The sequence below is a fragment of the Mercenaria mercenaria genome, chromosome 1 (genome assembly GCF_021730395.1).
Source record: "Mercenaria mercenaria strain notata chromosome 1, MADL_Memer_1, whole genome shotgun sequence".
NCBI classification, from domain to species: Eukaryota; Metazoa; Mollusca; class Bivalvia; order Venerida; family Veneridae; genus Mercenaria; species Mercenaria mercenaria.
In genome coordinates, this window is record NC_069361.1 from 4,078,265 (window position 1) to 4,129,564 (window position 51,300).

A 51,300-nucleotide genomic window follows, 5' to 3' on the forward strand; every position below is an offset into this window, starting at 1 on the left:
TGCGATACAATATAGATGAATAAATATGTTTTAACCAAACAGCTTCCCATTTAAAGCATCATGGAAGATTCCAGCGCTTTCATGTCTTACCAACAATAAAGAAGAAGATTCCAGAAAAAAACCAGAATAACTCAAGACTTGAAAATAATGTTAACACCCTGCTACTATCAATATTTGTGATAGAACCTTCTGGAAAACCATAGAATGTAAATAACTTATGGACAAACATGATGTCTCAAAACTAGGATAGGCTTCACAGTAAACAATGAGTCATCAATATAATAATATAATAAAGTGAAGCATAATGGGGAATGACATGTACATACCCCGTCTGGGCGGCTGTAACATGTGTGCGCATACTCTCCTAAACAGAGCTATAGTGTTACGTCTCAGGTCTATCTATGATTCACTCATCTTTCATATCTTTGACTAAGTAAAACTGTGCAAATATTTGTTTTTAATCACTGTTTCAATAAATGCACTATATAAGTTACATAGTTAAGCACTGGGCACATGAGATGTTATATTGTTGAATTTTCGACATACAAGCGGTTGAAGTTCAATCAGCATTTTTACTGCATGTGTTGTTTTCATTTTGATATTTTAGATTTAGATTTGTAGTTACCCACATACAAGCGCTTTGTGTTTACCTTGCGTATAAAAACAGGTCATTGCATACACAGCCATTTAACTGGTCACTACCATTTACAACAGGTTTTCCTCGTAAATATTTGCAAGAAGTCTAGACACGATTGTTGGTATCTCGCTGTAAAACAAATTCAGAATAGTTATAGAATTATGTTCGAGCTTAGTCAAATAATATAATGAATAATGTGAATGCTGTTATTCAACAATCAAATCTCCTCATACGAATCGTGTACAGACCCCTTGTTTTTGAAGGAGTGGATATATGAATTTTGTCAAAAGTTTTTAATTAATTCATACAAAGTGAATCACTACCAGACATGCGGAGGAAAGCTTAGATAAACCTCTTTTCAAGAAGGGAAGCAAACATTTATGTTCTAGCAGTTACATAGTGTGAAAATCGAAACTTATTGGAGAAGCAGGCATGCAAAGATTAAAAGGAAATATAGCTTGTTTACATGTCATCAACGTAATGAGACATTACATTCTTGTGTAACACAACTACTTGAGGCTTTGGATCATTTATCTGAGATTTTAGAACATGGAGGTAATGTGGATTGTATATAGCTTGACTTCGCAAAAGCCTTTTATACCGTACCTAAAATAAGGCCTTTGAAATGTAGGTACGTCACATTTTATCTGGGTTTTGTTAACAGCGGAATACCCCAAGACTGTGTCAACGATGTTCTTAGTTTATATAAAAGATCTACCAGCTCAAGACAACAATGTAGTGGAATTATTCACAGACGATATATAACTGCTAAGTTCTGACATGTATAAAGATAAATATCCATACACAAGAAATCAAATTAATACAAAAATTCTGCAGATCTGTGTCAATATTGTCAGAAAATTCCACACATACAAGTGGCGCTGTTGAAAATAAATTTCAATGAATTCCGAAAGCTCTGTGACCACAAATCCTCAAGTGTTGATTTATTCTCCAACGAAAAAAGGTAAGTCCAAAATTCCTAAAATCGGTAAATTTTCAGCCCAGAAACAAGTGTTTAATCCAACATATAAACGAACAGATGAAAGAAATCACATATTAACCCATATTCATAAAACTGCTGGATGACATTTTCCCTAATATGCAAATTGTTTCAAATCAGGAGCTAGAAATTCAATGAATGCCACCAAAACCAAAAACATAAACTAGCAGAAACAACGTATTTTAAAGTGCAAATGATTATATCAAGTGTTAAAAGAAAGGGGAATGCCTTATCATAAGTTGATGTTATATTGAAGCAATCACCTAGCAATTCGTAACACAGAAATGATTTTTAAAATCAGACAACTACTAAAAACGATATGGCAGTTTCAAATCTAAGCAAATGGCCAACTATATGGAGACACATATTTTAGAGATTATTGCGTTATTTACTCATGGCTGAACAATTTATCTAGAAAATTCCTTTTGAATGTACATGTATTACTTTCTTGAGTTTCTTGAGTTTGAGATGTAAACTCGGCAATATATGACCATTTGGTGCCGTTTCGCCGTAAAACCCAACTCACTCACTCACTTGAGATGTAAAAGATGATAATTCCATTCGTTGTAGATGGAAAAAGTGGAGAACTTCTATTCAGGGATTAAAAAACAGTTCAAACAAACATATAGACATTGTAATAATAGTAGATACGTTTTTATAAATTGAGCTATAAGGGATGGCTGTATTTCTAGATGAATACATTTGAGCGTTACCACCACCACTTTCCCGCTTTGCTCAATCACCCCAACTTGCTTAGCATGCGCAAATGCAAACATCCGGGTATCACTGAAATATTCTACCCATTCAGACGAACCTAATGTAAGACGTTTCAAAACCATTTCGTTCGAAAGTTCATATTTGATACGATTTTACTCTGCATACCATTTTCGTAGCTTCATTTTTATGGTTAAATTTCATAAATACCAATGGTGGAGAAATGAATAGCCCCACCCCCAGGTTTTCAGTATTTTCCAGTTAACCTTATATTTTCAAAGGTAGATTTAATCATCCCAAGGCTTAAATATTATCAAGAATACTGAACTAGGCAGTAGCACACATGAATTGTTTAACACAAGTTATTAATTTAATTCATTACATCCAAGTAGAAAACAGAAAATGTTTATTGAACAATTGAAAACGTGCAATACAGAATGAAGTTTATAATGACAGACGTAAACGCTAAACGCTAGTCCATGACATTATCCTAGCTGTAATATGTATAATAGCGTGACACGCGATATAATGAACGCCGCGTGAACGCGGTGACGTTCAAGTAACATCTTGTATCCATGACATTATCCTAGCTGTAATATGTATATATAATAAACGACACCCGATATTATAATAATGAACGCCGCGTGAACGCGGTGACATTCACGTCACATCTTGTTTCGTACTGTTTTGTATCATCATTCCTGATATGGAGGTTACCAAGAAAACATGTATAAAACCACTCTAGTCTTATTCACTCTTAAGAAGATTTAAAATTAGTGACGAAGATAAAAGCAATTAAAGAAATCAGAACATAAGAAGCAGAGCAACGAAACTTCAAAATGATTTCAGACATGATGAACAGGGGTTAATGCAAAGCAATAGTAAATGCAGATACTGTTACAGTTTTCACTCATTTCATACACATGAGGAGTACCGAGACTACGGAGAGAGGCGGTGTAATAAATGTAAGGGTTGGAATCATTTTAGGCGGAATGTAAAATCAAGGTCAAATAGAAACAGCACAGAATATTTTGAGAAGAAAAGACACCCTAAAAGAAGACAAAGCAGACACGTGAGGAAACTTTGCGCAGAGGAAGTGATGATGAACATACGGAAGTTCTGACGATGAGTATACCGGAAGTTCTGACGATGAGTATACCGGTAGTTCTGACGAACGCCATTCATCACTTACTTGCTGTTAGAAAAATACAAGTTAACAAAGTAAGTGATTATATAAAACAGTTAGATTAGAACCAGACAGTGGTGCAGATGTCAACGTTATGGACGAACACCAGTATAGAGCATATAAACATATATAACAACAGAGCACTAATCCCTTCAGAAAAGCTATTCAAAATTGAGTACATTACAGAATAAGCATCTAGTAAAAGGCGAATTCCTAACAACAGTGAGAATCAAAACACGTGAGTTAAAACAACGTTTGTTGTCGTGAAAGGAAAAATACATTCTCCGACATTGTTGGGATAGAAGACGTTTATAGAGCTTGCAGATGAAAGCAGATGGATCGATAAAACAGACAAATGACTTAAAAATCAATGAGGATGAGTGCGTGAAATCTGCTAATAATGAGAAAACCAATCACCAGAAATTGTGAAGAATAAGGACGTATTTCATGGAATAGAAAAACTCACAGATAAGAAGTAACATGAAAATATATTTTAGTGAAATTCTCCATCATATCAGTTGCTATGCCAGTAGCGTAGAACCCTAGACCAGTCCCATATTACTTACAATTAATATATGAACCAGGAAAAGATGAAGGAGGTTCTTTAGGTTACCTACCACGATACCCACTTCCAGAAACAGACTAAGATTAAACCGATCAAGTCCTCTTGATGATATTTGACTCAGAAGATGCTGTCATAATGACGAAAATTCAAGATGAAACGAGTAAAAATGTTAAATTACAAGATGTTCTAAAACGGAAGCAAAGCAATGACTGGGAAAACATAAAATAGTACCGGGCATTAAGCCATAGTATATTTAGTAAGAAATGAATCAAGTATTGCTGAGGGATTAATGTTCAGAAACAGACAGATAGTTATACCAGCAGCTCACAAAAGAAATTGATAAATACTGCCCGCAGAACGGGTAATCTAGGATCGACGAAAACTAAACAGATGATAAGAAGTAGATACTGGTCTCTAAATCAAAACGCACTTGCAGAAGTTACTGTTGGGAAATGTTTTGAGTGCCAAATCACAACAAAAGAACACATATAAGGAAAAATCAAACCATCGGAGATCCCCGAGAATGGGAGACAGTTGCTATACATTTTAGAGGCCCTTTTCCACACGGACACTACAACATTGTTACAATAGATAAAAGAACTCGATAGCCCGGAAGTAGAGCATCCACATCTTTTAGTGACAGAACGAACCGATTAAGGAGATTTTTATTAATCAAGAAATTTCGAGAACAGTAGAAAGTGATAACGGACCACCAATCCGTTCGGCTAAGTTTGCAGAATTTGCAGGAAAAAATGGGTTTCGAAAGTCATAAAATGACACTAGAAGACCATAGAGCCAACGGAGAAGCCGAGAGTTTCATGAAAATGTTAAACATATGGCGCATACGCAAGGCAGAAAAAAGTATCGATGCCGTTCAAGAAATGCTGATTGGTTATAGGTCAACACCACATAATAGAAACCATACGAAATCTTGATGAAATGGAAAGTTAGAACAAAATTGGACATAACCCAAAACCAGCGACATGTTCCGGAGAAATTGAAGCACGAGGTCATGCGCATAGATCAACACAATACACAGAAACTTAACCAATGACCATAATGATCATAAGTTTAAGATCGGAGATACCGTATTATTACGACAACGTAAATAGAATAAGTGATCCACAGCATATGAGGCGGCACCATATATCATATTCAGAATCGATAAATGTCTGAGAGCAACAGTCATGCACGAGAATTGTAGGCGCTCTACGCAGTTTAAAGGTACGAACAATATCATGGGCAAACAAACAGACGATACCTGACGGGAGAAATTACTATGCAGAAGCCGAAGGTCGAGGAGAACCCACAGAAGCTCAAATGAAACACAACAACCAGCTACAGCAAATAGATCCAGGGACCCAACGATCACGAGACGTATCAGACGAACACCAAATCGATACAATGACTATGTAGGAGAAATTATTTTAATACATGTTTGACGTCATGGGAGTGAAATAAAGCCATTGCATCAATTTGGTAGTACACTAGTATAAAAAAGCTTTGCATTGGTATTGTTTCGTTTGTTTGTCGAATTATCCTGGTTTAGAATAGATACAGAAAGAAAGTGCTTGCTTTTTTGATATGGTGCCTGATTTCAATTTTTGTCTGTTGGCAGTTTCTGTGATATTCAGGCTCCATAACATTAGATCCCCTCTCTAAATTCCAGTTTGTTTATGTTTAATTCTGCTCATTGTTTTCTCGTTGGCAAAGCCATTATTTTAACTTGGGAGCATACGCCGCTTTTCGTGGAATAGCATTCTGTGCATCGTGCACCGCCGTATGAATACAGCTGCGGATGTCTCTAAATTATATTCTAGTACTTATAACATGTGTAAATGTTGAGTTCTGCTCAACCCGGGACGTGGACGGTAGCTTGCATTTTCTCTACCGTCCATAACAAGCTCAATCAAACCGAGCCTGAAACAATTTCGTTTATGTCGTGTTGGGCGGCCTCTGTTTTCCACCTTTTCTATTTTATTGAATTTCTTATGTTGGTCAATAGCTATACATAGCAAATGTTGTCTATATATGTAACACCGACATTAAAAAAAATTCGTATCTTGTATCTTGTGTCTAAAAGCTTACATGTGATAAATAGAATATAACGTTTGTGTCTTTCCACATTGAATTTATTAAACTCGTTGAATAAATTCGATAAAATTTTCCACAGTGCCTCTTTATTATTATTCTAATCAACTCGTTTAATAAATTCAATATAAAAAGACTCTCATGTAATATCCTCTACGAAAGAGGTGTTACAGAAATTTTATACGTTTCATATATATATAAACTTGACAATGGAAATACTCGGCACAAGATGGAAGTCTATAAATTAACTAAATAAAATGACTTCACATGCCTTTCCAACAGTATTTAATTATAAAAATACAAACTAGTTTCGCCTATCGGCTCATCAGTGAATTTAAAGAAGCAATCTTAAATGGAAAGGGGAAGTGTGATATCTATTATAGTGTAACTTGCGATATAATCAACGCCGCGATAACGCCGTGGCATTTACGGCACATCCTGTTTTGTAATCATCTGTATCAACATTGACGTTAGCCGAATAAATATATGAAACCATTCCAGTCTTATTCTCTCATGCGAAGATATATAACTAGCTAAATACATTATATTATACTGATTAAAACTACGATCCTCCATGACAGAGGTATAAAATCATCAGTAGTCCTTGTCAATACGTGCAAAATGTTGCACACTCAACCATGGAAATAGAACACCGATACTCATTATAGCAAATCTAACTGCTTTATGTTTTGTTATAAATAGTGCCTTAAAGCAATGTAAATAATGGTTGTACTTTATTACTTATGTTTTGTTTTTCAACAACATATCTCACTGTTCAGGATGATACGTAAAGTGTTCTGTTTGAAAAAGAATAAATGCATACCGTGTTTAATATTCTGTTTGGTTATTGCAGGAGCATGGCTTTACTTGAAGTTAGGGATGCGATATCTACCGGAAATAGGTATAGTAACTTTGTTCATAATGAATCTGTCTTTCCTCCCTGTCTTACAAAATGATCAATATCTGTAGGCCAATCAGTGCCAAACTTACTGTTATATATCGTGAAATATTTATTTCATTAACTTAAAAAACTTTATTAATGTGTTTATTATCGTAATATTATGTTATGGCTGTCTATATTTTGTTTTTCGAACACTTTAGTCATATATAAAATTTAGAAATGTGTTAACAGAAACTGCTTGCCCGATTTTAAAATAAATTGAATTCAAACATATGATTCTTTGATAACTGCTAGCAAAGACTTTACAAATAATGCGTATTCGTCAAAACATATGGACACCAGAGAGCATGGTCGATTTAAAAGATAATTTAAAACCGTGTTTTAACACTCTTGATAAGGGTCTTCCTCCACTATTAAAGCTGGAAAGTCTAGATGGAATGACCTATCATGTGTCAGTGCGACATTAAACCCCCCCCCCCCCACCCCCAAAAAAAACACAAAAAAAAAACCACTCTTTATAACGTCGATCGTAATAATTTCACGAGGGCTCAGCCCGAGTGAAATGATTTCGTACGACGCATAACCATCGGAATGTATAAAAAGTGTTCAAACACGATATTGCTATAAATTATTTAGATAAAATTTTGATAAAATATGATAGAACATAGCGCCAACTAATAGGTCGTAACGCTTCTTTGTTTATACACGCCAGGACCGTATACGGTAAAACGTCTTGCGGAATAGTTCCATTAGGGCGCAAATGATGGCGAATTATTCTGCACAGCTGATAACCAACTCCTTATGTGTGTTAATCAATTAAGAAGTTACTCTATGCGACATACTTTTAAGTAAAATATTTGAAAACGCTAAATTACTCGATCCGCGCGATGCGTACATGGCGCTGAATATCCCGTCCACGTGATGTCCACATAATATAGTAAAGTGTTATCTAGATCTGCAGGCCAGCCTTTATCTGATTTGAAAAAAATGTTTTGGATGACTCTTATATCACATTGTTATCTATTTAACATAAGCGATCTAGGACAAATCGTCGAGGCTTGTGGTGATGGATGGCACACGCTTTAGCAAAAATGCATGATTATTTTAATTATCTAAAATAATATTTAAGTTACGATACAATTTTTGCTTTCTGTTGTAGAAATATTTACAGACAAATGTAAGACTGATGGACGATACATTATAATTTATAACAAATCACGGCATGGTGGTTGTCGAACCAATGAAACAAAACTATTACACACCGATTATAGTACAAATAATTCAACTCCTATGCCGTCCATCCCGGTATATCCATTGTTCCAGTCAGCAAAAGAAGAGGAATTTCCAACAACAAACGGACAAATACCACGTATTCCTCACATCATACACCAAATTTTCACAGACGAAATGATACCAGAAATGTATATAAAACATATTAAATCTTTCATAAAACACAATCCTACGTGGGATTACAGATTCTGGACCTATCAATCCGGTCGAAGACTTCTGCTAAAAACCCATCCATATCTTGTTAAGTTATATGACAAATTTGGAAATAGTGTCAAGCGATCCGATCTACTTCGTTATGCAGTGCTGTATGAGTTTGGCGGATTTTATGCAGATTTAGACACGGACAACCTGCGTCCCCTAAACATAACTACAATGAAATACGCTTGCGTTGTTCCAGTTGAACCATTTGAACATAGTGCTTTGCTATACAATATGGTCTTTGTAGTGAACAACGGAGTCATGAGTTGCCGTGCAAAACATCCGTTTTTCAAGCTGCTTTTATCAAACTTACGATGGGCCACTCCAAGTGGCAACCCTGTGGAAACCACAGGTCCTGGGTATGTTACAAGAACATTTATTCAGTATAATCATATCGGTCTCGTAGACACTGGTAGGAACAAAACTGACTGGACCAGCAATTCTCCCTATTTCTATAAAGGAGAACTGAGAGAGGATGATAATAACTCTGTATACGTACCTAATTCACAGTATTTCATGGACAAATTGGATCCTATACATGTAAAAGAAGACGGGAAATTCACACAACTCTGTAAAAGTATGGAAACTTTATCACTTCTGAAACAAAGAGCGTGTTCGGAGTTTTACAGACGGGAAGATATTAGAGAGAAAAAGAAATATACATTCACTGTACATCATTGGTATCATTTATGGTTAATGAACAAAACGTCTATTTATCGACTGAAAAAGATCAGTATAAATGATATTGCTCCAAATTGTATTCTATATAATGGATGAAACATGAATGTGATAGCCACATGTTACTGTTCTTCCAATGCATGTATAACACATGTTGTCACTACTGCTAATAATTCGCACATTAAATGTATATGGTAAAACATTTTCTATCGCATCCATGAGTCATTCTAACATTCGTATTTTAATTTGGCACATAATTTCACCAAATGCATCCCCGAGGCTTCTTAGAAAAATGCAGTCATGGTAGTTTTTCTCACTATCCTGATTTGAAAACAGATACCACCCAATTTGCACTTTGAAATGATTCGGATAACCTTTGCTTCTGTATTCATTTTCTCTGAAGAAGAAAACTGTAAATATAAAACAAATCTTATTAGATGATCGAATAAATCCTCCAGTTAAAAGATTAACACAAAGTTTAGCAAGAAATCCAGTTTTTGTTGTTGAAATGCATGCATCAGGCAAGCTGTAAATTTTATTAGGCACTAAGAAACGCCCGGTTTATTCTTTCCCTGTGGATAATGCAACCGGTTGATTTCAAACCTCTCCCCCTAATAAGTTATTCCCTCTAGATTGTGTGCACAAACAAGGGCGTAAAAACTGATCGATTGATTGTTTCGCCATGGTAACTCCACACCAACCTAGTTCTTACCTTTTACATAAATGGATAAAACAAACCAGTTGTTTTGTTTTTAATCCAAATCAGTTAAGTTTTCCACTTCAATTTTTTGTACATAAATAAAGGAGGTAAAAAAACCTGACCGGTAGGTTCTTTCTCCTCCGGTATGTGAGTTTGCTAAGTACATGAAGAATAGACGTGAAATGTATGGTGGCATATTTCTGCATACGGTAATCATAAAATCTTCATGAAAATTTTATGAAATTTTGAGAAAAAAAAAATACTTTTCGCGAAAAATTGAATAAAGTTTCGTGAATTTAGGAGAAGGTTTTCATGAAAATATTATCTGGTTCTCGAGACTATATGTCAAAATAGTGTCCAGTACTGCATAAAGACTACTTCTGTTTTCATGAAAAAAAGTTTTGCGAAAATACATGTTTTGTTGCCATATTCTACATAATTGAAGAATTGAAGAAATATGATACCACCGAAAAGCTAAGAAATTAAATAACTTATTTCCCCCAATAATACATATCTACAAACCTTAAAAACAGATGTAAAGAGGCAGATAGCACCAGTTGATTCTTCCCCTAACCACTGTCAAAAGTTCTTTAATTGACTGCTTTAGGAAAAAGTTGAAAACGCATTTCTTCAGAGACTACTTTGCATTATTCTAAGTTTTGACTGAGTTTTAAAACAGTGATGCTGGTGACAGTGATAGAAATTTAATGTTTGTCTGTGATAATTGTATGTTAGTAATATTTTAAAATATGGTATTATCATTGACTTTAAATTAATAATTGCTATTTTGATTCGTTTTAATTAATCTTATTTAAAATATTTTATATTTAATATTTTATTTCAACTTGTATTGTAAAACGCCATTGAATATGTTTTAAATGTAGAAATAGGCGTTTAAGCAAATAAACCAGTTTCAGTTTCAGTTTCAGTTTTGTATGCATGCATTTACGGGTATAAGTAACAGACGGTAAAGTTTAAGAAAAACTGACTAGTCTGTTATTGGCCCTCTGGTATATGACTTTGACAAGTACATGAATAATAGACGAGGAAAAGTAAACAGCTGTAAGCAATGTTTTTACTAATATATAATTTTAACCTTGGTTAATTATAGGGTCTAATTTAATAAGAAAGTCAACAGTTGGGTTCGAAGTCGATTGTCGGGCAACGAAGTGGAAAAGTGGGTCTTTTGCACCCAGCTATGTTTTACCACTTCCCAAATGGTCTAGGGGGGGTTATCCCTATGAAACTAGCCTAATGTGTTAGGAACCGATAAGTGTGTCTTTTTATTACAACTGATTGGTGGGTCAAAATTTTAAATACAAATTTAATAGGGACCCTTTGAATAACCAAACATTCCCCATATTGAGATGATGAGTCATGCGCAGGACTCGGTGCCTTAACTCAAAAGTCAAGGTCTCGGTTGGAAGTCATTTTTTTTCCTGTCCAATCTGTAACTCAACCATCAATCAAGATATTCTAACATTACTTTGGCACAGATGTTCCCCATAATCAGACCTCAAAGGTCAAGCTCACACTTAGAGATCAAAGGTATTTTTCCTGTCCGATCCATAGCTCTGTATTCTTTGAAAGGATTTTAATATTACTTGGCAAAAATGTATCACAAAATGAAGCAACGTGTCATGCGTAACACTCAGACGCCTACCTACACTCAGAGGTCAAAGATCAATAGTGATTTTTTTCTTGTCCCGTCCATATCTCTGTCATTCTCGAGTGGAAATTAATATTACTTGGCACAAATGTATCCTATAATGAGAAAACATGTGATGCGCAACAACAAGATCCCTAGCTCAACGGTCAAGGTCACACTTAGGGGTCAAACGTCTGTACTGTTGTTTTTACGCTGCAGTCTTTCGAGGAATTATAATATTGATTGGCACAAATGTATCCTACAAAAATGATGATATGTCATGCGCAACAGCCACACCCCTAGCCTAAACGTCAAGGTCATTCTGAGGTCAAAAGTCAGTAGGCTATTTTTCCTGTCCGGCTCATAACTCTGACATAAATCAAGTAATTTTGATATTACTTGACACAAGTATTTCCTATAATAAGACGATGTGTCAAGCGCAATACCCAGATTCCTAACTAAAGGTCAAGGTCACACTTGGAGGCATAATGTCAATAGTTTTTTTCCTGTGCGGGCGGTCCATAACTCTGTCATCCAGCAAGTGATTTTACAAAGGTTTCATATGATGAGACAACTTGTCATGCATGACACCAAGACCCCTAGCTCAAAAATTTAGTTCAAACCAAGAGGTCAAAGGTCAATACAGCTTTTCCCTAGTTCGATCCATAACATAAAGGCAATAAAAATTTGGCAAAACATTTACTCAGATATTACATATCAGTTACCGCTTCCATTCAAATGAAGCAGTATTAGGGCATGTAGGACATGCACTTTTTCAAAAAAAATTCTTGCTCTATTCTAGAATCATAAACTCTGAAGAACGATACCCTACAATTCATAACAAACAACTGCATAATGGGTGTCAAACCAATGAAACAAACTTATTACATAATAATTACAGTACAAATAATCTAAATGCCGCCCATCCCGGTATATCTATGGTTCAAGTTAGCAGAAATGAGGAGGAATTTCCGACAACAGGCGGTCAATTACCACATATTCTTCACTTTATACAACAATTCTATTCGAACGAAATGATACCAGAAATGTTTGTAAAATATGTACAATATTTGGTTTAAACAATATTTTATTCATCATAATTTCAGTTATTACAATATTACATATATTAACATAGAGGATTGAGTAGGAAGCTATTTGCTTTTTTAGAAACTCTCTCCCTCAACAATATTTCATAAACTAATACAGATTCTTGACTTACATAACTGGTCGAAACTGCTGCCAAAACACCATCCATATCTTGAACAGTTATATGACAAATTTGGAAATAGTGTCAAGCGATCCGATCTACTTCGTTATGCATTACTGTATGAATTTGGCGGATTTTATGCAATTTAGATATGGATAACCTAAACATAACTAAAATGAAATACGCTTGCGTTGTTCCAGTTGAACCATTTGAGAACAGTGTTTTGTTATACAATATGGTTTTTGTAGTGAACAGCGCAATGATGAGTTGCCGTGAAAAACATCATTTGTTCAAGTTGCTTTTAACGAGTTTACGGTGGGTCAATCCAAGTCGTACTCAAGTGAGAACTAAGGGTCCTCACTATGTTACAGCAAATTTATATATGCTTGATGTTATATATTGCTTTTAACCTACAATAAAAGCATTTTGCACTATTAAAACGAACGTCCAACATGTACAGTATCATCAAGAAGGCATTTTGAAACAAAAGTAGGCTGTTCATCAAAACGCAGTATTAATGCAATGAAAGTACTTTCTAGATATATTTTATTTCAGAAGCAAAGATTGCTATAATTTACTTTCTGGAAAATAATTTCTGTTGAAATATAATGGTATTGGACGAAGTAAAAGAATGGAAATTCATTTAACAGAAATTGATATGCACACATTTTCATATTCATGAGTATGTGTTCTCAGAACAGGTACATGATCCAGCTTATAACAAAATATAATGAACAAAACTGTATACGTGTCATTTACTATTTGCCAATGTCTTAAATAACAATCTACATTTTTGAAATTTAGCGTAAGCTTAGAGCAATATTCATAGTGAATTTGATAACATATCAATACATTTATCAAAACCAAGCTATGTTATCATGTAAATTTACTCATTTCACCACTACAAACCATAGAAAGTCACAAAATTACGCAAAATTGTCTATATATAGAATTTACAAATTGCGAAAAACATTATGAGGGCAAAAATGACAACACGTCAAAAACATGTCTTTACGCATCATTGTCTTCATTGAAATGTTAAAAAGCAGTCACTTTCAGAACAGGTAATACTCTCAACGGTTTTATTTTCTCTAACTATTTTGATCAGAGCGACATTGAAACCTCTCATGAATGATAAAAGAAGTATCTCCAATAGTATACACAACACGATAGCAACGAGTCCGTTGCCTTTAAAGTCCGAGATTGGTAGCCCTGGAGAACTTTCTCTGATTGGCATCTATCATTAACTGCTAATTCAAAATGATGCGAAAATGATCTAGTCTAAAGTATCAAAGAGCTTTACACGTCAGGAATGTACGCAAGGTCCACTCACTCTTGTTTGAAACTTTAACTGGCTATTAAAGGAACCGCCGGTAAAATTTTGGTTCAAAATGTGAGTCATGGTAGGAAACATAAGTATGTTTTGAATTTACTGTAGAGACTTTGCAGTGTTCATAATCATTAATTTATATATTTGTTTTTCTAAGCTTTCTAAGATGTCAAAATAATAACACTAAAAGTTAATTGACCGTTAGCTTAACCACCATTTGAAATTTCGAATATACTTGTTTTGGTCACTGGTTCTATTTATAAACCTGCTGTTGTTACTCTGATAACGATCCACCTTCTTTATCGCAACCTGGTATACCATAATTATATGTCCTTGATTTCCCGCAATATGGAAGTGGTAACGCGGAAAATAATTAAAAATAATATCTAAATAGAGGAGATATGAAATAGTAGGTACATATACAATTTTATAGAATGACAATATCAGAATGTGTATAACAGGACAGCCTATTTTGTTTATATTTTTCGGCCATTTAGAGACTATTCTCCATACTCGTGTGAACTGGTTCAAGATGGTGGAAGACGACCCGGTTAACCCCACGTATTTTTTTGGCTCAATTTTGAGTAGCTCTGTTTATTGCGTGCATTTTTATTTTGTATGTTGGAATAATGTACAATGTCAATAAAGAACATATATAAATCAAAACAAATATGGTCTTTGGTCACTTACAGTCGCTTGGTATAACTAACATTCGTCCATCTGGGGTTAAACATAACTGAAATACTGACAGCTAGCGTTCAAACATACTTACAAGCCACACAAGAGGTTTTGTGCAGTAGTGTATGGGGAAAACACAAGACTTCGGACATTTTAATGTGGCGTGACTTTGCTCTATTCACAGAGTTCCTAAAAGCATTTGGACTGGTAATATAGCAACTTTTGAGTAAAACTGCACCGAATCAGGGCTACAAATGAGACTCAAAAATGCAGTTACTCGCTCACTTCTCTACAAGGAGCTATCAAATGCACCATATAAATCAGAGGTTGAGGACAAATGATGTCAGACACCATGTCTTTAATCAAATTGCCATGGAAACATATGATTCGCCCGGAGACTGAGCTCACGACCTGCGATCCGTAGATATGTGTTCTCAATACTGAACTAAACGGGCGGCTGAAAGTGGTAAAAATGTTTCATATATAATATAATAAACAAAAAGTATAAACCGGTATCAAAAGGGTAAATAATCATATGGCTTCGATTTTCCTTACACGTTTTAATTATTACTTTTTTCAAACATTTTTTTAATACTTATATTTCAAGGTTAATTTTCAGAGACGTATGCTAATAAATCTATATCAAAAACAATAATGGCATAAATTGCAAGTTTTAACAAAGTTTAAGAGTTCTTCATTTTGACCAAAACATGCGGCGAACAGGTGGCTTTTAAATCACATTTACATGTATGTCGATTAATTTTAACTTTGTCTACACTGCATGTGTTTAAAATGAGTATCCCAGAAGTATATTTGTAGGTAGGGGAGTCCAATATGGTTTTCCCAGCTGGGTACGAGTCCAAATATATCTCGTATTGTACAGTACAGTACAATGTTAAATAACCTTTTTATTCTATATCTATTTTATTTCAGTTTAAATTAAAAATGATTCACTGAACACTGTATTTCTGCCTCCAACTTGGTATGAGTGTAAATATATATTAGATCTATACAGACGCATAATCAGACTCTGTACATAGAGCGCCTACTTTACCCGATGTACATTCGGAACATTTCCACGCGTTTCGGACTTTATCGGATGTTTAACATGGGACTGTTGAACCGTCCAAATACGGAAAAATACAGGTTTTTGGTACGCACGTGCATCCAATAAGGTAATATATTGTACGGTCACGTGTTGCAAATAAACGTTCACGACTGGATAAATAAAATAGATATAGAATAATAGGAAATACTGTTAATGCACTGAAATTTACTGTCATGGGATATGGTCAGATATTTTACTTTGGCTTATCTTTCGCTCAAAATGTTTCACAAAACCAGTAAACTCTGAACACTATTTAAAATCGATTATTTTTATCCGTTGGACAATATTTGAAACATCCATTAAAGAAGTACTATAAATTTGCTACATTACAAAACGCAGTGTTAAAAGGGAAACCACAATCATGATATAAAAATAGTTTCCTTATCTTTTAAAGTAGCAAAAAACATAAGCAAGTGATTTCTTAATCATGTAAATTATATAACATACCAAATCGCATGTCACAGACATTTTGGGAGTGTTTAATTTTCCTTACAGTCATTACACAATATTCATATCATACAATGTATCCATCGTATATTCCCAAAATAAACGATAAATACTATAGAGTAACCCAAAGGCATTAATTATTACGCACATTTCTGAAAGGCAATAGAACTTTTATAACTTACAGTAGGGAGAAATTACAGGTTCTCTCGTTTGAAAGCGGTTACAAAAATAAAAGGGTAGGGTAGAGGAGTACCCCATACACAGCCAGAGAGCCATGCATTGCAGAGTAAGTCCGCAACAAAAAGAAACTTTAGTGGAAAGATGTCTGTTCAATAAATAAGTGCATTTTGATCATAATTTAGGGGTAAAAAGGTGTTTGGGTGTTGGGGGAAGTAGAAAAAAGCAAGGTGAATATTCAACAGGGAAAGCCACACTCGAAAACACAGTCATCCTGCAAAGCAAACCACAGAAGCGCAAATACGGACGTGCAAGACACGCACGCGCACACGCATGCTGTGCGCGCACACACACAAAACGAGACAAGGAGGAAAAATCAACACAGTCGGGCACCGCCCAGGCACTAACATGCCACTGACAGACTATTATACGGACATTATAGGTTTAGAAGAGTGTGACGTTACAATTATTATTGCAAGGCTTCATTAAAGTTAAGGTGTATAGTGTATACAATCAAAATCATTTTTTATGGAATCAGTTTCATGTCTTTGTTGTGACACGTTTTCTTTCGTAAAGTTCATGTAATGGAGTTCATACTGTAGAAAATGTCAGATTTAGTTAAACGAATCTTAACAACATTTAATTTTTACATAAAAGGCTTTGTTTACTAGTGTTGGCCCTCTTGCGCAAGATATAACACTAAAATGCGAAAATAAATGGCGGAAATCGCCGGAGAAGGTACACACGGAGATTAAACTGGCTAATATCTTTCGTACTAATTAGTATGGAAACAATGGAATACGTGCATAAGGCTCAGAAAATATATCGCAAGTTACGCTATTATAGATCTTTCACTTCTCCTTTCCATTAAAGATTGATTCTTTAAATTCAAACGAAATTCAAAGCTTAAACATTACCTTTTCTGTCAAGTCAAATTGCTACAAATACAACTGATTTTTTTCATTCTTCACCACATAATAGAAACCATACAAAACCTTGATGAAATGGAAGATTAGAACAAAATTGGACATAACCCAAAACCAGCGACACGTTCCAGAGAAAAAAGAAACACGAGATCATGCGCATAGATCAACACAATACACAGAAATTGAACCAGTGATTATAAGTTTAAGATCGGAGATACCATATTATTCCGACAAGGCAAGTAGAAAAAGTTGTGTTTGTTTTGGTTTTAACGCCGTTTTTCAACAGTTGGTCCACAGCATATGAGGCGGCGCCATACACTAGTATCATATTCAGAATCGATATATGACTGAGGGCAACATACATGCACGAGATTTGTAGGCGCGCTACACAATTTAAGATTACGAGCAATATCACGGGCAAACAAACAGACGTCACCTGGCGGGAGAAATTACTATACAGAAGCCGAAGGTCGAGCAGTACCCAGAGACGCTCAGATGAAACACAACAATCATCTACAACATATAGATCCAGGGATGTAACAATCACCTAAAGTCGATCAAGAAACGTGCCAGACGAGCACAATGACTATGTAGGAGAAACTGTTTCAATATATGAGCCGTGCCATGAGAAAACCAACATAGTGGGTTTGCGACCAGCATGGATCCAGACCAGCCTGCGCATCCGCGCAGTCTGGCCAGGATCCATGCTGTTCGCTAACAGTTTCTCCAATTCCAATAGACTTTAAAAGCGAACAGCATGGATCCTGGCCAGACTGCGCGGATGCGCAGGCTGGTCTGGATCCATGCTGGTCGCAAACCCACTATGTTGGTTTTCTCATGGCACGGCTCATATGTTTGACGTCATGGGAGTGAAATAGATATGTTAATACACTAGTGTAATAAAGCTGTGCATTGACATTTATCGTTTTATTTATACAGGAGGCGCTGGTCTAGAACAGGTACAGAAAGAAGAAGAAATATTGTTGTTTCAGCCGGAAAAACTTACATGTAATAGAGAGAAAATAACGTTTGTGTCTTTCCACATTGAGTTTAAATTCGTTGAATAAATTCGATAAACCCGCATGGTATTATTTTAATCAACTCGTTTAATAAATTCAATATGTAAAGACTCTCATGTAATATTCTCTATAAAAGAGGTGTTACAGAAATGTAATACGTTTCAATTGTAATTATTTTTATATATAATTGCGCATATTTACTAAATGAAAGTAAAAAAAAAACATTAGATTATACTGAATTAATTTTCTGAACAATGAGAAAATCAGTTACATTTGTAGCAATTAAACTTGACAGAAAGGTAATGTTTACAGCTTTGAATTTTGTTTGACTTTAAAGAATCAATTTTGGAAAGGAGAAGAAGAAAGGAGAAGTGTAAGATCTATAATAGCGTAACCTGCGATATAATGGACACTGCGTTAACGCCGTGGCATTTACTGCACTTCATGTTTTGTAATCATTTGTATCATATTTCAAAATATGGACGTAAGCCAAATAAATATACAAAACCATTATAGTCTTATTCACGCTTATGAAGATATACAACTATTTAAATACAATATATTATATTGATTAAAACTACGATCCTCTATGACAGGATGATACGTAAAGCGTTTTGTTTGAAAAAGTTTAAATGCATACCGTGTTTAATATTCTGTTTGGTTGTTTCAGGAGCATGGCTTTTCTTGAAGTTAAGGATGATATATCTACCGGAAGTAGGTATAGTAACTTTCTTCATAATAAACCTGTCTTTCCTCCCTGTCTCACAAAATGATCAATATCAGTAGGCCAATCAGTGCCAAACTTACTGTTATATATCGTAAAATATCTATTTTATTAACTTATAAAAACTGTATTTATATATTTATTATCGTAATTTTATGTTATGGCTGTCTATATTTTAGTTTTCGAACCCTTTAGTCATATGTTTAATTTAGAAATTTAGAAATGTGTCAGCAGAAACTGATTGCCCAATTCTTAAAAAATAAAATGATTTTAAGCATATGTTCCTTTGATATCTGCTAGCAAAGACTGTAAAAATAATGCGGATTCGTCAAAAATATAGGCACCAGAGGGCATGTTTAATATGAAAATTAATTTATAGCAAAACCGTTTTTAACACTATTTATAACGTCGGTCGTAATAATATCACGAGGGCTCAGCCCGAGAATGTATAAATAGTGTTCAAACACGGTATTGTTATGAATTATTTCGATTCTAATATATCTTTTCTGGTAAAATTTAGATGAAATGTGATAGAACTGCTTTTTGCCGCATATATGGCGCCAACTAATAAGTCCTAAAGGCTTCTTTGTTTTTACAGGGCAGGACCGGAAATGGTAATACGTCTTGCGGAATAGTTCCATTAGGGTGCAAATAAAGGGGAATTATTCAGCATAGCTGATAACCAACTCCTTATGTGTGTAAATTAAATAAGACAGTAACTATATGTAACATGTTTTAAAGTAAAATAATTAATCAAATTTGAAAATGCTATTACTCGATGTGTACATGGCGCTAAATATCACGTCGACGTGACGTCCACGTAATGTCGTTATCATTATGAATTATTTTAGTGATATAAAAATGAAAAATAATTCCTACATTATTTTTCTTGTATGTCCTGAAAGGTGTTCAAGCCCTCTTGACTTACTCGCTATAAAGGGATCGTGACCAGAATATCCTTTTATTTCTATATTGGAATTTGTGGAATCTTAAAATGGAAGTGTTTCTGGATCTGCAGACTCACCTTTAATTGATTTGAAAGAAATGTTTTTGGACTACTCTTTATCACATTGTTATCTGTTTAACGTAAGCGATCTAGGACAAATCTTCGAGGCTTGTGGTGATGGATGGCACACGCTTTAGCAAAACTGAATAATTATTTTAATTATCTAAAATGATATGTAAGCTACAATATACTTTTTGCTTTCTGTTGTAGAAATATTTACAGACAAATGTAAGACTGATGGACGATACATTATAATTTATAACAAATTACGGCATGATGGTTGTCAAACAAATAAAACAAAACTATTACACGGAGATTATAGTGCAAATAATTCAACTCCTATGCCGTCCATCCCGGTATATCCATTGTTCCAGTCAGCAAAAGAAGAGGAATTTCCAGCAACAGACGGACCATTACCACGTATTCCTCACATTATACACCAAATCTTCTCAGACAAAATGATACCAGAAATGTATATAAAACATATGAGATCTTTCATAAAACACAATCCTACGTGGGATTACAGATTTTGGACTTATCAATCCGGTCGAAGACTGCTGCTAAAACGCCATCCATATCTTGTTAAGGTATATAACAAATTTGGAAATAGTGTCAAGCGATCCGATCTACTTCGTTATGAGTACTGTATGAATTTGGCGGATTTTATGCAGATTTAGACACGGACAACCTGCGTCCCCTAAACATAACTACAATGAAATACGCTTGCGTTGTTCCAGTTGTACCATTTGAACATAGTGCTTTGCTACACAATATGGTCTTTGTAGTGAACAACGGAGTCATGAGTTGCCGTGCAAAACATCCGTTTTTCAAGCTGCTTTTATCGAACTTACGATGGGCCAATCCAAGTGGCAACCCTGTGGAAACCACAGGTCCTGGGTATGTTACAAGAACATTTATTCAGTACAATCATATCGGCCTCGTAGACACTGGTAGGAACAAAACTGACTGGACAAGTAATTCTCCCTATTTCTATAAGGGAGAACTGAGAGAGGATGATAATAACTCTGTATACGTACCTAATTCACAGTACTTCATGGACAAATTAGATCCTATACATGTAAAAGAAGACGGGAAATTCACACAACTCTGTAAAAGTATTGGAATTTTACCACGTCTGAAACAAAGAGCGTGTTCGGAGTTTTACAGACGGAAAGTTATTAGAGAGAAAAAGAAATATACATTCACTGTACATCATTGGTATCATTTATGGTTAATGAACAAAAAGTCTATAAATCGACTGAAAAAGATCAGTATAAGTGATATTGCTCCAAATTGTATTCTATATAATGGATGAAACATGAATGTGATAGTCACATGTTACTGTTCTTTCAACGCATGTATAACACATGTTGTCACTACTGTTAATATTTCGCTCATAAATGTATATGGTAAAACATTCCATTTTCTGTTACATCCATGAATCATTCTAATATTTCTATTGAAGTTTGGCACATAATTTCACCAAATGCATCCCCGAGGCCTTAGAGAAAAATGCAGTCATGATAGTTTTTATCTCACTATCCTAATTTGAAAATAGGTACCAGCTTATTTGCACTTTGAAATGATTCGGATAACCTTTGCTTATATATTCGATTTCTCTGAAGAAAAAAACTGTAAATATAAAACAACTCTAATTAGATGATCGAATAAAGCCTCCAGTTAAATGATTAACACAAAGATTAGGAAGAAATCCAGTTTTTGTTGTTGAAATGCATGCATCAGGCAAACTGTAAATTTTATTAGGTACTAAGAAACACCCGGTTTATTCTTTCTCTGTGGATAATTCAACCGGTTGATTTCAAACCTTTCCCCCTAATTAGTTATTACAGCTAGTTTTCCTGCACAAAAAACTGATCAGTTGATTATTTCACCCTGGTAACTCCGCCCCCACCTAGTTCTTGCCTTTTACAAAAAGGAGAAAACAAACCAGTTGTTTTCTACGCCCAATCAGTTAAGTTGTTGACTTTAGTTTTTATACATAAAAAGGAGGTGAATAAAAATCTGACCGGTAGATTCTTTCCCCTCCGGTATGTGAGTTGGCTAAGTACATGAATAATAGACTCGGGATGAAATTTTTTAGGTTATTTTTTCCCACTAATACGTATATATCTACAAAAGGTAATAGGTAAGGGCAGGTTTCTCGGAAGCATAGAGCACCAAAAACACAGCCTCAGAGCCACGCATTTGCATTTGCAAAGTAGGCCCACAACAAAAAGAAGCTGTAATGGAAAACTATTACAGAAGGATTGCTTCAAAAATCTAACAAGTACATGGGGTGAGGGAGGAAGTTGAACGGGAAAGTGGAACAATGATGAATATACAAAGGGAATGCTACGTTCCTTAATCACACTACAACGTAAACCACAATAGCGCAGACATTCATGTACCAAAGTTAAACACACAACCACACCCAACTAACATAGAAAAACAGACAAGTAAGATACAAGAACACAGTAGGGCACCGGTTTAGACTCACAAGCACACAAACGCATCCCTACAAACCTTAAAAACAGATGAAAAAATGAAGATAGTGACCAGTTGATTCTTCCCCCAACCATTGTATGTATGTACAGTCAAACCTGTCTATAAAGACCACCCTTGGGAGAGCCAAAATGTAGTCTTTATTGGGAGGTGGTCTTTATTCACAGGTTAAAATACTAGTCTGTGGCGAATTGTAATCCTGTGATTTTTTTCCTATATTTTGAAAAGTTATGTTTTTATGAAAGCTTATGTGACACTTTTTAAGAATTCCATTGGTAACATTTTTTTTCGGCCATAATTGTGGCAGCCATCTTGAATTTCAAAATGGGGGCTATAATTCAGTTAGTATACCCTTATATATTCAATCTAGCCTTCACACAAACCTGTTTTTCTAATTAATAAATAGAAATTTATATTTCTAAATAGTAAATGATTGTATTTATAAAGTTCCCTTAAAGTTTTAATCAAGTATTAATTTTATATACATGAAAAACATGATTTTCAAATGAAATTATAGGTAGAAAATCATCTTTTTTATACATCTAGTTTTTAAATGGTAACAACAACCGGATACTCTCCGGTATTCTTTATACCCGACACTTGAAATTTCAACTAAATAAAGTTAGATTATCTGCTAAACTAAAGAGCATATTTGTTTACCTATAAATACAGATTGCGTATGTTTTTGAGGCACGGAAATGGGGGTACCAATCGCTGTAATTTATCTCTTTACAGTACCATGTGTCCGGACATATAGTTGTTCTGTATAATATTTGTTATGGATTTGAAACAAGAAAATTTGTTTTAATAATATGATTATAACTAAAATATTACCTTTTACTATTTTAGTAATAAAAAAATGCATTATGACCGATACAGTTCCAGGCATATAATTACTTACCTACGGAGACTTGCTTTTTCACAGATAACTAGCGTCATGATGATTTATAATTGAGAAAGACTTCATCACATGTTGTATCATTTATTTTTTGTAATATATTGAACATTTGTCTGCTTACCTGGCGTTATACACGGGCCCTTTAGTTTTTGTGACGGGCCGCAATGAAAATTGTGCACATGCACATATTCCACTTCCCCGACGATGTAAACATACATGTTATGTGTGAAACGAAATAAAAGGTATTTTTGTGTCAAATATTTACATATAAATGATGTTGCTGAAAAGAAAGCGTCTGATCGATCGGCAACATACGATCAAAGCTAGCGACAAAATAAAGCGTTAATTGGGGGTGTCCGGGTTCGGTGGTCGTCCGGATTTGTTGGTCGCTGACCAGTATAGTTGATATTTTAGAAACCTTATCAGAAACCACTTACTCGACTGAAAATTTTTTTCAAAATTACTTTCTTTGCATGAGTTGTATCAAAAGTTGTCTATGCCAACATGATGGTGTCGTGACATAACTTCAGTTTTATTTCTGTATGGATTTTTTATAAAGTCTTCTCATCAAGGTCTTCAGGCCTTTCAATTAATTTGGCGGATATGTTTCTTCGATCGCCTTGTTATTGTCTAAACTAAGCGACATGCGACTGTCATTTTGCTAATACAGAAATATAACGCGTTTGGTGCGCACCATAACCCTAGTGGTGGTTTTGCCACTGACCGTTCCAAGGCAGTGCCCTACTGTGTTTGTTTTGTCCTTGTGTGTTTATTTTGTGTGCGTGTAGTGTGAGAGTGTTGTTCGTGTGTGTCTTTGGTGGGGGTTGGCGGGAGGGGCGGTGGGGCTGCGTTTTTGGAGCGTGGCTTTCCCTGTTGGATGTTCTTTCTTGTTTTGGTTTGTGCGCGCGCGCGTGTGTGTGTGTTTATAGTGTGCACGTCTGTGTATTGTGGGTTTCGTTTTTGGGGGCTGCGTTTTTGGTGCGTGGCGTTCCCCATAATCAGACCCCAAAGGTCAAGTTCACACTTGTGATCAAATATGTTTTTTTCCTGTCCGATCCATCCATAGCTCTGTCATCTTTGAAGGGATTTTAATATTACTTGGCAAAAATGTATTTTAAAATGAAGCAACGTGTCATGCTTAACACACTTGGCACTTTACACCTGGCAAACATGTTCCCCATAATCAGAGCTCAAAGGTCAAGTTCACACTTGGAGATCAAAGGTGTCTTTCCCTCACCGATCCATCCATAGCTCATCTTTGAAGGGATTTTAATAGAACTTGGCAAAAATGTATCCCAAAAAGAAGGAACGTGTCATGCTTAACACTCAGACGCCTAGCTACACTCAGAGGTCAAAGATCAATAGTGATTTTCTTCCTGTCTGGTCCATATCTATATCATTGTCGAGCGGAAATTAATATTACTTGGCACAAATGTATCATATAACGAGAAAACATGTGATACACAATAACAATACCCCTAGCTCAACGGTCAAGGTCACACTTAGGAGTCAAACGTCTGTTCTGTTGTTTTTGTTTACTGTCCGGCCAATAACTCTGCAGTCCTTCGAGGAATTATAATACTGCATGACACAAATGTAACCTACAAAAATGATGATGTGTCATGCGCAACAGACAGACCTCTAGCCTTAACGTCAAGGTCATTCAGAGGTCAAAAGGCAGTAGACTATTTTTCCTATCCGGCTCATAACTCTGACATAAATCAAGTAATTTTGATATTACTTGACACAAGTATTTCCCATATTAAGACAATATGTCAAGCGAAATACCCAGATTCCTACCTAAAGGTCAAGGTCATAATAATTTTTTTCATGTGGGTCCATAACTCTGTCATCCAGCAAGTGATTTTACAAAGCTTTCATATGATGAGACTACTTGTCATGCATGACACCAAGACCTCTAGTTCACACTCAGAGGTCAAAGGTCAATACGGGGTTTCCCTTGTCCGGTCCATAACATAAAGGCAATAAAAATTCGGCAAAACATTTACTAAGATATTACATATCAGTTATCGCTTCCATTCAAATGAAGCAGTATTAGGGCATGTAGGATATGCATTTTTTTCAAAAAAAAACAAAAAAAAAAACATTCTTGCTCTATTCTAGACCCTACAATTCATAACAAACAACTCAATAATGGGTGTCAAACCAATGAAACAAACTTATTACATAATAATTACAGTACAAATAATCTAAATGCCGCCCATCCGGGTATGTTCATGGTTCAAGTCAGCAGAAATGAGGAGGAATATACCGACGACAGACGGACAATTACCACGTATTCTTCACATTATACAACAATTCTACTCGGATGAAATAATACCAGCTCTTAGCATTTTTTTAGACACTCTCTCTCAACAATATTTCATAAAACTAATACAGATTCTTGACCTATGCAACCGGTCGAAACTTATATGACAAATTTGGAAATAGTGTCAACCGATACGATCTACTTCGTTATGCAGTACCGTATGAATTTGGCGGATTTCATGCAGATTTAGACACGGACAACCTGCGTTCCCTAAACATAACTACAATGAAATACGCTTGGATTGTTCCAGTTGAACCATTTGAGAACAGTGTTTTGTTATACAATATGGTTTTTGTAGTGAACAGCGTAATGATGAGTTGCCGTGAAAAACATCATTTTTTCAAGTTGCTTTTAACGAGTTTACGATGGGTCGATCCAAATCGTATTCAAGTGAGAATTAAGGGTCCTGGGTATGTTACAGCAAATTTATAAAAACTGGCACGACAAATAATCTTTCACTTGTTTCATGTTATATATTGCTTTTAACCTACCACAAAAGCATTTTGCACTACACTGTGCTTTAAATTTTATTAAAACGAACGCCCAACATGTACAATATTATCTAGAAGGCATTTTGAAACATAAGTAGGCTGTTCATCAAAACGCAATATTACCTTCATAGAATTGAAATGAATTACCCTGAAAATGTTTGAAAACCGATTTTTCGAAAGAGGGTTAGTAATACTTTATGCCCCCATCTGGTACTTCATTAAGTGGCACCTGCTAACAAAGGGAGTGCATCGGATTGCGTTTTTTTTTTTATATCGGCGAGCTTTTCACAAGAAAGCACTGGCAATATTATGCAACGAAGACAATTGAGAAATATCTGCAATTTCACACACTGAAAATCATTATTTTAAAGATAGATTAAACGAGACATGATACCGATGCTATTTGATTCAATGTCTGTCTTATAGTCACAACCACTTGACATCGAGATAAATATCCCTTTGTCAAAGGTATACATTGCAGCACCACAAAGCTAGATAATTATAAAAGTTGTAATAAAGAAAACTTTGCATTCCATATTCGAAATAACCCATGAAAATGCGAATCAAACGGTAAAAACAAGGAAGAATATCCAACAGGGAAAGTCAGGTTCCAAAAACGCAGCCTCCCCAAAGGCACACACGAACAACACTCGCACACTACACACACACACACACACACACACACACACACACACAAAAAAAAAATTAATACATTATCTATGGTGAAAATATATACCTCAGTAGCAACTAGTCTGATTTCAGTTATATCATGAATTAGTCTGTAAACGTTTTAAAGTTTACAAAATGTCTTTAAGTATTGAAATTCTGCATTTTAAACAGAAACAACATTTTTTAAAATTTAAATTGTACTTTAATTTCGTTTGCTTATTTGCGCAAACGGTGTAAGAATATCTGGAAGAAGTGATGGTAAAGACGAATCAAGAGTCAAGAAGATTAAAAAAAAGTATAAAACGTTCGCTAACAATCTTTCTCAAGCAATGTAGAATATTATTATTGACATTTCTTTCCCTTCAATATGTTACATGATAAACTGTTGTTATTTTAAATCACCAATGAATGAGAGCAATTAATGTCAAATGCCCGCCCGCTTAGCTCAGTAGGTAGAGCGTCGGTCTACGGATCGCGGGGTCGCGAGTTCGATCCTTGGGTGGGGCGTATGTTCTCTGTGACTTTTTGATAAACGACATTGTGTCTAAAATCATTAGTCCTCCACCTCTGATTCATGTGGGGAAGTTGGCAGTGACTTGCAGAGAACAGGTTTGTACTGGTACAGAATCCAGGAACACTGGTTAGGTGAACTGCCCACCGTTACATGACTGAAATACTGTAGAAAAACGGCGTTAACCCCCCCAAACACCACCCGCCCCCCCCCTCCCCAAAAAAAAAAGATTAATGTGAAAGTGTGTGATATCATTTAAAAAGAAATCAGGATGGTTAACGTAAGACGTTTAAAATAGAAAAAATATTTCCAACCAACAATTTAACATTTTTTTTAACCTTTATCTTTAAAAATTATGTGATTAAGCTGAAAAATCATTGTTCGTATGAAAGTACTTTCTAGATATATTTCATTTCAAATGCAAAGATTGCTATAATTTACTTGCTTGAAAATAACATAGTCTGGTGAAATGTAACGGTATTGGACGAAGTAAGAGATTGGAAAATTCATTTAACAGAAATTGATATGCACACATTTTGATATTCACGCGTGTGTGTTCTCAGAACAGGTACATGATCCAGCTTAAACAAAACATACTGAACAAAACAGTATACGTGTCATTAGCTATTTTGCCAATGTCATAAATAACAATCTATATTTTTGAAATTTAGCGTAAGCTTAGAGCAATATCCATAATGAAGTTGATAACATAATACATTTATCAAAATCAAGCTATGTTATCATGTAAGTTTACATATTTCACCACTACAAACCATTTCTATAGAAAGTCACAAAAAAGCGAAATTGTCTATAGAATTTACAAACTGGCATAAAACGTTATGAGGGCAAAATAATGACAACACGTCATAACACATCTTTACGCATCATTGTCTTCATGAAGTCAGTACATTCAGCGGATACCGTACATCGGGTAATATTCTCAACGGTTTTAAGTTTTATTTTCTCTATTTTGATCAGAGCGACACGCTAATTGAAATCTCTCATGAATAATAAAAGAACTATCTCCAATATAGTATACATAACTCGGTAGTAACGACGATAAGTCTTTCAATTTACCATTTGAATCTAGTTTAAAGTAATAAAGCATTTTACACGTCACGAATGTACACAGGGTCCACTTGTTTGAAACTTTAACTGGCTATTGAACGAACTACCGGTTAAATTTTGGTTCAAAATGTGTGTTCATAATCATTAACTTTTTCTAAGCTTTTTAAGATGTCAAAAAGTAGCACTAAAAGTTAATTGACCGTTAGCTTAACCATCCTTTGAAATTTCGAATAAATTGGTCCTAATCACTGGTTCTATTTATAAACCTGCTGTCGTTTCTCTGATAACGATCCGCCCTCTTTACCACAACTTGGTATACCATAGTCATTTGCTCTTAGTTTCCCGCAATAAGAAAGTGGTAACGCGAAAACAGTTAAAAATTAATATCTAAATACAGGAGATATGAAATAGTAAGTACATGCACAATTTCATAGAATGACTATATCAGGACGGCCTGCATAACAGAACGGCCTGTTTTGTCTGTATTTTTCGGCCATTTCGAGACTATTACCTATACTCGTGTGAACTGGTTCAAGATGGTGAAAGAAGACCCGATTAACACCATGTTGTTTTTGGTTTTGGCTGGATTTCTTTTCTCTTGAATATCTCTGTTTATTTTTTATTTTTATGCACTGCCAGGGCGTTAATATTGGAATAATGTACAATGTCAATATAGAACATATATTAATCAAAATAAATGTGGTCTTTGGTCATTACAGTATTCAGGCGCAGTTAGGCTGCATAAACCTGCTTGGTATACATAACATTTGCCCGTCTGAGGTTAAATGTAACTGAAATACTAACAGCTAGCGTTCAAGCGTACTTACAAAAATAGAAAGTGGAAACTCCACAAGTCGCTCAACACGACAAAAATGGAAGTTTGATTGAGCCTGTTCATTGTCGGTAGTGGAATTGCATTCTACCGTCCACGCCCTCTAGCCCCGGGTTGAGCAGAACTCATTTACACATGCTAAAAGTACAAAAAGAATTTAGAGATACCCACAGACGTGTCCATACGGCGGTGCACATGGAACCCTTCAATGATGCACAAAGTGCAATTCCCTGAAAAGCGGCGTATGGTCCCCAGTTAAAATAATTGGTTTGCCCTAAACGAGACAACTATGGACAAAACTTAACAAACTGAAATCTGCGGATATGAAGCCTGCATATCACAGGCCAAACAAGAGGATTTGCACAGTGATGTATGGGGAAAACACAAGACTTCGGACAATTGAATGTGGCGTGACTTTGCTCTATTCACAGAGTTCCTTAAAAGCATTTGCACAGGTAATATAGCAACTTTTGAGTAAAACTACACCAATCTGGGTTACAAATGAGACGCAAAAATGCAGTTACTTCTTTACTTCTCTACAAATTCTCCACATAAATCAGAGGTTAAGAACACAATCTCTTTAATCAAATAGTCGTAATTCGCCCGGAGATTGAGCTCACGATCCTTAGATATGCGTTCTCAATACTGAACTAAACGGGCGGGTAAATGTGGTAAAGATGTTTCAATATTTTCAGTTGTACACAGTACATAATATTCATGTATCAAATTCAAAGCAAGTATTTATTGTGATTTAGGCCTCCGGCCCATACACCATCAATCATATACATATGTATATTATATATACAAATACAAAAATTAACATACAACAACTCCTATAAGGGATAATCAAGTAAATGTTAAATAATTGTATTATTCATGTAAAAAAATGCATTTGATTTCAGAAATAGGTTTGTACATAATTTCTAACTTTTCTTAAAAACATATTTTATACATGCCTGTCCATGTATCTTACCGAAACGAAGTAAAGAAAAGACATGGACAGAATAAATTAATATATGTACTTTTGTTACTATGTCCAACTATCAGCCTTATCAAGGCAAGACCAGAATCTTGGCTATAATAAAAGTAATGTTTTCTTTTATAAAATAAAACTTATACAAAATATAGACATAACAGTTATGGCATATGTAAACCATATAACACACAAATTAAACTGTCTCTGTCTCAGACAAACGTAACTTTGAAGCATTATATATATAAATTGCAATACTTGTTATAATATTTTCACTTTTGGAAGCCAACAAAATATTAAATTTATGAATATTTGGACTTTCATAGAATTTTTTCCGGTATGTATTTTTCTCTAAGTGTTTTATACAAAGGACATACTAATTTAATATGACATTCACTTTCAAAAACCTTTTTGCAATGAAAACAAAATCTCCTGTCTCTATCTACACCAAAGTAACGACCTTGCTGAATCATAACTGGGTGTGAATATATTCTCAAAACACTGAAAGCATATCTATATTTCTAAATATCTGATATATCGAGATAAGGCTCATAGAAAAAGGTTGTTTTAAAATGCCTATAAGAAATCAACTTAACATTATTATTTCATTCTTCTGACCTTTCTTGTAAATATTAATCTTTACTGACATACTGACATAAAATGAATCAGGGTTCTGACAATTCTGATTTTCCCAAATATACCCAAATACATTTCTGTATCAATTTAATCTCACAATTTTGTAATATCGTAATAAAATAACATCTGATAACATTTCTTAACATACCTATAATCTAGCATATTTATTATCCTAAGCCAATACTGAACACAATGTTTCGATGCATAGGATATCTTTCACAATCACCTGCAACAACTGTATTACAAAATCTAAAAGGAACTGACATAAACCGTTTACAGGCATACATTTGTATCTTTTCAATTTCAGACATATAATCTAAACCCCATATTTCTGATCTATATAATAATATTGGGGCTATTTTTGCATCAAACAACTTAAAAATGTAGTTTTTGTCATAGGCATTAAATGATTAAAGTATGATAAAAGAGATACTAACATCCTTTTTGCTTTAAAAGCCATATGTTCGGACATTTTATACATAGAAAGTTTACTGCTAAAAATAATTGTACATAACATAAACCATTAACTACATGGATTTCTCCCCATTATACAACCATTTTTCATGCCTTGATAAATGCCCACCGTTCTTAAAGACAATTATTTTGGATTTTCTGAATATTTGCACATATTGTCCATTCGTGACAATAATTAGATAATACATTTAACTGCTGTTGCTTGCTTGCTTGTTTTGGGTTAAACGCCGTTTTTCAACAGTATTTCAGTCATGTAACGGCGGGCACCTAACCAGTGTTCCTGGATTCTGTACCAGTACAAACCTGTTATCCGCAAGTAACTGCAAACTTCCCCACATGAATTATCAGAGGTGGAGGACTGAGCTAAGCGAACGGGCTGTTGCAGACCATTTACTGTATCTGCAGTTAAGGCAACATTATCTGCAAATAGTGACATTAAGATCTGAATCATATCTGGTTTTAATTGCATACCAGAGAGGTCACTTTCATCCATAGCAACATATAACGCATTTAAATAATGAAAAAAAAGAAAATAGGGCAGTCAAATATGTCACTACACACAGTTCTATTTCTTACACAGGCCTTAACTGAATTATATATACTTTTCACAGAATCTAGAAGATGTACTTGACACCATATTTTGATAAGACAGAGAACATATTTGGCCTATCTACACTATCAAATGTTTTTTTAAAGTCAATAAAAGCAACAGATAACTTTTTTTTCTTTTTACATAGATGCTTGTTTGCAAGTGAATATAAGATAAAACCATTATCTATTGTTGAGTTCCCAGAGCTAAATCCAGCTTGTGCTTCTTTGATTTTACTATAGGCATAAAAAGTTGTTAGTCTTTTATTTAAAATACATATATTTTACTTAAAATTTGTAATAATTCTATTCATCTGTAATTGTCAGGAATATATATTGGTCCTTTTTGCATACAGGTATTAGAATAGATACTGACCAATATTCAGGAAAAACATTACTAAAAAATTCAGTTAAAACGTTTGCGCAAATAAGGTAACAATACATTCACTGTGGTAACAAAATGCTCATGTATCAAAAACAGCTGAGGATTTATTTCTCTTCAATTCATTTATAACATTAATAATTTCTTCATCAGTAATTTCACCATTAAACAATACATTTTCAGAACCACCAGTGAGTTCCAAATTTCCATTTTGATCAATATAATCATCAACACTGATGTCATCACTATTTCCACTGATATCGTCATTATTTCCAAATCCAGACTGAAAAACCGACTGGAAATGTGCTTTGAATTGTATTTGGTATGTTCTGTGAAGATTTAATTTGACTCCAAAATTTCTTTGAATCTCTGACAGATGATGTAATAGTGTTAAGATTGTTTCTATTATATTTATATGCATGTTTCTTTGTCTTTTTACTTTCTATGTAAGAAGTCAAATCATTAACACTTTTGCTATGTCGTTTTTTTTTCTCAACAATTTGTTTTTTACATTTTTGTTTTTTATACACTCAATATCAAACCTTTTATTCTTATTACACTGTTTTTTATGTGTTTTTACTCTTTTCATTTCTTTACAACTTTCTAAAATAAGTCATTCGAAATTTGTTATGGTATCATTTATATCTGCTGACATGTCTGACAACTTTCTATCTAATCAAAGTCGCCATTAAGAACACTATTTCCAATATTTTCATAGTACCTTTTCTCCTCATCTTTGCTATAAAATCTATAAAAAGTTGAATTTGATCGAATGTTTTCTTGACAAATATTGTCGTTTACTATATTTCTGTTTTGTGTACATAACGAACATGTTACAGGTAGATGCTTAAAATTAGACATAGCATCAACACATTTATAAATATAGCCTTTGATGCAACAAAATAGTCTATAACACCACATTCTACAGAATCAGTAAATGTGAAATCACCTTTATAAGCATCTTTATCGACCCTACCATTCAGAATTAAAACACTATATGTTTTGCAAAAGGCTATTAATTCTTGTCCTTGTTTATTTATAACTTCGTCACAGGACACTCGGTTTGTTGTAATTGTATCATTAAGACATTAAGAATATTATAATATTCATGGAATAATGGTACATTTTTGTCTCACAATACAAAATCATCTAGTTCTGCAGTACCAGCATTAAAATCACCACATAAAAGAAGATTTTCCATATTAATAATTTTATTTTTAAGGGTCTGTAGTCCAGACTCTGACTTATTGTCATAGAAAGGTGAACCAACTGGTGGAAAATATATCCACACATATCAGAGTTCTTCTCGAACTCAGTTACATGTTTGTCTGTTTCTAATATAACGCCATACTGAAAATCCAGGCTAAATTGTTTAACATATTTAGCCATATAACCTCTGATCAAAACGATTACACCACCTCTTTTGGATTTTATGGCTGGACATATAGATGCATTAAAATCATTAAAATGCGGAATCACTTTCTGCACATCAGTTTCCCACGTTTCAATAAAATCAATGATATCAAACTTCTGGCAATACTTTATGAAATCAGCATCTGTCAATTTGTTAGATAGGCCTTCTACATTCCACTCTAGAAAGGAAGTTTTTTTATGATTGATAGTAGGTATAGGGCCTTGCCCTGATTCCTAGTTATCAGTGCTTATACTTTCATGTTTTTGGTTTGTATTCTCAATTATAGAGTTTATACTTGTATCAGAGCCACTTTTGGAGGTTTTGCGAACGCCCCGTTTAAATATGCGAATTTTAAATGCATCTCGAGTATCATCAGTATCATCTGTTATTATTTGTAGTCGCCCACCTTTGTAAAAAGCTTTTTGTCCCTTTGCTCTCACTGATTTCCAAAATGCACGCTGCCTTATTGTTAGGTCATTTGAAATTCGAATGCCATTATCCCCAAGTTCATCACCACCGTTAAACAGTTTCAATTTTAGGCTGAAATCACTAAGTTTTATAAGCACTATACGTTCATTATTATCATTTTCACCATATCTCTTTGCAAATTTGATTTCCTATTGATGATTTTATCAAGAACATTACATTTGACAAATGACTTTAATAAATCTGTATTTTCATTAACCTGTTCCGGAAGACCAAATATGCGCAGGGAGTTCTTACGTTGTTTAGCTTCCAATTTATCTACCTGTGACTCAAGCCTTTCACACATGTTGCAATGGTTATAAAATTTCATATCAAGAGCATCACAATCTTTGGTTACTAATTCATTCCTATATTCTGTATTGCAAACAAAATCTGTAAAAAGATTTGGAAGCAAAGAATGCAACCAAGAAGAATAATAGCAGACTCGGTTTGATTGAGTCTGTTCATGAGAGGTAATGAAATATGCAACACCTCTCACGCCCCCTAGCACGGGCGTAAGCGGAACTCTATTACACATATGTTGAATGGACTCCATGATCCCAAAGGACCAGAAAATATAACAACACTGAATCCAAGTACGGGGAGACTTTTTACAGCCGCCACACGGCACTTAAAGATTGTTGTTGTGATAGTTAGCACAATCTGTAAAAAGATCCTTTGGAAGCAAAGAATGCAACCAAGAAGAATAATAGCAGACTCGGTTTGATTGAGTCTGTTCATGAGAGGTAATGAAATGTGCAACACCTCTTACGCCCCCTAGCACCGGCTTAAGTGGAACTCTATTACACATATGTTGAATGGACTCAATGATCCCAAAGGACCAGAAAATATAACAACACCGAATCCAAGTACGGGAAGACTTTTTATAGCCAAAGTCTGTTTTCAATTTCGGCCACCATATGCTCTAGCATAGTTTGCTTTTGTTCGACACTAGATTTCACTGAAGATATTTCGGCTTTTACATTCAATAAGTCAGAATACACTGATAGAATCTCGCATTTAACTTCACTTATTTCTTTAGATGTTTTTTTTTTGAGTTGGAAGCTGAGATAGCGTCTAGAATGGTCTGTGTTTCTGAAGATGGCCCTGGGTTTACCTCGGCATCAGATGCTAAGAGGAGTAGGCGTTCAATACAGAAGGCATACATGCTTGTAAACATGTCACCGTCTACACTGTACATATCCAAGCTGGTTCCGTAGTTGGAGCAAATACAAGTCTCTGAAGGAACTTTAGAGGCAATTATCATTAACAACAGCAACACTGAAGCTGATGCTCTGATTGGCCACCATTGCATATTTATACTCTTGCAGAGATACCAAGATCACTACACAAGAAGAAAAAACTCGCACATTAATGTCTGATGATTTGGTATAAGGATTGTATACATATTTCTGTACATGTTTACGAGTATTTTTATAAGCATGACGACCACCTCCAAAGAATCTAATCCTTGCTCGATATCAAGAAATATCTACACCCATTACTAATTAAAATCTGAAAAGTAAATTCCTCGGAAGCACCGAGAACAAAGCAAACCGTGAAAATGGTAGAGTAGACTCGGTTTGATTGAGTTTGTTCGTGAGCAGTAATGGAAAATGCAACAATGCCCATGCCCCCTAGCACCGGCTTAAGCAGTATTCAATTTTCAAATCTAAATGAGTTGAAATCAATGATCCCGAAGGACCAAAACATATAACAACACTGAGAAGTTGACAGTTTTGAATTACCATATATTCTATGCACTCTGGGTGTCCTATAATTTCCCATTAATCCATACACAATGAAACATAATTGATGGATTAGTTGGTACACTTGAATTGTTAGTGAACATTTTTCCAATATATGTCTATTATTTTCTTTTATTCTCTATTGTTCTTTAGAAAATTTGTTATTTGGTTATTTCTCGTTTAATAAGCCACTTACATCAAAATAGTTTTTCTCATCATGTACTAGTAGTCCATATAAATAAAAAGTGTAAACCTGTATCCAAAGGGTAAATAATTATGTGGCTGCGATTTTTCTTACACGTTAAAATCATTACTTTTTTTTCAAACATTATTTTAATTTTTTATTTCATGATTAATTTGCTAAGACATATGCTAATAAATCTGTATCAAAAGCAATTATGACAAAGTGAGTTTTAACAGTTTAAGAGTTCTTCATTTTGACCAAAAAATGCGGCGAACAGGTTGCGTTTAAATCCTCTTTAGTTTAACTTGTACGTTGATTAATTTCAACTTTGTTTACGCTGCAGGTGTTTAAAATGAATATCACACAAATATATTTGTAGCCTAAGGCTCCTGTAGGCGAAAGTTTAATTAGTATATTAGCAAATACTGTAAACGTACTGAATTTTACTATCATGGGATATGGTCAGATATTCTACTTTTGGCACATCGTTCGTTAAAAATGTTTCACAAAACAGTAACCGAAATGCAATAGAACTTTTATAACTCACAGTAGGAAGAAAATACAGGTTCTCTCTTTTGAAAGCAGTTACAACAATAAAAGGTTAAGGTAGAAGAGCACCCAAAACACAGTCATAGAGCCATGCGTCGCAAAGTAAGTCCGCAACAAAAAGAAACTTTAGTGGCATTAGATAATAATATCTGTGGAAGGGTCCTTCGGAAGCATTATATTTCCTGGTCCTTCGGGATCACTGATTTCAACTCATTTAGATTTGAAGATTGAATACGGCTTAAGCCGGTGGTAGGGGGCGTGGGCAGTTATGTATTTTCCATTACTGCTCATGAGCAGACTCAATCAACCCGAGTCTGCAGTTTTCATTGTTTGCCTCGTTCTCGATGCTTCTGAGGGATCTACTTTTCAGATTTTATTGATTGAGTCTGTTCACGAGAGGTAATGAAATGTGCGCAATACCTCTCACGCCCCTAATACCGGCTTAAGCGGAACTCTATTACATATATGCTGAATGGACTCCATGATGCCAAAGGACCAGAATATATAAAACACTTTATAATTTAGGGGTAAATAAAGGTGTTTGGGTGTTGGGGGAAGTAAACAATGGATGAATATTCAACAGGGAAAGCCACACTCAAAAACACAGTCATCCTGCAAAGCAAACCACAGAAGCGCAAACACAGAAATGCAAACACGTACGTGCAAGACACACACACAAAACAAGACAAACAGGAAAAATCAACACAGTATGGCACCGCCCAGGCACTAATGTAACACCGGCAGACTATTATAGGGACATTATAGGTTTAGAAGAGTTTTACGTTACAAATATTATTGCAAGACACCATTAAAGTAAAGGGTGTATCGTTTGTACAATCAAGATCATTTTATGGAGTCAGTTTCATGTCTTTGTTGTGACATGTTTTCTTTTGTAAACGTATATTTTGTTATCTGAATAATTCAAAGTTAATGTTCAAACTGTATAATTTTAGTTACATTTAATTTTTACATTACGTATTTTTAGTATTCCAGTTTCACATTTTATGTAGCATTTTATTGTTTGGTTGTTTTAGTGTCACTACACGATATCCTTATCCCCAAAAATATAAATTTCCTCTTTTACAAACAAACAAAACAAGAAGTATGGAACAAAGATAAGCTTATTCAAGACTTTTAGACAAAGAAAGGCAAAGGAATAACGTGCATTAATTGATAAAACAATTCATGTTCTTGTCGCCCTATATTTGTCGAGCTATTGTATTGGTGTATCGTGAAAAGTCGACCTGGCAGAAATCAATAGCCATCGTCTCTAGTTCATTTGATGTTATGTAGTGTAGCGACCAACGATGGTTTCTTTTTTCATTTTCATTGACATGAAAAATGACTATTGTTATGGAACGCCACAATGGTCTTATGTCGGGACATTTCATATTAAGCGTGATATTAACAGTGGAATTTTCTGTTGAAAAGCAATGTTATCTTGTTAAGGCACCGTGCGATCTTGTCTATTGACAATCGTGCACAAAAGCTATTGGAATCTTGTGATCGTTTCCAGCGAGGGTGGTATTATTTTAAAATAATTTATGTTACCTTGCTAAGGTATCACATGATCTTGTCAAGCTTTTCAACATAAAACACGACAGGTAGAGAATATCTAACGAAATACTTAATCATGACCATGTTTTGACAAATAACATTTCACTTTGAGATGACAGCGTGAAAGGTCCCGACATCAGGAAATTGCGGCGTTCCACAATTTGTTTACCTATTTTTTTATCGATATATACATAAATTAATGTGAGAAAATAGTAATTCATACTGTTTATATGTTATAAAAGGAAATGTCCTAAGGCTTGAACAATACGGCAGTTACTTCTTTTTAAGCTGCCTTTTTTTCGAAGTTAAGTAGTCAATGTAAGCAAAGCATAGATCTAGTCAAAATGTTAGTGAAAATATATCGTGTCAGGCTGAATATCTGCAAACTATGTTTAATCTCACTTGTTGCAGGAACATGGATTTACTCAGTTTTCAAGATAAATTTTCCAGCGGACAAAGGTATAACTAAAAACTCGGTACTGTATTTTAATGTATTTTTCCAACACTGAATCTATATTACCTCGGTCTGGCAATCTCCCGGGATAAAATACAATGAGCCAGCAATGGCTGGCTTTGTAGTAAGTTAATACAATTTATTATTACATGACTTTGTTTATAAATTATTGACCGTTTAATAGTTCAATACTTAATTCTCCTTGGCTAAATTAAATTTTTAAGAACAATATGAAACTTTATTTCTAATGTCATGTAATAGAACAAGTTCGGACCTCGGACAGTAGTTATGACTATTGACTCCCAAGCCATACTGTACCAGTACACCAACTGAACTAGTAAATTTTCTGTCTTTGGACACAAATATTTTACATACATTAATTAAGTTTTAAGGAGACCTCTCAATAACACGGAGCTAAACTTTTTCGTAAGGTCTACATAAATAAATAAATAAATAAATAAATAAATAAATATATATTTGTCATTTTTATATAAAACGCATAGAATGGAACTAGCATGATACATTTTATTACAGATAAACTTTTAAGATTCTAATATTTATATATTTCTGCAGTTAAAACAAAATATAAGTTTTTATTGTCCAAAATTAAAATATTCTATAGTTCTCTAATTTTTGCATAAATAATAACGTTTTGGTCAATTTTAAGAAGTTACTTACTCGATGTAATTATAATATTATAAATTATCTCCCTTTATTTAGTTATAAGTTACAGTACACTATAACATTTGTTGAAAGAATTCTTTTGAGGCACTGAATTGATATTGTTCTGATGGCAAGTTACAAGTATATGTCATTTGAACAAAAGAAATAAGAACTGACTAAAGCTTTAGGCCGATATGTGATCAGTAGAATCGCACACATGTAGAACAATCACTGTGATTAAACGTTTGTTCTAGAAAGCACGCTGAAGTAGTAAGTTAGATTGTTCTCCCATCTGATATATTTTGTGGTAGTTTTACTTGATTTACACTTGAGAAAATCATGTCAATAAGAAGTATTTCTCAATCATTCTTTGATTATATTTATGACATTAAAACGAGAAATATTCGCGAGGGAAACATTTCGCTTCTTTCCTTGCAGACATTTTACCTAAATAACTAAGCCAACAGACAAATTAGCAAATTAGTGGCCAGTAGTCATTCTGACTTGCAGTATATTTATATTACGGGGCTTAATCATCTTTTAAAAAGGGTAAAAAGGGTAGAGGAAATTATAGCTTTTAACCTAATATACCAAACTCTTCCTGTCACAAACCAGCTTGTAGTATTGTGTGCTTTTGTTCTGTTAAACAAAGTAGTAATGATAACATTTAGTAAATTAGCCATGCTTTCTATACATTTTTATGTAACTAACAGTATTTCTATCACTTGGTTCAAACTCAGGATGTCTATAGAAAGAAATGCTTATTTTATTTTTACAGATCAGCTTGATAAAGGTGAGCAATAGAAATCTGTGTGTCATACTTTGTGTAACTTTTAATATTTATTTATTCATTTGGGTTTCATCTGTACACAATTACACATAAAATGTCATCATAAAAGATCAAACACATATTCTTCATAGCCATTATATAGGTAGAATTACAAGGAAACTATAAGTACTCGCTTTTAATGTAACAGTACCCATGTAACAGAAAGAGTAAGGGTTCACCAAAATAACCTCATTATTGGAGTGGCCCCTACGCTTTCTGTTTTGTATCATGGTCTGCCAATATGAACAACGCATTCGGCTACTAATTTTGATTGACAAGTTAACATTCCATTTTAAGCGTTGGTACTTTCACGTGACAAGCGTACCCTAACTGAAATAGAGAACCGTTTCAGAAAGTTCAACATTTCCCTACAGTATTCTATATGTAGGCGGGACTTCAGACATGTTCTCTAACTTAGTTATGGTACGGCTTATAGCTCAGTTGAAGAATATTACAGATAGAAGTTAACAGTTACAATGGCACTGCAGGTAAACTATGATACAAGTATATATACACGTACCACTAAAACATAGCTTAAATCTGCTAAACAGTCTTCTCCTTGAAATTTACAATGTTACATGTAAAACTGGTATTTATCCAGATTCCTGGACATAAACATTTTTTATTCTAATAATAAAACCTGGGAAGATAACACGAACTCAGTAATTATAGACTTACTGCCCTTACTAGTTATTTTTGTAAAACACAAGAACATATGATTAATTCTATACTAGTTTGGTATCTTGAATCTCAAGTTCTAATTACGAGTCTTCAAAGCAGTATTTCGAAAGCAGCATAGCTCAACTGATCATTTTGTTCAACTGGAAATTTAAAAATAAGTACATTTTATCTAAATAGCAATCGTTTTGAAACAATGCTACGTTCATTAAATTTCAAGATATTAAACCTACTTTAGGTGAATGGCATAAAAAACAGAGCTATTCGCCGTTTGACTCATCTTCTGAACGAAGAAAATAAACCCGAATGTGTACCATGCCAAACAACGCTTATACTTACGCATATTTAAATTTACTGTTTGGACTTTGCTCAATTTCAGATATGATTTTTCAATTTACGTTTTCAATACTCGGCGATATATGACCTTCCTGTGTCGGTTCGCTTTAAAATCCAACTTACTATAGGTAGTGTTTATAAAAATTCATTAAACGTTATATCTATACTATCACAAATACGTATAGATTTGCTTTTTACAATTGCTTCAGTCAAGTAAGAAATCTGCTTCAGTGAACTTTTGTTAATAAATTACACTGACTTAAAATAAGATAAATGAGTAATTGAAAGGAACATAAAGTCAGTTCGTATGTCTTTGTTAATGTTTACATCAATTATAAAACATATACGGCTATTTAGTTGATTACCGTGTAGCATGTAGTTTATATTTCTTGAATACATAAATGTAGATTACCTTATATTTATATATGCTTATAACATGACTGACATAGATTATATCAAGAAGTAGTTGCAACATTTATATCACCCCAATGTTTAAAAATCAATCGTTCAGTGCGTGTTTACTTATGTATTGTGTGTTTATTTTAATGTTTAATTAGCAAGAGTCATGTTTTATAGGCGTTGATAAAATATATGTTCTGTATGTTATGCCTTGAATTAAAAGCGTCGCAAGCAGCCCGGAAGTCTATGACGTGTCCATGCTTGATAAATACAGCCTGTATCGTTTTCGAAAGTTCACGATAGCTTTTATAGACTTGAACTGAAGAACGGCAAACATCTTGGTAATTACTGCGCCATTCCAAAATTTAAATTACAGTACAGCTTTTTTTTTGTTCTAGAATATTCCACTGATGACGGCAATCTAAAAGGCAGACATCTAACAGTTCCTGACAACTCCATGTATAAAAGTAACAACATGAATGTAACAAAGTTATTGAATGACAAATTTCTAATTCGAAATCACAGGAAAAATTCCTTGTTTGAAAGCCCAAACAACTCACTGTTAAAATCAGCAGAGGACCATTCTAACGACAGACACACCGAAACGTCTAACAGTTCATTACAGAAGATTGATCAAAACAATGAAACAAAATCATTACGTGACACGTATAGTTCAAATAATTTAGACCAAGTGATGTCTAATCCGGTATATCCACTGTTCCAGTCAGCAGAAGAGGAGGAATTTCCGACAGCAGACAAGCAAGTACCAAGCATTCCTCACATTATCCATCAAATGTACGCAGTCGAAATGATACCAGAAATGTATGTAAAGCTTGTAAAATCTTTCATAGAACTCAATCCAACATGGGAATACCGATTTTGGACAGACAAATCTGGTCGTAGACTACTTCAAAAACACCATCCATATCTTCTTAAGGTATATGACGATTTTGGAAGTAATGTTAAGCGGTCCGACCTACTTCGTTATGCAGTTCTGTATGAATATGGCGGATTTTATGCAGATTTTGACGTGGAAAATCTGCGACCCCTAAACCTAACTACAATGAAATACGCTTGTATTGTTTCAGTTGAACCGTTTGAACACAGTAATTTGTTACACAATATGGCCTTTGTTATGAACAACGCAATCATGAGTTGCCGTGCAAAACATCCGTTTTTTAAGCTGCTTTTATCAGATTTACAATGGGCCGATGCAACTGGTCATCCAGTGGTAACCACAGGTCCCGTGTACGTTACAGACAAGTTTATGCAGTACAACAACTTCGGCTTTGCAGATGTTGCCAGGAACAAAACTGACTGGATAAGCAATTCTCCTTATTTCTATAAGGGAGAAATGAAAGAGGATGACAATACCTCTGTATACATACCTAATTCACAGTACTTCATGGACAATTTAGATCCTATGCATCTAACAGAAGATGGGGCAATAACACAACAATGTAAAAATGTTGAAACATTACCATATCTGAAACAAAGAGCGTGTACGGAGTTAAACAGACGGAAAGATATAAGAGAGAGAAAGAAATATACATTTACCGTGCATCATTGGTATCATTTATGGTTAAAGAATAATTCCACTGTTACTGGGCTGAAAAAGGTCAATATAAGTGATATTGTTTCAAACTGTATTCTGTATAATGAATGAAATCTAAATGTGATAGCCACATATTACTGTTATTTCCACATACGTATGTGTAATAAGTTACACACGGAGTCAGACATGTTTGTAGTACATTTAATATACAGTAAAGTAAACTAACCCCTTTTGTAATTTCAATAGTTATTCTGATATTCCTGTAGAATTTTAACTCATAATTCCATCAAATACATACCCTGACCTTCAGGAAAAGTCAACGCAAATGCCGTCATGATAGCTGTTTCCTTACTGTTTTGACTCAAGTCAGTTTGTCAGGCGAATCATTCGGATGACATGTACTACTGTAGTCATCGTTATGGAAGAAATAACCCTATAAATTTAAGACAAACCTATTTAACTGATCAAATGAAGCCTCAAGTGAAACAACAAGCAAAGAGAACCAGGGTTTCCTATTAGAAATGCATGCTATGTGCAAGCTGTGTATTTTGTTAGGCAATATGTTAACCTCCCACGACCCGGAAGTGATTTCCTGTGGTGTAAGCCCTCATGTACTAAACGGATCAGACAGATCTAGTCTCACGCGTGGTGAAGAAAGAGGCTGTATGGCTGAGGTCATTGATTTCAAATGACTTGTTACTCACTGCTGTTGTTTCGATCACCGATTGTAGTATTCAGTTTTATGGGGAAGCTATTGAGATCAGTGTTTACATAAATAATGTTGTGATTGGTATATGTCAGTCAAGTTTAAACCTAACCATTTGAAACAGACTGTGTCAGTATGACTGAAAAGTTTGATCCTAGCCGAAAACTACACCAGTTTAACGATTTCGCTAATTCTTATGCACGAATAAATTATCTCTTGCGTATGTAACGAGCTTGACATACAATCCCTTGCGAACGAATACTCAGTTGTACCTCTACAGACAAGTATGAATTAAAAGGTATCGCTAATAACTTAATTTATTCAATGTAAATAAGATATATATGGTTATAAACTTATTCAAACTGGTATAAAAATAATTTTATACTGGTTTAATGATATATTGCTTTGTATCTACTGCAAACGCATTTTTGCAATGTTTATATTTCCTCTATAGATTCGGCGTGTCTTCGAGATCCAGTTTACTTTGTCTGAAAATATAGTCCTCTGGTCCCAATAACTAAAAACGACCAAAATGTCACTGCCGATATGTGAGACATGATAATAGAGATTTGAGTATATATACAAATGTTGAAACAGTACGAATGTGTAGTACAAAGTCGGGTGCGTATATCAAGCAGCATCGAAACTAATCTTTTTATTGGACTTGTTATATAATATAAACGCTCGTTTGTGGCTTTTTGTCGTAACTGGTCTGGTATATTGTAGTGGTGATTAGTATGTTTAGATTCTCTCTACCTATATAATACTTTATAATGCGAACGTGTATTCTCTGAGAAAGGCAACTGTTCTGAATCTTATTATATCCCCGAATGCAAACAATCTCTATAGATTCTTTGTATCCTCGAGATCCATTTTACTTTCAGAGAGAGAAAATATAGCTCCTCTGGTCCCAATCAGTAAAAAAGATTAAAATGTCACTGCTGATATGTGAGACATGATAACAGTGATTTGAGTATATATACAAATGTTGAACAAGTTACAATGTGTGTTTATAAAGCAGTGTCGAAACTCCCAATTCGATTTGTGGACTTGCTGCGAAATCCTCATGCTCGTTTATACTGCTGGACGCTTTGCGGTAACTGGTCTGGTATATTGTAGTGTAGATTAGGTCGTATAAATTCTCTCTACTTACATGATAATTAATAATGCGAACTTCTATCCTCACGGATTTCATATGGGAAAGTCAATTGTTCTGCATCTAATTATATCCCTAAATGCAAGCTGTCTCTATATATTCTGTGTATCCTCGAGAGTATATATGCAAATGTTGAACCTGAACGAATGTGTAGTACAATTCGAGTGTGTATATAAAGAGGCATCGAAACAACTTCTATTGGGTTAGTGGACTTGCTGCGAAATATGTTCACTCGTTTGTACTGCTAGGTGCCCTGGTATATTGTGACGCTTATTCCAACATATGCAATATATATCTATATGTACATATAATTATGTTTCAACAGAACACCCAACATATACAATTTAATATGGCAGCAGACTGACTGCACTGTTTATCAAATCGTATTATTTGCAAATAATTTCAAAACTCGACTTTCTCAAAGAAGTTTAGTTATCATTTCGCCTGGTACTGCATTAAGTGGCACCAGGTAAGACACATTCGTAAATGACAAATGGTATTGATTGGACTTATTTAAATCTCGTCCAGCAAATGGCAAATTCATAGAACCAAGACATTAAGAAATATCTGCACTTTTACAAATAGTTAGATTAAACGAGACATTGTACCGATATCATAAAATACAAACAATCTGTCTGATGGTTATGATCACTTGATATCTAATAAATTGCTAAAAGTCGAGATAGTTATCACTTTAACCAGATGAATGATTTGCAACAGCCCAAAGGAAGGTAAGTGTATGCAATATATACAGAACAGCAAAAGAAACTATCCAGATGTATAACTGGGGTATTTTAAATAAAACACTTAAATTTATAAATTGTACTTGTTTTTTTCGTACCACATTACACTAGAAGAACTTCATGCGTTAAATTAAAAAGAAAACAAACAAAAAACGATCAACCGTGAAATCGGTAGTCCCACAATAGCCGTTTAGCACAAAATTAACGATTAACGTTACAATGCAACAGACGCGCAGAAGATATAGATAGATAAATAGATTTATTTCAACATAAAATGTCGATTTACATGGCAAGTATGACATCAATACATACAACAAACAATGTATGAATTAATATAGCCATGTCAATCCACATTATATGTCAAGGATAACACAAAAAAGAGTTTTAATAAACTCTTTTTTCCATTGTGGTCCTTGAGATAAAGTGTTGTATGACATAGGAAGAATCAATGAATGAGAATTATTCTGAATTGCCGTGAAACATTAAAATGACTAGGCTATGATTAGAAAATACTAAAAATGTTTAAAGCACATGTAAAAACAAACATTTAAATGACTAGACTATCTATCTGAACAAATCATAGCACAAGTTGTAAAAATTAAATAGAATTTAAAAAATGTTCTTTGACCCTTGATTTAAAAGAAGATGTAGTTCTAGAATCCTTGATATATTGAGGCAAACTGTTCCACAGGGTGCACCCCATATAGGCAAAGTCTTTTTGCCAAAGCCTTTGACAACAGGAATAGCATATCTCTTGCTATCTGCCACTATATCACATGGACTGTCAGAGTTGGAACCAAACTTTACCCTGAACTTAGTAGAGTAATTATGGACAGCACTGACAGAGGTAAAATTATCACTCATATATGGGGGAGCAAGGTTTGAATTAATTTTGAAAACAGGACAAAGAGTAATTTGGTTCACTCTATCTGCAACAGGTAACCAGTTAATATTTGAAAAAATGCTCTTTACCTATATGAGACCTAGGATGTAAACTTAATACAAATCTTATGAGTTTATTTTGAGTGACCTGTAACTTGTGTTTTAACTCTTGAGTTAAACTGTTGAACCAAACAGATGAAGCATAATCAAAATGACACTTTAGGGAGAGGCCAAAAGTTTTTGTGTGTGTGTCGGGTGAGAAATTCACTTTTACGATACAAAAATTGTAACCTAGCATTGGATTTCTTGATTACAGATCTGGCCATTTCATCAAAGGATAAACACTGATCAAGGGTGGCACCAAGATATTTAACTGATTTTCTTTGTTTGACCTTTGCTGTTTATATCAAGATTGGACTGGGGTATTAACCTTTTTTGGGACCCAAATAAAATAGATTCTGTCTTGCCAAGATGCAAAGACAGCTTATTACAAACAAGCCACTGTCCGACAATATTCAAGTAATGACTCAAAATCTCTTCAATGTCGCGCTTGTTTTTGGCCGGGACAAGGATTGCTGAATCATCCGCTTAAAGTAAAATTTTGTTCTTTATAGCGGCAGACTATCATTCACGTAGATCAAATAAAGCAAAGGACCTAAAATTGATCCTTGGGGACACCACAGGATACATTGGCTGTTAAGGACAGAACACCTGAGAGCTCCACTAGTTGGTGTCTGTCTGACCGGTAAGAAGAAAACCATTGCAGGGAAGTTTCAGAGAGACCTATAGCTTTCATTTTCATTAAGGGAATGGAATGATTAACTGTATCAAATGCCATTTGGAGATCCAAAAGAACCATGCCAACAAGATAACCTTTGTCCATTTGAAAACGGATATAATCAGTGAGATGTACAAGACAAGTATCGGTGGAAAACCCATGCCGGAAACCTGACTGAAACTCATACAAGAGCGCATTTTGGATAAGGTATTCCTCTAATTGATCATAAATGGCCCTCTCTATGACTTTTAGAGACAATACTTAATATGGAGACTGGGCGGTTATTTCCAACATCCGTCTTGTCAATCGTCTTGTAGAAGGGGACTACTCGGGCAGACTTAAGGTCTTCGGGAACTAGACCCTGTATAACAGACAGGTTAACAATATGTGAGAGCGGATCAGCAATAACTGAGGCTGAGTCCTTTAAAAAACGAGAGGGTATCCCATCTAACCCTGTAGCTTTATTTGGAAATAGATTAATCAGATACTTAAAAACTTTGCTTTCAGATACTATAGAAAATGAAAAACTATTCGGCTGAATACCTTTTGAAGAATAAAAATTGAAAACAAAGCTCCTACCAAAAGTATTGACAATATTTGGTAATTTACTTACTAGCTTGTCAGCAACAGAAGTATAAAAAGTATTGAATTTTTCTGCAACTTTCAATTTATCAAAACAAATGCTACCATCAATGTTCAACCCTATGTTACTTGAGCACTGAGAATGTTTATTTGGTAAGCCTAGGGTTTTAAGACACTTCCAAAGAGACTTAAGAGTCATTTTGATTATTTTCAACAGAAGAATTAAAAATGTTCTTTTTTGCTTCATAACATAGCTAGCTTTATTTCTCATAGCCCTGAAGTGATGTAAATTCTCCTCAGTTTTTTCTCTCTTGAAATTGTGGAAAGCCTTATGTCTAGCCTTAATACATCGTAGAACCTCAGAGTCAACCCATTCTTCAGTTCTTTGTTTAATACTCACTGATTTGACAGGAGCAATGGCATCATGTGCAGATAAAAAGATTAATTTGAAGTTACTCCAAGCAGTGTTTACATCTTCACAACATAAAACTGGTGTCCAGTCTGATCCTAAAAGAGACTGTTGAAAACTTTCTTTTGTATAGTGTTTTTGAGATCGAACAGTATTGTGCTTACCTATTGATTTACGAGTAACCTTCCTGGTGCAAAATGTCATCATATGGTCACTAACACAACAGTTAATTACACCACTATGTGACATTTTTTTCTGGGTCTAATACAAGAATTAAATCAATTATTGTCGAAGTCGACGGTGTAAGCCTAGTGAAGTCTGTTACTACTTGTTTGAGACTAAACATATCGCACATAGAATTTAAACTTCTAACTAGAGGGCATCTACAATTACACACGGCTGTGTTGAATTCCCCGAAGACCACTGTTTCAGAGTTATTCAAAGAAGGACTGGCTGAAAATATTGCTTCTACAATTTCGTAAAAATTATTTTGTTTCGGCGGTCTGTATAAAACACCACATAAATTGGGTTTAGATTTTGGAAGCAGAATATCAATAAATGTTCCTTCTAATTCCTGGTGATTGAAATTTTCTCTATTGTTAAAAGCGATGTCTTTGCGTATGTAGATACAAACACCTCAACCATGCCAGTTGCGGTCGTTACGTTGAATAACATAATCGTCTTAACTTCAGAATCAAAAATAGACTCATCAAGCCAGATTTCAGTTAATAAAAATGCTGGATGCGTTGGTCTTTCTTGCAATGATGCGAATTTCGTCGAATTTCGGCAGAAGACTGCGAACATTCAAGTGAATGAAATGCAGACCTCTGCCTTTTAAATTACTATAATTTTCTGGGCTTGGGCTCGGGTGAATGTCGCCACAAAGTAACAAGCAAAGTTTTATCCACTTGGATCTACAGTCAAAACTACTGTATCTAAAATGAGTAAACTGCCTTCTGGACTTTTTGACAACTATATGATATGATGAAACATAATGCTCATAGAATGAATATTCGCCAAATGTGATACTATCATATAGGAAACTATGAATCTGGATGTTTGACGAGACTTGTCCGAAAATTTGCTTGTCCAGATATACTGACACTTTGATTTCATGTTGATAAACATTTGTACACAAGCGCACGATAAAAGGTAAGATATGCAATAGCAGGCTTACAGTGTCCACTTTCACTGTAAGATGACTTGTTAATTGCTTCTGACTGGTACAACATTAATGGTTGATCGAATTTTAAAAAAATTAACACGTCAAGTTCTTCAAGTGTAATGTGGTATGAAAAAAAAAAACAAGTCAAATTTATAAATTTAAGTGTTTTATTAAAAAATACCCCAGTTATACATCTGGAAAGTTTCTTTTGCTGTTCAGTATAGAAAGGTTACAAATTATCGATTGTTTTTCATAACATCAACATAATTTAGCCTGCTTCTACTTTTCCCGTTTTTGTTTTGCATGATGAAATAAGTCTGACTAAAGAAACTAGGGCCATAGAATGCATAAATTTATTAAGATAATTTGGCAGGAAATGACGTCCGCGGCATCAGACAACGTTGACATTTCCGCATCAAAATTCAACGCGGTACAATCTTTTATAATCTTGTTTTCAATTATACAGCGGAGCGGAATATGCAGTAAGTCCAGATATGCATGAAGGTACACTCACGGTACACATATGCAAACATTAAAAAGTGCCTTACAGTTTTAGATCTAAACCCTGAAACAAAACGGTACAATCAACGTTCCAATATCTAGAGAATATAATATTGACGGAATGGAATATACAGATATTTTGGTGTATTGATTTGACCAATTATGCCGATCGCGGAGATACAATTCATGTCATATAATTATTTCTAGTTTTAATGATTGGTGACGTCTCTCAGTTTCACGCCAGCCATAGATTCAGACACCTGGGTAGAACAACTGCCTTTCCAAAAGCCAGCTATTTAAAACTAGACATCGAAAACAGAGCGGTTACAGGCAAATGACCCAAGTAACATTCAGTTAATTATTTTGCTTGTAACACAAACAATACTTGCGGCGCAGATGAACTGTCGCATCGATGTGACTTCCGAGTTAACGCCATAGCTTTCTGACGTATCCACCAAATTGAATACGTATAAATGTTTATCCATTAAGGTAGTACTGCACGTTTGAATCATAATTTTTCTACAATGTAGAATTTGATTAAACTCTGATTTTTCAAAACTTCAGAATATACCTAGAAATTTCAGCAAATAAAAAAGATAGGATTATGTGCTTGATTTTCTGCTAGACTCATTTGTAAAATATGGACCTCATGCAATATTTCATAATGGAAGTCTATGGGAAAATCATAACTTTCATAACATTTTCGCGAATATAAATTTTTCTACAATGTAGATTTTGATGAAACTTCTCATAGCTGTGAATAAAGACATGGCCTGTAATTTGATGAAATAAAATGTATAGGTCCGTGTGCTTATTTTTAAAATATTTGACCATGATTAAAATAGAAAAAGTGGAAACTCCACAGGTCGCTCAACACAACAAAAACGAAAATGTTGTAGGCTCGGTTTGATTGAGTCTGTTCATGGACGGTAGTTAAAATGCATGCTACCGTCCACGCCCCCTA

At 34.5% G+C, this 51,300-nt stretch overlaps 4 protein-coding genes across 6 annotated transcripts; all 4 read left to right on the forward strand.

Moving 5' to 3' along the window:
• The first annotated feature begins 6,931 nt into the window (after window positions 1-6,931).
• On the forward strand, window positions 6,932-10,892 carry LOC123528003 (uncharacterized). Its single transcript, XM_053534281.1, has 2 exons — window positions 6,932-7,094; window positions 8,254-10,892. Exons 1-2 carry the CDS (start codon window positions 6,974-6,976, stop codon window positions 9,357-9,359), a joined length of 1,227 nt encoding a protein of 408 aa, XP_053390256.1. The 5' UTR covers window positions 6,932-6,973; the 3' UTR covers window positions 9,360-10,892.
• An 8,148-nt stretch (window positions 10,893-19,040) lies between these two features.
• LOC128555577 (uncharacterized) lies at window positions 19,041-21,645 on the forward strand. Of its 3 annotated transcripts, XM_053538301.1 has the most exons (3): window positions 19,041-19,214; window positions 19,823-19,838; window positions 20,441-21,645. In XM_053538301.1, the coding sequence occupies exons 1-3, from the start codon at window positions 19,098-19,100 to the stop codon at window positions 20,905-20,907; spliced, it is 600 nt and encodes a 199-aa protein (XP_053394276.1). In that variant the 5' UTR covers window positions 19,041-19,097; the 3' UTR covers window positions 20,908-21,645. The 3 variants fall into 3 exon arrangements, with proteins under 3 accessions (XP_053394276.1, XP_053394286.1, XP_053394282.1); XM_053538311.1 differs by lacking the exon at window positions 19,823-19,838 and having other exon boundaries at window positions 19,042-19,214; XM_053538307.1 differs by lacking the exon at window positions 19,823-19,838 and having other exon boundaries at window positions 19,044-19,218.
• On the forward strand, window positions 20,943-21,545 carry LOC128548004 (uncharacterized). The gene has a single exon (XM_053522242.1). The coding sequence runs from the start codon at window positions 20,943-20,945 to the stop codon at window positions 21,543-21,545; it is 603 nt and encodes a 200-aa protein (XP_053378217.1).
• Window positions 21,646-38,818: 17,173 nt separating the features above from the next.
• LOC128553213 (uncharacterized) lies at window positions 38,819-43,645 on the forward strand. The gene is made up of 2 exons (XM_053534365.1): window positions 38,819-38,959; window positions 42,258-43,645. Exons 1-2 carry the CDS (start codon window positions 38,845-38,847, stop codon window positions 43,523-43,525), a joined length of 1,383 nt encoding a protein of 460 aa, XP_053390340.1. The 5' UTR covers window positions 38,819-38,844; the 3' UTR covers window positions 43,526-43,645.
• Window positions 43,646-51,300: the final 7,655 nt, after the last annotated feature.

Bases quoted from the DNA above. Each gene is read 5' to 3' on its own strand.
- LOC123528003 (XM_053534281.1), top strand. From the start codon at position 6,974: ATGATACGTAAAGTGTTCTGTTTGAAAAAGAATAAATGCATACCGTGT. The intron at 7,095-8,253 runs GTATAGTAACTT...TTTCTGTTGTAG, and splicing joins GCGATATCTACCGGAAATAG to AAATATTTACAGACAAATGT.
- LOC128555577 (XM_053538301.1), top strand. From the start codon at position 19,098: ATGATACGTAAAGCGTTTTGTTTGAAAAAGTTTAAATGCATACCGTGT.
- LOC128548004 (XM_053522242.1), top strand. From the start codon at position 20,943: ATGAAATACGCTTGCGTTGTTCCAGTTGTACCATTTGAACATAGTGCT.
- LOC128553213 (XM_053534365.1), top strand. From the start codon at position 38,845: ATGTTAGTGAAAATATATCGTGTCAGGCTGAATATCTGCAAACTATGT. The intron at 38,960-42,257 runs GTATAACTAAAA...TTTTTGTTCTAG, and splicing joins AAATTTTCCAGCGGACAAAG to AATATTCCACTGATGACGGC.